Source organism: Glycine max, chromosome 16 (genome assembly GCF_000004515.6).
Source record: "Glycine max cultivar Williams 82 chromosome 16, Glycine_max_v4.0, whole genome shotgun sequence".
Classification (NCBI taxonomy): Eukaryota; Viridiplantae; Streptophyta; class Magnoliopsida; order Fabales; family Fabaceae; genus Glycine; species Glycine max.
Window position 1 is genome coordinate 8,195,786 of NC_038252.2, and position 72,089 is coordinate 8,267,874.

General features: G+C 32.8%; 2 protein-coding genes, 2 long non-coding RNA genes and 1 pseudogene across 4 annotated transcripts; 2 read left to right on the forward strand and 3 right to left on the reverse strand.

Annotated features, from left to right (window-relative positions):
- The first annotated feature begins 5,493 nt into the window (after positions 1–5,493).
- Positions 5,494–6,372, forward strand: LOC121173780 (uncharacterized mitochondrial protein AtMg00810-like). The gene has a single exon (XM_041010839.1). It carries the CDS (start codon positions 5,494–5,496, stop codon positions 6,370–6,372), a length of 879 nt encoding a protein of 292 aa, XP_040866773.1.
- Positions 6,373–23,949: 17,577 nt separating this feature from the next.
- Positions 23,950–24,653, forward strand: LOC121173662 (uncharacterized). The gene is made up of 2 exons (XR_005888953.1): positions 23,950–24,240; positions 24,436–24,653. It is a non-coding gene; the product is annotated as an uncharacterized lncRNA (long non-coding RNA).
- A 1,877-nt stretch (positions 24,654–26,530) lies between these two features.
- Positions 26,531–27,591, reverse strand: LOC100779645 (pathogenesis-related genes transcriptional activator PTI6). The gene has a single exon (XM_003548554.5). It carries the CDS (start codon positions 27,546–27,548, stop codon positions 26,724–26,726), a length of 825 nt encoding a protein of 274 aa, XP_003548602.1. The 5' UTR covers positions 27,549–27,591; the 3' UTR covers positions 26,531–26,723.
- A 7,691-nt stretch (positions 27,592–35,282) lies between these two features.
- Positions 35,283–36,974, reverse strand: LOC102668107 (1-acyl-sn-glycerol-3-phosphate acyltransferase-like; annotated as a pseudogene).
- Positions 36,975–62,057: 25,083 nt separating this feature from the next.
- Positions 62,058–64,746, reverse strand: LOC102662792 (uncharacterized). Its single transcript, XR_005888954.1, has 4 exons — positions 64,337–64,746; positions 63,976–64,211; positions 62,973–63,078; positions 62,058–62,320 (listed from the first exon to the last, which is right to left on the reverse strand). It is a non-coding gene; the product is annotated as an uncharacterized lncRNA (long non-coding RNA).
- Between the last annotated feature and the right edge of the window lie 7,343 nt (positions 64,747–72,089).

The following is a 72,089-nucleotide window of genomic DNA, read 5'->3' on the forward strand; positions in this document are numbered from 1 at the left end:
TTTTTATTGGTTAAAATATATTTTTTATTTCTAATAAATATCCAAATTTTGTGTTTGTTCCCTAATAATTTATTTTTTTTGCATTGGGTCCCTATTAAAACAACAAGTTTTTTTTTCTCATTGACACATTTTTTAGTTCTTGATAAATTAATGAATTTTGTTTTTGCTCCTTGATAATTTTTTTTTCATTTGTGAGTGGTCCTTTTCAAAGGGACAAATAACAAATGAAATTTTTTATTAGGGAGCAAATACAAAATTTTCTAATTTATCAGGGACTAAAAAAAGTGTCAAGGACAAAAAATAAAATTTTTGTTTTACCAGGGAGCAGAAAAATTATTAAGAAGTGATAGGATTTTATTTTACGTTAGATTCAACTTATAGGTCAAGTGTAACTCAATCATGATGTAATAATTAAACTATCATCCAGGTCATCTCCCAAAGGAATAATAGAGAAATTTCACATAATTATTTAACTAAGTTTTTTATTTTTTGTGATTGTCATGAAATAAATAACATAAAATAAATTGCAATAAAAATTAAATGATGATAAAATAATTAAGCAGAGATAAAAATATTAGACTTGGATGGTGACATCCATCTGGATGAATGAATGTCTAGGTTTGGAGTTTGGACTTAAAATTTTCTTGATCGACTATAACTTCACAATTCCCTACTCATCTCTCTTGCTCATCCTCAATTCATTAATGTATTCTATCCCAGTTCTTGTATGGTCATAGATTCTAAACTACTTGTCTGATACCCAATCCCTTGAACGTACCGATCAACATTAATAGTCGGGAATTAGAGAGGCTTAACCAAAATTATTTTATCCCTAGAGATAATGTCAATTAAGGCTCACTAAAGCGCAAATCAATTCTTAAATTCATTTATTAGATGGTCAATCAAATAAAAACATTAAGTATGGAAGCAAATAAAGAACTCAAGATGAAGTATTGAATTGATAGAATTAAAACAAAACAAGGTTCATCTTTTCCTCTCCTAGGTGGAAGGAATTGCACTAAAAAATAATACAATGAAACCTAGAGTGTTTAATGAAATAATGGAGACGTCTAGTAGGTGGAAGTCTAAAATATAATTCTAAGAACTGTTCGAGACTTCTACATCGTTACAATGAATACCTAGTCTCCTATTTATAGAATTGTAGCTAGATTTAATTAAGGAGATAATTACAAGAAATTACAAACAAATAATATCTCTAATTAATTCAATTATCTTCTTCGTCTAATTTATCCTTGAAAAAAATCTTACTCTTGATTTTCTTAACTTTTATCTTCAATTTTCGCAATTTCTTCTTCTAGAACTTTCTGTTAACTTTGGGTCTCTGGAGCTCTGACCAAAATGACCTATTTTTGCTGAAAAACTATAAAAAAAAAATCAATGAAAATAAATAAAACATAAAATTCTACCTAAGACAAAGTAAAAACTGAATTTAAAACTAACTTGATTCAAAATAATACTTAAAGTTAACTACAATGTCAAATAAACGTCACAAAATATATATAAAAATCCAATAAATTTAACATTTACCATGGAATAAATACAAAGTCAAGTATTTATTAGGTATCACAAACATATTTTGTAATTTGCGACTATTTTTAACCTCCAAAAATTCTCATGTTGGTTTAGATTTACCCGAACCTAGTTCTAGACCAAAATTTGACACAATTCAATTTTGTGAGAATGAAAAATGTACTAAAATTTTTGAAGGGAGGAAATTCGAACATTCCCAATTTCATATTGCTAATTCCTACCCAAAAAAGTCTTAACTAGCAGTTTTACATTTATAAAATTCAACACAATATTACATTGAAATTCTTTTTAAAAACTTATTACTTAACATATATAATAAATTTGTAAAATACATTCTGGTATAATCAAGAGATATTTAAATTTCTTATCATGTCGATTCATTTTAAAATAAAATGTTAACTTTATTTATGATTTTATGTCTAAAATGATCATCAATAAAAATATTGTTAAATACATTACAAATCTATATAAGTTTGAGTATAAGGGGTATTAGAGAAAGGGGTAATTCTGTCTTTTACTGATATAAGTAGGAGAATAAGTGTAATTTCACAATAAGGGGAAGCATTTTTGTTATGAGATAAATACTTTTCCGTTTCAGAAAATATACGTGTGTTCAATTCCGTTATTCTGTTTTTCCTCCATCTCTTTCTTGTTCATCTTCTCCATTCTTCTTGGTGGTGAGTTTGTGTGTGTGATTCAAGTTTCCATTGCTTGATGTGTGCTAGATTAATGTTCTAGATCCAACATTTTGGTATCCAGAGCCTAATCGAGCCTGGGATCGGGAAACACGAGTGAAATCAGTGAGGTTTCAATTTGCAATTTGGGAAACACGAGTGTGAGTGAGTGTTCTTCATCGATTCAGTGAATTGAACACAAATTGAGTGAAAATGAAGTTGAGCACAAATGGAGGAAACGTCCATGCGCAATTGCTGGTTCTTGACGGAAAAAATTGGGAGCGGTGGCATATTCAAATGAAGGCGTTGTTTGAATTTCAAGACGTGATGGAGGTAGTGAAGAATGGCGTAGCGGCGGAACCTTCAGAACCCGCTACTGAGGCAGTGAGGAATGCATACAAGGATAGCAAGAAGAAGGATGCGAAGGCAATATTCTTTCTGCATCATAGTGTAGATGATGCGAATTTCAATCTGATCTTGAAGGCGACCTCAGCGAAGCAGGCCTGGGATAAACTTGAGAAATGTTATGCTGGTGGAGATCGAATCAAGAAGGTGAAACTTCAAGTGTTGCAGCGACAGTTTGACTCAATGACGATGGAAGAGAATGAGAAGATCGCTGACTTCTTTGCACGAGTAAAGGTAGTCACCAATCAGATGGCCACACAAGGTGAGACTCTAACTGATGGAAAAATTTGTGAGAAAATTACTCGATCTCTGTTGGAAAAATATGATTATATAGTATGTGCAATTGAGGAATCCAAGGAAGTAAGTGAAATGAGTTTAGAAGAATTGCAAAGTTCACTAGAATCTAGAGAACTTAGATTGCTAGAGAGAAATAAGAAGAAAATTGTTGAACAAGCCTTATTGGCTCAATCTAGTAACAAGAATTCTGGCGACAGTAACAAAGGAAGAAGTGGTTTTAGAGGAAGAGGTCGTGGTAGGAACAATAAAGGAAGAAATGACTATGTTTCTAGTAGTGGAAGAGGCCATAATAATGTTGAAAATAAACCTGATCAGTCGCAGAGAGGCATGGGCAAAGGCTACTATCGAGGTGGTAGCAATGGTAGAGGAAGAGGTGGTAGGAAAAGGTTTGATAAACAGAACATCCAATGTTATAATTGTGATAGGTGGGGACACTTTGCAGATGAGTGTTATGCGAAGAAGGATTCCCAAGGTGATGAGGCAAATCTTGCCAAAGGTGATGATGAAGAAAATGAGCTAGTGATGCTCATGGTGACTACTGCAAATGAAATGTGCACCATTGATGAATGGTACCTTGACACAGGATGTTCTACACATATGACTGGTCATAAAGAATGGCTTGTCAACTTTGATGCAAGCAAGAAAAATAGAATCAAGTTTGCTGATGGTAGAGCTATGCTAGCAGAAGGAGTTGGAAATGTGATGATTAAGATGCCGAATGGTACACAGTACTGCATATCAGGTGTATTCTATGTACCTGGACTAGAGAGCAATTTGCTCAGTCTAGGACAATTAGTGGAGAAAGGCCATAAGGTGATTATGGAAGATAAAAAAACTTAAATTGTTTGATTCAGGTGGTAAAAACAGTTTGATATTTGATGTTTCTATGTCTAGAAACAGGACATTTAGAGCCAATCTGGAAGCACTTTGCCATAAATGCCTAGCTGCAGTAGTGAGTGAAGATGATTGGGTGTGGCATCACATATATGGTCACTTGAATTTTAGAGACTTGCATGACTTGAATACTCACAACATGGTTAGGGGGCTGCCATTGATAAATGTACCAAAAGAATTATGTAAAAATTGTGTTGAGTCTAAACAACACAGAGAGTCTTTTAAGAAATTTGTTGAAACTAAGGCAAGAGAAAAGCTTGAAGTGATATACTCTGATGTGTGTGGCCCAATGCAGTGTGAATCTCTTGGTGAGAGTAGATACTTTGTATCATTCCTAGATGATTTCACTAGGAAGATGTGGGTGTATATCTTGAAGAGAAAGAGTGAAGTGCTAGGAGTATTCAAGAAGTTCAAGAAAATGGTGGAGAGACAAACTGATTTCTTGATAAAAACTATAGTCACTGATGGAGGAGGAGAGTATACTAGCAATGAATTTGATGAATTCTGTGAACTGGAAGGTATTGTGCATGATGTGACACCTCCCTACACTCCCCAACATAACGGTGCAGCAGAAAGAAGAAATCGAACAGTGATGAATATGGTCAGATGCATGCTTAATGGAAAGAAGCTACCAAAATTTATTTGGGCAGAGGCTGTCTCCACTGCAGTGTATGTGCTAAATCGAAGCCCAACAAAAAGGCTCAATAAAATCACACCTGAAGAAACATGGTCTGGACACAAACCAGTGGTTAGTCATTTTAAAATTTTTGGCTCTATTTGTTATAAACATGTGCCTGATCAGTTGAGAAAGAAGTTAGATAGCAAAAGTGAGATAATGATACTGCTGGGTTATCATGCCACTGGTGGTTACAAATTGTTTAATCCAGTAACCAAAGAAGTGCTCGTGAGCAGAGATGTGGTAGTTGATGAATCCAAGGACTGGAATTGGGATAAAGAGATGGTAGAGGAGCCTACAAAAGTTGTGATTGAAGCTTCTATTGATGAGCCAAGTGATTCTTCTGCTGCAGTAATTGATGACAGTGACCAAGGAGGAGTAAGGAAATCACAGAGAGCTAGACAACCCTCTAGCAGGTTACAGGATTATGAATTGATACATGATTCAGCAATAGGGGAGGAAGGTGAGCTAGTACACTTAGCTCTATTTGCTGAATCTGAATCAGTGAGCTTGGAGGAAGCAATGAATGACACAAAGTGGACTGATGCTATGAAAGAAGAGCTGAAAGCTATTGAAAAGAATAATACATGGCAACTTGTGCCTCTGCCTGCTAAGAAAAAACCTATTGCAGTAAAATGGGTTTATAAGGTAAAAAAGAATCCGAAAGGAGAGATTTCCAAGTATAAGGCCAGGCTAGTGGCAAAGGGATTCTTGCAAAAGGCTGGCATTGATTTTAAGGAGGTGTTTGCACCTGTTGCAAGAATGGAGACAGTGAGAATTATTACTGCTATAGCAAGTCAAAAAGGGTGGCATATGCACCATATGGATGTGAAATCAGCCTTCTTGAATGGTCCTCTAGAGGAGGAGGTTTATGTGAGTCAACCACCTGGGTTTGAAATAAAAGGAAGTGAAGAGAAGGTGTACAGATTGAACAAGGCTTTGTATGGCTTAAAGTAGGCGCCTAGAGCCTGGAACAGGCGCATTGATGGCTTTCTAATGAAGCTTGGATTCCTCAAATGTACAACTGAGCATGGTGTTTATATAAAGGGCAGCAATACTACTAACTTGATTGTAGTGTGCCTGTATGTAGATGACTTGCTTGTGACAGGAAATAATGAGACTGAAATTGCCAACTTTAAAGGAGAGATGATGAGAGAATTCGAAATGACTGATTTGGACCTTATTTCTTATTTTCTTGGAATTGAATTCAAGAGAATTGATGAGGGAGTGATCATGCATCAAGGGAGGTATGCAAGAGATGTACTGAAGAAGTTCATAATGGTTGACTGCAATTCTGCAGACACACCCACTGCCACTGGTGTGAACTTGGTGAAAGATCCTAATAAAGAAGAAGTAGATGTAACTTTGTATAGACAAATGGTGGGCTCACTGAGGTATCTTTGTTGTACTAGACCTGACTTATTGTATGTTGTTGGCTTAATTAGTAGATATATGGAGAATCCTAAACTTTCTCACTTCCGTGCTGCCAAGAGAATAATGAGGTATGTGAAAGGTACTCTCGATTATGGTATTCTGTTTCCCAGTGCTGCCAAAAAATGTAATGTTCTGGGATATAGTGATTCTGATTTGTGTGGAGATAAGAGTGATAGGAAGAGCATAGTAGGTTATGTGTTCTTCTATGGTGATGCCCCAATCTCGTGGAGTTCAAAGAAGGAACAAGTGGTGGCTCTCTCCTCATGTGAGGCAGAATACATTGCAGCTGCTATGGCAGCATGTCAAGCTCAATGGCTTGATAATATTTTTGGTGAACTGAAGATGAAGGAAGAGGGTGCTATTACACTGATGGTGGACAACAAATCTGCCATCAATCTAGCTAAACACCCAGTTGCTCATGGGAGGAGCAAACCACATTGAAACACGATTTCATTTCCTTAGAGAGCAAGTGAAAAAAGGCAAGCTAAGTGTTAAGTATTGTCCAACTACTATGCAAGTAGCAGACATATTCACTAAACCATTGAAGATTGATCAGTTCAAAGAGTTAAGGAGCAGATTGGGAGTGATTGAAGTGCAGTGAAGATCTCTGTTAAGTGCTGTGAGGGTGTTGTATCTGTGATTTGTTGTTTTCTTCTACTGTTATTGTAATGTTGAGTTTAAAGGATAGATACAGAATTAAAGGAGAGTATTAGAGAAAGGGGTAATTCTGTCTTTTACTGATATAAGTAGGGGAATAAGTGTAATTTCACAATAAGGGGAAGCATTTTTGTTATGAGATAAATACTTTTCCGTTTCAGAAAATATACGTGTGTGCAATTCCGTTATTATGTTTTTCCTCCATCTCTTTCTTGTTCATCTTCTCCATTCTTCTTGGTGAGTTTGTGTGTGTGATTCAAGTTTTCATTGCTTGATGTGTGCTAGATTAATGTTCTAGATCCAACAAGGGGAATTTAAGTTTCTTAAGTACCTGGTTATAGTTTATATATATTATTACTGATTAAATTTGTTAAATACATTCTAAATTGCTGATTAAATTTTATTTGAAATTTCTAAATTATTTTATTAATGATTGTTCATCTATATCTATATACATCTAAAAGAATAGGCGGGTGAAAAGTTTAAAATGGGTATCCTATGACACATCACTTAAATAGGAGTAAAATGATTTTCTTTTTAAAATTACTATTAAATATAAACACTAAAAAGAGAAATAGAACAAGAGAAAATATATGGGATGGGTCGTACCATGTATATATGCGTAGCACAATTTTAGTACTAAAACAAAAAAAAAAAGGCAGAGTGGGTAAGGGTATGCACAGGTAATCTATATACATCTATTAAAAGGATAGGCGGGTGTAACACAATTTCAGTACTAAACCAAAAAAAAAATAGCCGATCAAAGCGGAGCGATCCGTACATATGTACGGGTAATCCATATATCTATATACATCTATTAAAAAAATAGGCAGGTGAAAAGTAAAAAATGAACATCCTATATTATTAACACGTCGCTCAAACAGGGACCATATGAGAATTTTAAAATAAAATTACTAGTGAATGTAAAAATTGAAAAGAGAAAGAGAACAACATGAAAAAATAAATGGGACGGGACATATTGCGTACGTGTAGTAGCGAGTAGGTGAGGGAAGAATCTTAGTCTTTAATTTGTAGTGTCTCATGTTATGTGAAGAAAAAGTTAATGAGCTTTCTCATATTCAGCAGCTTACTGGATTTAACTTGGGTGACTTTCCTTTCAGATACATAGGTGTTCCCCTTTTATCATCTAGATTAAATGTATGTCATTATGCTCCCTTGCTTTCCAAGATTACTGGCCTGATTCAGGGATGGAGCAAAAAGTCTTTATCTTATGCAGGTAAGTTAGAGTTGATCAAAGCAGTTATTCAAGGAATTGTGAATTTCTGGATGGAGATTTTTCCTTTGCCGCAATCTGTTCTAGACCGGATCAACAATTCGTGCCGTAATTTTCTGTGGGGCAAAGCGGATATTGGCAAACACAAGCCCTTGGTTGCTTGGTCAGTAGTTTGTTCTCCGAAAAAAGAAGGGGGTTTAGGCCTTTTTAATCTCAAGGACTGGAACCTTGCGCTTCTTTCCCGTATCCTGTGGGACTTTCATTGTAAGAAAGATTCTCTATGGGTTCGGTGGGTTCACCATTACTATTTCAGAGGGAGCGATGTGTGGAATTACAATTCTTCTTCATCAGATTCAGTTTTGATAAAGAAAATCATTCAAATAAGGGACTTTATTATCTCTAAAGAGCTAAGTACGGAAGAGGCCAAAAAGAGGATTCAATCTTGGAGCACCACCAATGAACAATTGCTTGTTGACAAAGTCTATGAATACATTAGAGGTGTCAAGCCTACTGTTAGTTGGTGTTCTGTTATATGGAACCAAACAATCCCCCCTAAGATGTCTTTCATTTTGTGGCTTGCTAAAAGGAATCGGCTGCTTACTCTTGACAAAGTTGCTTTTTTTGAACAAGGGTTCCCTCTGCCCTTTATGTTCAAATGAGCCTGCGTCAAATGCTCATTTGTTCTTTTCTTGCAAGAAATCTCTCCAAGTTTGGGTTCACATTCGTGATTTGGCTCCTTTCCGCAGGCGTTTCACTTCTTTACAGCGCATTACTGACTCTTTAATTAGGGGCAGATCCACATCAGGTGTTCAAGGAAAATTACGTTGTCTGGCTATAGCAATTACAATCTACTGCATTTGGCTGTCTAGGAACAAGCTGATTTTTGAAGATTATCAATTTTCTGTCATAGAGGTTATTAGCAAGATTAAGTTTCTTATGTATAGACAAGCGCACCTGTTGCATTTGTTTTAGCATCTTGATATATGTCTTCTTATATTAGGGAGACTTTTGATTTTCTTTAACTGCGGGGTATGCCCCGTTTATTATTGTATCATTTTGGGTTTAATATAATTTATATTTTTTTTCCAAAAAAAAAAAGTTAAAACGGAGATGTCCAGTTTTTAAAAAGTAATGGAAAAGATCCAATATTGGATCCTATATTGGATCCTATATTGTTGACACATTTCTTAAATAGGGATAAAATGGGAAATTTAAAATAAAATTACAATTACAATTGAATGTAAAATCTTGAAAGAGAAAGAGAAAGAGAACAAAAGGAGAAAATATATGAGAGGGGACATACCGCATAAGCTAGCAGCCACTAGGTGAGAGAAGGATCTTAGCCTCTGATTTATAGTGCCACAAGTTATGTGAAGGAAAGTTGAAATGGAGCTGTCCATTTTTTTAAAGCAATGAAGATGAACCAACTCTTTTTATTCACCAAAAGTAGTTTGGAAATAAAATACAAATAATTTTTTTATATTTTTTCTTAATAATTTTTATACTTTTTGAAATATTTTACTTTTTAATCTAAGCACAATTTAATGCTAAAAAAAAATAACATAACGAAACGAAACAACACTTGCGTATACACCATTAAGTGACTAGTTAATATAAAAGTTACCTAAAACATAACACATTTCACCAAAATGTGATTAAATCAAATGTGAAAATCTTTTGACAGTACATCTTACTTAAAATTAAAAAAGAAATCCAGTTGTCATTATAATAATGGGAGGACCTGAAAAAAGAAATGGGACCCACCACTTCTTCATACCAGCACCGTAATGAAAGGAAGATAACAATTTCAGAAGTAAAAATCAATAACACACATCACACCACCACACCTATAAATTATGCGCCCATTTGTCCAAGCAAATAAAGCAAGGCTAAAAGAGAATCAAATCGGAGTGGTGGAGGAATGGAATCAGTGACTACTCGGCCTTCCCCAAACGTAGTTGGAGTTGCAAATTCCAAACATGGCGTGGAGTGGTGTGGGCACTTTCAGATGCCACTGCACTATCCAAGGTACACCCAAGCTGACTATGAGGCAATGCCAGAGTGGAGGCTTGACTGCTTGCTCAAAGAGTATGGTTTACCAATCTTTGGGGATGTTGAGAGCAAGAGAAAGTTTGCCATGGGTGCCTTCCTATGGATCAAGTGAGCTTCCAATGTTCTTAGGCATGTTCTTGCCATGACCCTCTTGGAATTTTGCACTTGTTATATTTGATATAAGTGTGGGAGTTTTTAATAATGATTAGTATTAGTTAGTTAATACTAGTATGTTGTGGTATAATTAACACATAATTATATCCCTTAAACATATTATTATGGGTTTGCTTCTAAGTCTATATATATAAAATAATATTTGTTGAAAAATGTTAGTCCCTAAATAGATTTTAACATCTTAAGAAATTATAATATTTTACTCTTGGGGATATTTTGGGTGTGATATAATTAATAAATAACCATTTTCCTTCTCAGTCACGGACCTACTTAGGACTCAAGGGGTGCATATGCACCCCTAACTTTGTGAAAAATATGAAGATGTATTTAGTGTTATTGTTTTTAGTACCCCTAATTTCATAATTTAACTCAGTGTCTTTAACTTTTTTAGTTCTCATCAATTTTTATCTTTTATTGATTAGTTTTCCTTTTATATTGATTCGGTCGGGCATTTCACTCTCTTTTAGAAGGTAAAATAAGTTTTTGTTATTCTACAAATTTTGTAATTCAGTTTTAGTCATTTTCTTGATTCACTCTTCATCTCCTAATTTTGAAATGTCACTTTTGCCCCTCAAAATAATTAAAATAATGCTTTATAGAGGCATAAGAAAAGGTTTAAATAGTGCTTTGAGGATAAAAAATGATGCATTTCAAAATTAAGGGAAAAATAGACAATTTTATAGAAGAGACTAAAATCAAATTTCAAAAATTTTACAGGAATAAAACATATTTTTTTCATATGTATCTTAAAAAATATTATTTTTTAAAAATAAGATCCACCACTCTCCATGGTTAAGTTAAGCGTTTGATTCTTAAGTTTGTGTATATTGAATAATATTTGTTAGTGTTGTTAATCCTAAAATAGATATCTAACACATTAAGACTTTATTATATCATTCTCTCGCGGACAAGTATTAGTTAGTTAAATGCATTGTCCGTACAATCTCAAATATGAGATTTGGCTAAAGCTTTTTGTCACAGATTTAGGATTACTTCAAAGTTGGCCTTATTAATTTTATATTATTGGAAGCTATTTGCTTTGCTGTTTTATAGACTCGACATTTTTTCTTTTCTTTTTGTTGATATATATCAAATCGTACAAAACCTTTTTTTTTGCTTTTCGTGTACATGATGCAATAATGCATCCAAGGATCCAGAACATGATCTGACTTCTGGCTTAATTTGTTTTTTCTCTTCTTCAAATTAATCCTCACTGTTATTCCTTTTTATTATTTTAAGATGGTATAAACGAAATTATTCAAAACAGTACTTTTTATCATCTTCATCGTAATTTGGAAGTACTTCATAAGGACCATAACCCCTCTGTTTTTTCTAGGAATGGATACTGTCATGTGAGATTTTCACTTGAATTCTCTCATTGAAAATCTGTACCATGACTTCCTTTTTTATTATTTAAATTTTCTCTCTCTTACTTTTAATTAAAGGCTAAGATTTTCTGTGTTTGTGAAACGTTAGGAAGCTGTAAATAGGGATAATCTCAATATAGTTTTCAGCATGTGACACCATACAAAATAACGTTGTTATGCGATGGTCTTCAAGATTGATCTTGTCGAGACATATAATTTTCACTCTTTAAATTCCCATTTTAAGAACTAAAGTGACACTCTACTCTAGATGCTCAGTCAAGCTTGTTTGTTTAGGAAAAGAAACAAACTGAAGTTTCAAATTAGGTTTAATATTAGGCACTGCGAGAAGGGACCACGATTTTACTCATTGTAATTTTAAAGGTTTAGTAAAAAAACTCAATGCTGCTGTGCTTTTAAGATGATTTAATAAAGGCATCATATAGTACAGTCTTATTGAAACTGATTCCATAAAACAAATTCTTGATTGAAAGAGATTTTCATCACAAATATATAAGTTCCTTCAAAATAGCAATCACACATAAAATTTGTAATCGAAAAGTACCAACTATCAATTCAAACTGTTTGAGCAAAGAAAATAAATTGAGATGGAATTGTTCAAAGAAAAAAGAATTATAATAAGTGTTGGTAAAAAATGCAACAGTAAAAAGCGATCACTGCTTGAAAAAATCTCTTGGCCATCAGGCCGTGTATCTAAAAAGCATTACTTGAAAAATTCTCTTGGTCATAAACTTGTACATAACAAGTGAATTAGTTTTCACAAAAAAAAAGTGCATTAACATTTCTTTTAATCTTCCTATCAAAAAAGCTTGTTGATCTATAATAAGTGATGGATCTTCGTATAAGAACCCTTGGGATAAATAATTAATAGATAGAAAGCTTTAGATTCACCAAAGAATAAAAAAGATAGAAAGCTTTAGATGAAAATCTTGTGAGAGTGCATTAACATTTGTAGCAATTCCCTATTAATTTCTCTTTTTTAATTCTTTAACAAGTGCCTTTTGGAAACCGATGAATCTGACCTTTACATGAATTTGAAATATCAACATTCCTATTCTTCCATATCTTTGCATCACTTTCATGGAGACTTGCATTGGCAGCCATACCACTCTCAATCATGTTCATTGTTCCAGCACTATTTGGGAAGATTATGTTGGATCTTGCAAAGAAAATGATTGAGTCTTAAGGGGTTGTTGATTGAATAGCAGAAACAGAACATGCAATATCTTCAATAAGAACTGTTTATTCATATGTTGGGAGAATCAAACATTAAACAAATTTTGTAGTGCACTTCAAGAAAACTATGAAATTTGGAATAAAGCAAGGTTTTGCAAAGGGGTTGATGTTGGGAAGTATGGCAGTTTGGGGTTTCGATTTCATTGTCAAGTTGAAAAGTGGATATGAAACTCAAGTGAGTTGATCTAAACTTGTTTGCTCAAAGTATGAAAACAACTAAAACTTTATAGCACCTGATCATATCAAAACAGTTTGATCTTTAATATTGCATCAAAGGGACATAACTTAATACTCTTTCTCATTTTGGTCTCTACGTCAGAAAACCCCACAGTTTAATATTTATTTATGTAATGTAAAAAAGAGAAATTTCCTTCATTTGGAAAGAACTAAAAGCATCTCAATAGTTTCAAATGACTAACATCAAACATCCGATAGCAGAAATCATAGTTTACTATCAGTTCAGTGAAACAAACTACAACGATTCCGCAAACCACCAATTCAGTAACCAAAGATCAATTAAAAAATAAATAAAAAATCCAAGTACAGAAGATTATAGACTTGTTGCTTACTTCCACCCAACAAAGGCTGCAAAGAGTACAATTGAAAAGAAGACGACAACCTATGGAAAGAGTGAAAGACTAAGATCATCTTGAATAGAAGATCAAAATTTATGATCTTAATTAACTTTTTGGTTAATCCCGTATCATTCTAAAGATCTCTCTAATTTTTCGTTTCAATAGAAGATCAAATTTTTTTTTATCTTAAATCATTTTAGATCCTACAAGGAATTCTTTTTTTAATATTTATTTATAATTTATTTTAAAATAAATTTAAAACAATTAATTATATAATTTTTTATGATGAAAAAATTAATTCAAAAATAAAATTTTTTAATGATTAAAATATGACTAAAATATGTTTTCAGTTCCTATAAATATAGAAAAATTCAAAATTTGTCTTGTAAAATTTTTGGTACGTTTTTTCGTTCTTACAAACTTTAAATGTGTTATATTTTTGTCCAGAACTAAACTTGGATTATCCGAATCAAGGTAACAATTTTTTTTTTGTAAAAAAAAGGTGTTGTCTATCGTGTTCGATGCAATATAAAGAACAAAACAATTCTTTATTGTGCACTGTACAACTTTTTTTCAATTAGTGTGTTGATCTTAAAGTATTCTTCTAGAAGAGCAACCTTGTCATGCTGAAGATCAAATTCCTCCCTCCAAGAGGAGATCCTAACAAGATTCGTTTTTGCATGTAAGATCAATGTGTAAAAACACCTATTGAGGTGCTCTAACAGCAAGTGGCTAAAAATTTGTTCAAATTTGTACTTTTTTGTGTCTTAAGACTTAAAATACAGATTGTGACAGAGAAAAAGGTAGAGAAAAATTCAATGTGGTAGAAAGGAATTGGGGGCGGGGGGGGGGGGGGTGCCAAAAGAGCCTTTAAGCTGTAAGTTAATTGTGCCCTGCTACCTATTTTGTAGACAGTTGTTAAAATGTTAAACAGGAACAAAGGAGAGAGAGTTTTATCCTTTCAATAAGATTCACAAGATTACCTACATCTAATTATTTTTCACTTACAGGAAACCTTTTATTGCTTATTATTATCTGCATCTGATACTCAACAAGTTTTCCAAACAGTCCATGTTTTTAAAAAGGTTAGGTCAGTCCTTAAAACAAGCCCTGTATCATGTAAATGAGCCAGGTTTGGCTCTTTGACTTGGAAAGCAAGTTAGGATCAAGCCTTAAAAAGCCTAGTTCAACCTGGACCAACAACTACTAACATGTTTGAAAACCCGTTGAAAGTAAATAATTACTTTGAATGTGGAAATTATAGCTATTAGCTTCTTATTTTCATGTTAGGCTTTTCTACACATAAAACATTGTACTATTAAAACACCGACCGAGCCATCAAAAGTGGATTGCTAATAGCTTGGGAGAAAGGTTGAACAAGAAGTTCTTGTGAGACTATTAAGGATATTGCTTCACAATCTATTCTTATGGTAGTTTCGATTTTATTAATTAAGAAGAGTTTAAATCCTTCTAGAGCATTTATTACAGCATTTACTTCATAGTCTGTAGATGTTAAGTATACTTATGGTTTTGTATGGTATTTTCCTGAAGCATATCTACAAATTTCTTCATCATGAATTTTTTCATATTTATTTTTCTTTTTCTTTAGGATGACTCCCATCCTTGTTCACAACCATCACATTTTATAACTAGATAGTCAGAATCTAATGGTAAAGATAGATATGACAAATTATTAACCATTTCTTTAATCTTCTAAACTAATTTTATATCCTCCGTATTGAATTTTCTTTGTCCAGAGATGTTTTATTGTGAAGAGGAGTTGTATATTTTCCTAGGTCTTTAATAAAGTTTCTTGCATAAGTAAGCAGACCTAGAAAAACTCTCAAGGTTTTCATATCTTCCATTTTATCTAGAAAATCAAGAATTTTTTAGGAGATATAAGGCTGTAGCCTTATTTTTCCGTTGAAAGTAAATAATTACTTTGGAATGTGTAAACTATAACTATTAGCTTCTTATTTTTATGTTAGACTTTTCTACGCATAAAAGATTGTACTATTAAAACACCGACCAAACCATCAAAAATGGATTGCTAATAGCTTAAAGAAAGGTTGAACAAGAAGTTCTTGTGAGACTATTAAGGATATAGATTTAGATATTTATTTTGTAAAACAGATTATATAAACACTAAGGTATATAAAAATATAATTTAATTTATCATATACTCTCAATGTAAAGAATTTTACAGCAAATAGAAATCATGCTAATATGATTTTTAAAGTAAATATTCTAAAAGTCAAATATCTTATCAGACATGATAACCTTTGATTAAATAACAGTATGAAGATTTTCTACCCTATGATATAATTAAATTCACCAAAGTTAAATTAAATGAAAAGAAAATTGGTACCGACAAAACATAGGTTCCTGAACTAGTTGTTGATGATTCAGCTGTTTTCACGACAATGGTTGAATTTGACTATCTTTTTTATTTTAGCAACGGATCACTAAGGCACATACCCTTCTAACAACGAAGAAGAACAAGAAGAAGATCTCCTTTCAGCCCCTTGAAGAAAAGAAAGTGGTGAATGCGACAAGAACAGACAGACACGCAGTTCATGTTTCTTTAAGGAGCTGAAGAAGTGCGCCTTCTCCCTCTTGGTCGCTGGACGAGTGTGTGCCGTTGTGGTTGGTGCCTGAAATCAATCAACAACTTTACTACGAAACAACTCAGAATAATAATTCACGAGCTTGCTTTTCTTTTCCGGTGATGATTCTTCACTTTTGTTACATAGAGAATGCCAAAGAAAGAAGAGCAAGATCATGGTTCAAAGATCTCCATCTCCAATTAATGTGTAGAATCTAGCCAATGACTTAATGTGTAGCGGTAAATTTTAGTTTTGAATTTATCTATCTATCTACAAATAAGTTTGGATGTCATTTGATTCAGTTATAAATTAATTAAATTCAAATTCAAATTAGTATTAGTATTTAAGAATCATTAATATAAATGGAAAAAAATTAAATATATAATTAATTCATAAATAATATAAATTGATTGAGATTAAAATATTTTTTATCATTAAAAAATTATTTCATTGAACCTTATAATTCAAATTGTATTTAAAAATATATTTATCATTTAATTTTTTTTTTATAAAACATTTATTGGTCATTAAAAATATGTTTATAAATAAAAAAAAGATTTTAGTATATTTTTAAAGAATAATTTTGTTATAAATAAATTTAAAAACAGAAAAATTTTGATATATTTTTCATGTATAAATTAAAAATAATTACTTTTCTGATAAAAATGTTTCCGTTCTGTTAATATGAAATTTAATGTTAAAATCTTTATATTCAGCAAAAAAAAAATTATTTATTGACTTTTTTTTTTTCCAGTTATGAGTTGATTATCAGGAGTATGCAATTTGAGAAGAAAGAATGTCCAACATGTATGTATTCCCTATCAAGAGGAAATTATAACTTGAAGTATCTATAAGATGAAATTAAAGTTTGAACCAAGAGTTTCCTAAAATTATGCAAATATATTAGATGAAAAAACACAAGGGTCTGTAAATCCTTCAAACTATGTTAATATAAATTAAATTTTACTCATATTAATTTGTACAAAAAAATATCACTTGAATTATAAAATTTATATAAATAAATATATCACTTGAAAAAAAATATCACTTATAATCAAAATTACTATTATTATTATTATTATTATTATTATTATTATTATTATTATTATTATTATTTAGATAAATAAAAAGAAAAAAATTCAAATAGAAATATTTATTATATTAAAAAATAATTATTTTTTCAATAATTAAAATTGTTTAATATGGTATTAAAATATTTATTAATTAATTGATGTAGTTCTTACTTATAATTTTCTATAAAAAAATTGCAAGCTTAGTGCTCACTATAATATTTAAGTGAATATTTTTTCTTAATATCACTGCAACATAAAAATTCTTAATTTAATTTTGTTTTAAAGTTTTATTTGAAGAAATATTCTCCAATATCATTCATATACTTACAAATATTTATGAAATACATGCATTGATACTCATCAAATAAAATATTGGTAAAACATTAGACACACAAGGAATGTATTTTCATCTACCATGATAATAATGATTATGTTGATGAAAACTACTATAGAAGACCTCCTCATGTTACTAGTATCCCTAATCATAGAGAGTATTAAATCATATTTGTAAAAATCATTAATATTTTTATAAACATTTATATTTAAGAATTATTATGTGTGCTATCAATTTATATATACATATATACTAAAAATATAAATATTACTCCAATATTAACGTGAAACTAAACAACATCTTGTTTAATCTTACTAATGTTATTAAAATTTAGTCTTTTTTTATAATAATAAATATTAAAACAAATAATTCATAAGTTCAAATACTAATAATTGATGATAATCCATATTTATAACTCTCTACCCAAAGTATCACTCTCGCACCCCCTCGTTTTACCGCTCCCACGTTTTACCTCCATTTCTTTCTTTTTCTTTCCTCCTCCCTGTCTCTTCTATTCTCATTCCTTTCTTTGTTTTATATATATATATATATATATATTTTTTTTTTACTATTGAGACCACAAATATCATTCACGGGATATAATCCTACTCAAGATAATTATAGACTACAAAACTCTCAAAGTTTCAACAATATTTTTTTATGAACTTTAAAATCTAATAAAATTATTTTTACTTATAAATTGTATAAAATAATTTCAATAATTAATATTTTTCTTGAATACTATTCATATTACGAGACTCAAATTTTTATACTAAAAAATTATTTAAATCTAATTTGTTAATATAATTATTACAAAATAATATTTAACTCTAAATTTAATAACTTTATTTAAAAAAAATGCTTAAATACATTTTCTATTTCTACAGTTTAAGGCTTTTTTATTTCTGTTCCTGCATAAAAAAAAAAAAGCATTCATTTTAGTCATGGCATGTCTGTTTTATTTTTCATCTTCAAAATACTTTATATAACATTTTGAAGGGTAAAAAAGTGTTTTGAAAAGTAAAAAAAAAAAAAAAAGTGCTAACTAAAGTCCTTTAAGAACAAAAACAAAACGCACATTTAGTAAAGACTAAAATAAAAATAAATTTGCAAGGGAGAAAATGAAAAAAATACTAAATTATAAGAAAAAATATATATTTAAACCTAACAAAATATCGATTAATATTTATATAATAATGTTAATTATTTTTCATAAATATATTAAATATATTAAAATAATTTATCAAATATATTTTTGATAAAAAAATAGTTTTCAATTATTTTCTGAATAATATCAGCAATTAAATTAAATTAATTTTAATTATAGTTTATAAACTATAAATATTATAAAATTTATATCTTTTTTTAAGGTACAATTACAAAAAAAACATACGTTCAATCCTTTTTAAATTTTTAAATATCAATTTTCAATACCATTTTATAAATTTTAAAATGAAATAACAAAACATATTGGTGCAACCATAATCAAATATATTTTCTCTGTTTGGGTACTCTACCTTTATTGCATTTTTTGAAAAGTTTAAACAATTAATTATGTTTTCTCAAAAATATATTTAATCTTTTTAAGACTTGACATTTTTTTAGTATAATTGGTTGAGTTTATTTTATGCATCATTGCATTTTTATGAACTTTTCAATTAAATCAGATCTAAAATTAGTTTTAAATTTAAAATTAGGTAAAATATATCTACAAATATATTATTTTAAATTAGTAGTAGAGATAACCAAACCCCAATGGGAAAGAGGGTGGAAACAAAATTTTATTCCCAACAAAGATCAAGAACAAGGATGAGGGTGAGGATGGGCAATGACATGTTCATCCCTACCATGTCTTGTTGTCATGCCTATTCATAATAATTATTTAAACATTTTTTATTAAATAACTAAAGACTTGGATAAGATTAAAATATCTTGTAGTATTTTAATTATTTTATTTTTTTACTTTTAACTTTATTGACCGTGGATGGAAATGGAAAATGATATACATGTTCCTTTCTTGGCTGATTGTCATGCTTATTCACAATCATTATTTATATATTTTTTAGTTTAAAATAATTACAAATTTGGATAAGATTAAAATATCTTTAGTCTTTTAATTATTTTATTTTTTGGTTTTAATTTTATTTTCTAAATTAAAAAATACTTTCATCAATTAACTTGTCTTTATTAGATCAATGTTATTTTCTAAATATGAACTCCATCTATACTTTATTAGACCAATACTCAAGTTTTTTTTACCAAGGTATTGGTACAAAGTATTCAGCATCGAAAGTCGCGAGTAATCTCCATTAGTAACCATAAGCATACACGAGCTACGTGTTCTCCTTCCAACATAGTTTATTTCATACCCAAGGTCAACATTCAACCCTAAACCACTTGATTAAGAAACACAAGTCATTAACAATGTATAAGTTGATAATGATTTAGTCTTTGAAAGAATAAAAATTTTGATTTAGCTTCTGAATGTGTAAAGGTGTGACAATTATGTCTTGTGTACAACTTTATAACAAGTTGGTTGTTGAACTTTACAATTTGATGTCAAATTGGTCCTAAAAATACAACTTATTGTCATATTGGTTTTTGAATATTAAGATACAATAGTCCCACAAAATTAATAGCAAGATGTTGTTGTTACACTTTTTACATATTTATAGACTAAATCAATTTTTTTTTTCTTTTAGAGACTAAATTATCATCAGTTTATATATTCAGGGACCAAAATAGTCATTTATCCAATAATTTATTTTTTCTTAATTTACCCTGATTTAAGTTATTATTGATCAATATATTATTGATATGTTGGTTGAGGTATATGAGTGAATTGCTAATAAGACCATGCTCAACAAAATTAGTTGATAGTCGGAAGGTGAAAACTATCAAATTAACTTATTAAATGATCAGTGTTTGGTAAATCTACTTGTTAAAATAGCTAAAATTTTTAAAATGACAAAAATGGACATTTTTATATGATAATTTTATACAAATTTCAATTTTTTATGAATAAAAATATATTTTAAGGAGTTATAAGTTTAATTTTTTTATTTAATTTTAAATTCTTATAATTTTTTTATTTATAGATAAATTATTTTGATTGCATATTTTAATTTCAATTATTATATTTTTTTTATATTAAGTATTCTACTATTAATCTTATACTAGTTTTTTAAAAATATTTTTAATCAAATTTAAAATAAAGTAAAAAGACCTACACACAAATAAACATTATACTTTTATTATGTTAATTAACATAATAGCTAAAATAAATCTTCTAATATAAAATTATTCAAAAAATAATAGAATAAGGTAGTTTCATTACCAATTACGAAAAATAATACAATAAAGAATAAAAAATTAATTGGTTAAAAATTAAAAATAACATTACTTGGAAAAAAAATAAGGAGAGTGAGCAAGTTGGAGAAAAAAGAAAAAGAGTGATGAGCAAGGTGATACATCGAATGTACGAATAACAAAAAAAAACAAATAAATAATACAACCTTGTTTTATTTAAAAAAAAGTAATAAAAAAATTTTATTTAAAAAATATTCTAAGGATATAAATGAAATAAAATATAAAAAATTAAAAGTTAAAAGTTAACATTTTAAAAAATGCTGCTTAGTGTAACATTTTTAAAAATATTTAAAAATACTAAAAAAATTTATTTAACAAACTTTCATTATACGGTTACAATAAATACTCTCTGAGAGGACTTTATCGCCCACAATTATCATGTCCATAAAACAAAATTGCTTCCTATAAAGAATATTAGTGTTTTATATATAAATAAGTTAAATGAGTTAAATTCAAATTTTACATTTAAAGAAAGGTCAAATTGAAACTTTAAACTTAATTCATGTAAATAAATAAAGCCATGATTTTAAATACTTATTTTGATCAACTTTAACTCATTTACATTATATATTTTTATTTTTCTATCCTTTTAGGATTTAATAAGAAGATTAGCAAATAAAAACACTAATACTAGAACTAGTTCATAAATTATTAAAGCTTACATAAAAATCAGATTAGGCAATAAAGTATCCACATTTTCTCCTGTGTCTTTTGTTGTACAATTCCTTTTGCAAGCTTTGCCTGTAGCAGTTCCTTGATCAACTCCAAGTTGCTTAAAGACAAAAGAATTATAGTAAGTTTTGGTAGAAATGCAGTAGTGACATAATAAGTGCATTAGTGACACACTTCTTTTAATCTTGGCCATGTATCTCCAAAAGTAGATATGGGTATTCTGGTCATCAACTAGTACATAATAAGGGCATTAGTGACACTTCTTTTAATCTTCCTATCAAAAACGCTTTTTGAGCTATAATAAGTCATGGATCCTGCTGAGAAAATGATTGAGTCTTATGGGGTTGTTGGTTGGATAGCAGAAACAGAACATGCAATCTCTTCAATAAGAACTGTTTATTCATATGTTTATGGGCTTTGCAAAGGGGTTGGTGTTGGGATGTACGGGAGTTTGAGGTTTTGATATTCTCTTTGCCACTTCTATAAAAGGGATATCTTGTTTTGAAAAGAAGGGGGTTCAAAGGATGGTGTGACAACTATGCACATGATTTCATTGCCAAGTTGCCAAGTGGATATGAAACTCAAGTAAGTTGATCTCAACTTGTTTGCTTAGACAAAGTACGAAAACAAACTAAAACTTTATAGCACCGGATCATATCAAAATAGTTTGATCTTTAATATTGCATCAAAGGAACTAGACTCTATACCCTTTTTCATTTTGATCTCTAGATCACAAAACTCTACAGTTTAATATTTATTTATGCAATGTAAGTTAAAGGGGCGCAAAAAGCAATTTGCTTTATTTGGAAAGCACTAAAAACCATCTTATCAGTTCCAACTTCCAAATGACCAACATCAAGCATCAGATAGAAGAGAACATAGTGTACTATCAGTTCAGAGAAAGAAATAACAATGATTCAGCTAACCACGAATTCAATAACCAAGATCAATATAAGAAATAAAAATCTAAGTAAACAAGATTACAGACTTGTTGCTTACTTTTACTAAAGAGTATACTTGTGTCAAAGCCAAACCAAATGCAACGACCTAAGTCACCAATCAAAGGTTGCAAAAGTACAATTAAAAAGAAGACAGATTGTGACAGACGGCAAGCAAGTGACTAAAAATTTGTTCATTTTTTACTTTTTAAAGGAGTGAATAGGCAATTTAGTCCTTGAGATTGTATCCATTTTGCATATTAGTCTCTAACTTAATGTTAAATTCAAAATAATCTCTATTTTTGCATAAGTTTTACAAAATAGTCTTTCCGTTAAATTTTAAAGTAACGTCGTTAGTGAAATCAATTTTAGTGTCACGTGGATTATCCAACGTGGCACTAAAAGATGACGTGGCATGACACGTGGACGTGCATCTTATTTATTCGTTTTGTTATCATCAAATGACGTCATCCTTTATTTACTCGTTTTGTTATCATCGTAGCATCTTTTAGGAGACACGTCCACGTGTCATGCCACGTTTGGATAGTTCACGTGGTACTAAAATTGACCTCACTAACGATGTTACTTTAAAATTTAACGGAACAACTATTTTGTAAAACTTATGCAAAGATAAAAACTATTTTGAATTTAACATCAAGTTAGAGACTAATATGCAAAATAGAGATTAATATGCAAAATAGGTACAAAGACTAAATTGCCTATTCACTCTGAAATGTAATTTAAAATTTCGTGACTTATTTTTTGTATATAATTATCATAAATATACATTTAATTTTTATTTCCATTTTTAGTTATATAAATGATATATCAATATAATAGGCAAGAGACACCTAGTTAACCGGAAACATCTCAGTAGCTAGAGAAAGGGAAAGGAGAAGCGATTCTGGCATGGTAATAGCGACAAGCAAAATAGAAGACAAATAAAAAAATTATGCTTCCTTTTTAAAACTCTTGAGGAAAAAACGGGACATCCTTTTATTAGATCTTGACACGTATGCTTTAGACACAACAACTGTATTTTGTATAATTTATTGATTGATTGATAAAATCTATAATCTTTATCACTTTAGGTAAATAGTTTAAATTTATTTGAACATTAGAAAATTTAATTTTAATTTTTTTCAATTGATTAAAATATTTAAAAACTAACCTGTGGTAAATAGCTCTCATTTTACATATAGACAATAACAACAATCGGATTGTAAAGTCAAATGTTAAATAATAACTATATACCTAAAGTTATGTTTTATATATTTCAATAAATTCAAAAAATTAAAATTCATTTTTCTAAAATTAAAATAAATGAAAACTATTTTCCTAATTTTTTTATGATAACTATTTAGTAAAGTGAATAAAGAATATACATTTTCATAATTAATTAAAAAAATACTATTTATTATGATTTTATAATTTTATTACATATATTTAGATATTTTAGTATAATTTTAATTATTAACTTGTAATTAAAAATTATAAAATTCTAATCTTATACATATAAAATAAATAAATAATATGAAAAAGAAATTAAAAACCAGCCCCAAACAACGTCTTAGCTTCATTTGGGGTGATTGTTAGTTACTATTTTTTCTGTTTTAAAATACAATTTCAAAATGGCAAAAATGAGTTTGAGTTGGTTTTTTACATCTTTTCAAAACTGATTTTACCCCATTTGAGAAGCAATAAAAAATGGTTTATTAATTGTCGTTTTTGTTTTTACACTCTCACATTTCTCCTTTCACGTCCCTTCACCTCCACCGCCCTCTGTTGCCTCGACGTCGATTCCCGACGCTGGTCATCCACTAGCGACCGCGACATCAGACCTTAGGCCGCCACCAATGGTGGCGTCGATGGGCCTTGCAACTTCGCTTGCGTCGATGGGCTTTTGACAGGGGACGTGGAATTGGAGCTCGCTGGACTGTTGAGTTCTAACTAGGGTGAAATTCTTTTGCCTAGTTTATCAAATGATTCATATTATGTTTCTGAGTGAGTATTTCAGTCTCCTTTAGAGGACTGTGGGTTAATTTATGGCTTTATATATATGGAAAAAACAAAAATTGTATTTATAGTTTATTCAAAAAATTGCTTCTATATCCTTCTTCACAATGTATTTGTAACTAAGCAAATTATGGTGTTTTTAACTCCCATGTTTTGATATTTTTGTGGGATATTTTTCACCAGGCATTGACATACGTTGTGCAATTTTGGACCAACCAAGTACTAAGCTTAAAGTTGAGTCCACGTTTCAAGTTCAAAGGTTGGCCACTTTAGGCACTTCACAGCCACACATATACACTGCATGTTGGACTTTTAGCTTTTTCGGGTACAATGTTTGTAGTGTGCAATGGTACAAATAGCATTTTCATTGGCAATTAAATAAGTAAAATGTTTTGCTGTTACTGTTAGCTTAAGTATGTTAAAATGCAGTAGAATTTAAAATGTAACTAAATCTCAAATCAAAAGTTAAGCTCGTAAACTGTCCAAAACATCAAAACTTCTTGAGATACTTTAGAATTCCACAGATAGTCAAATTTTCTAATTATGGGTTATTATTGAAGAGGATATGTTAAAGTCACTTTTCTCAAGGTTCTTAACGTATTTGAGTGGCTTGTGTGCATTAGCAATTCTTTTGGAGCTAAGCCCTCTACGCATGGTAGAATGTACGTATTTCGAGTGATCTTCAAAAAGATAAAGGTATCAGCTTTGCTATTATGCGTGTTATCTTTTGAAGAATTCCATGTGCATGTACGTCTTTACAAAAGACAAAGTATGGAATGTAGTCACTGAAGATACAAAAGGTGTATTATGTGAATGAAAACCATACCAGCCAGGAAAAAGGAATTGGGTCTTGTTAACTAGTGTTAAGAAACTAAAAAAATATATTTATTATAAAAATTACAGGAGAATGTAAAAAAATATGGATGATATAATTTTTTTTAATAAAAAATTTTGTTTTAAGTTTTTTAACCAATATTCTCAAGATACTGATTAACATTTGTCAAAACAATTTTGTGAAATATTAATGAATCATTTGTATCAACACACTATGATTCTCTATATATCACCTTTGGCAAAAGTCCTTCATTTGAAAAACATTAGAGAGAGAATTATACTAATTGTGCCTTGACCCTTAAATAGTTACTGCACCTGCTTTAATATACATATCCGTGCGTTCTGTCCAAGACTCTAGAAACCACAAAATCTTAATTTCTTCAGATAAAAACACATTGGAGAGGGTGAGCTAAGAGTCTAGAGGTAGCTATTGTCTTTATTTGTTTTTAAATTGAAAGATTGTGCAATGTTGCTTTCTTCATGAAATTGCAACAACTTGCTTGTTATGGACAAAGGGAGAGTGGTGTTTCAAAGCTTGGTCAACGTTCTGCAAAAAAAAGGGATTGGTGTGCAAGAATTGCAGAGAGGGAACTTTTTCTTTGTCAGATGCATGTATATATATGACTGTCATATATGTGAACTGAATGATATCCAAATCAGACCAATTTGCATGCCTGGGTATGTGTTCTAAAACAAATAAAAAATATCAAAACCAAATTAATGATAGAAGCATGTAATTGGCCTTTTTTGTAAACACCTTTTCAGTATAGCCACAGAATTAGAACGTTTATCAGTAATGTCTATTGGGTGAAACCCCAAATACTTTGTTCATGTGAGGAAATTTCAAGAGCTTGAATACAAACTTCAGTTAAAGAAAATCAAAATTTTCGTCAATTAAAACCAGTTAAGCTTCTAAATGTTTACTACAAAGATTAAACTACTCCACAAGTTTTATAATTTTATGAAGCTTTTAACTAAGTTGGTCATTACACTTTTAAGGATTTCGACCCATTTGAATCAAACCTACTTACTAGCATGCCTCTGTTTGAAGATGCGATGTTCGAAAGTACCAAAATCAAAGTGACAATGCATGCCTCTAATTGAGGCTTCTGTGCGGTCCTTCAAATATGGCAAGGTACTTTAGAAAGTGATATTAGCATAACTTGGCTAACAATAATAACACCACAACATTGGACTTTTTTAATTGCCAAAGAAAATGCTATTTGTTGACCATCATCCAATCCAATCCAACACACAAAAAAGCCAAGAGTCCAAGATGCAGTATGTGTGGTCATGAAGTGCCTAAGGGGGCCAACCATTGAAGTTGACACGGGGATTCAGTTTAAAAGTTTAGTGCAATATGGTTGGTGCAAAACCTTGCAAAATGTATCACCATGCCTCAAGAAAAATATCTCACAACAAAAATAAAAATCAAAACTTGGGAGATGACAGTTAAGAACACTGTTGTCTGCTTATTTACAAATTTCTTCATAAAACAAAGATAAAGAGATCTTTTTTCATAGACTAAATACAAAGATTTTTCCACAGAAACTAAAGTCATCATAATAATTATCACTTACTCAGACACCAAAATTCTCACTCTCTTCCAACCCAGTTTGTTAGAAATTCACTTCTCATCATTGCAATGAAGTATCATCACTGAAATAATTATCCACAACCCATTTACATGACTCAAAATCTTCATCCAATGGAATAATGCAATCAGCGTTAGAAAACGTCGTAGGAAGAGGTTGATCACAAAGTGAATCATTGGAAAACAAGAAACCATCATCATAACCATCAGTTAACCCACTAAAAACTTCTTTGAAGGTTTCTTCCAACAATGGTGGTTCCATCCAAGGCTGAAACACGAGAACTGAAGTGGGTGAATCACATGCACAACTCGTTCCGCTAACAACACTCTCACATATTTCAAGAGACACGGCATCATCTTTCAGTGGCGGTTTGATGAAATTGGTGACAGCTTCAGCGCCTCTGAATTTAATAGCGGCTTTGTCGTAAACCATAGCAGCCTCCTCAGCAGTGTCGAAGGTGCCAAGCCAAACCCGCGTTCGCCTCAAAGGGTCTCTTATCTCGGCGGCCCACCGGCCCCAAGGCCGCTGCCGCACACCGCGAAACTTGTGTTGTTTGAGACTTTGTTTGCTGTCCATGTAGCCCTCCTCACCTAATGAAACAAGGCTTTGCTGTCGTTGTTGTTTGAGACTTTCATTATCTTTGGTTGAATAGCAACAACCACTGTTGTCATTGTTGTGTCTTTTTTTGTTGTTGTTGACACAAACAATTTCATTAACCACTATCTTCTTCACTTTGACACGTTCTGCCTCTTCATCACTGGAGGAGTCTGTGGCATCTTGATCCGTCACCGAAATGCGAACCACTTTGGGGAAGAATTTGGATGATTTCATAAATTTGGTGGTGATGGTTTTTCTCGCACACTCCATGGCAGCAAAAAAAAAAACCAAGGCCAAGAAATACAGAACATGAGATGATGAGAAATTTTGAAAGAACAGAATCTCTGTTTTATAGCATGTTCTGTTTTTAGGTCCAGTTTTGTCTCTGATTTTGTTTTTTTTTATTTAAAAAAATCAGTGAATTAAATATTCATAAATATCATTACCTTAATTTCCTAAAAAATTGGAGGAAACTTTTGGCCAAATTTGTTAATGACTTAAAAAAAAAAAAAACTTGAATCCGTTATTTAGTAAGCTGTTAAGACTACCCCAACAATTTTTGTGTTGTTCTTTTTGTGTGTACTAAATTAAAACGCCAAACTTGATTTATTAGAGATACCATTTAATATTGAAAGTTGTCGATTTAATTGATTCTATGATTTTTAATTTTAAGCTTGGCCACCAAGGAAATCTCGGTTTTTCGTATCATCATTAATTATTTTTATTTGCTTTTAAGCCTAATGATTTTTTACCAAAAAAAAACTAATGGTTTTGAAGTCAATACTCATTTAGTCCTAATCCTCACTGCTAGCTGTTGTCATGAAATAAACAATACAAAATAAATTTTTATGTATAGTCAATATGGATAAAGATACGTAAGAAAAATGTTAGGAGTTTATAATCTAATTTTGGCTTATTTGTTTAACGAAAAATTTAAATTCGGATTTTAAAATAATTGAATTAAATAGGCTAAGATTTAAGTTTTTAAAAGGTATTTAGCCGTTTATCAGGCTAATTAACTTTCAATTTACTGTTTAAATATATAATAACTAAGATTTTATAATACATATTCAATCTGATAATTAAATATTAATATAACATATTTATACTTATTATATACAAAACATAACGCGTTTCATTAAATATTACATTTAGTTTAATAGTAAAAATATTTTAAAATTGAATTACCCCAACTACGTAAAAAAAGCCTAATTATTTAAAATTCCTTTATACAATTATTATGAATTAATGTTTCATGTTTTGATCTATCGAATGTGTTTTGTTTTCGAATAAACACGTTGCCCTTAAATAACGTAAAGCGGTGAAGACTGAACAGGTCAACGTCGTAATAAATAAATACTATCTGAAAAAGTTATTTTGGCTTTATAATTTGGGGACCAGAACAAAGATGAGCACACTATTCTGCACACTTGATCGCTTGGCTTGGGGATCAAGCAAGACATAAAACCTTCCATTACTTTATAAAAAAAATGCTTAATTATATAACCGATGTCTTAATTATAATTCAAAAATGAGTTAGATTTTTTAATTATTAAAAAAATTAACAAGTCCTTCAATTATTTAAAAATATTTCAATTGAGTCTGTGACTTATTAAAAATTTTAATTAACTTCTTTAACAGTTTAAAAACACTACAATTAAATCTTTCAATTATTAAAAAATTTAATCAAATCCTCCAAATCATTTAAAAAATAGGTTAAATTATAATTATATTCCTCCTATTTTTAAATCAAGACATGTTTCTTTATTTTTTTAAATAAGTAATTTTGATACGTTGATGATCCAAAATCAAACGTTGACTTTGATGTGTCTTAGGATTGACGTGACACATATGTGGACAGTTAACTTAATATTTAAGTGATAAAGGAGTTAAAAAATGAAAAATAAAAATAATCTTAATGAAAGTTAAACTCATCATATTTTATTTAAAGACATCACTAAAATAATTGTTTTGTTAAATTAGTTTCACAAACACTATTTTACATGTACCAATAAGCAAGAGTTATTAATTTTTTCCAAATTATAAAAATTTATAAATTAAAATAAATTAATTAAAATTTAATATTAAATGCATTCATTTTTATTATAAAATTTAATTTTATATAAATTAGTAAATTATTATATTAAAAAATTGCTCTTATTTAATTATATTTTAAAACAATTACATAAACTAATATATAGATTATTTAAAAAATTATCTTTTGTAATTTAACCAAATTAAGTAAATTTAAAATCATATTCAAATAATTAAAAAAATTTAACTTTTAAAAACTAAAATAAAAATTTGTATTATTTATATATAAAAATAACTTTACATAATATTTATAAACTAATATATGAATAATTTACATATTAATTTATGCAGTTTTTGTGATCTATATAGCTTTTTTAAAAAAAATTATTTAATAAATAATTTTTTATAGTTAAAATGAAATTATTAAAATATACGCTTTCTAAAATATTAAATATTAAAATTCATGAATTTACATAATTAGAATAAAAATAAATTTAAGTAATTTATATATTTTACATATTAATTGGTGTAATTATATTGATTTAAATAATTGGAGTAAAAATAATATGTACATTAAAATCAATTTATGAAATAATTTCTGGAAATAATTTGTATATTAATTTATGAAATTTAATTATAAATTATTAAAATAAAAATATTTAAACTATTCAAAATAAATACTATAAAATAAAATTAAAAATATTTTTTAATTTATAAAATTTTATAATTCAAAAAAATAATAACTCTTGATTAATAATATGTATAAAATCGTGTTTATAAAGTTAACAAAATAAAATAAGTATCTTTGTAGTTTATTACGTTATCTTTAAATAAAATGTCATGAGTTTAACTTTTATCAATATTTTTTTATTTTCATTTTATTTAAGTTCTTGTGACATAAGCATTATGTCAAAATCTTACATAATCGTCATCACATCAAAGTCAACATTTGATTTTAAATGGTTAATTAATGAAATGATCAAAGTTATTTACTCTTGAAAATGAAAAAAGACTAAATGTCTTAATTTAAAAATAGTGAGACCAAAATCATATATTTGAGATTATAAGGGATCAAAATTATAATTTTGCCTAAAAAATGTTATAATCATTTAAACTATCAAAGTTGATAGAAAGGATACGACTTTAGTAGTTTTAAATGATTGGAGGATTTCATTAAACTTTTTATTATTAAGAGATCAAATTAAATATTTAATTATAATTAAGAGACTAGTTGTATAACTAAGTCAAAATAATAATAATAATAATAATAATAATAATAATAATAATAATAATAATAATAATAATAATAATAATTTAATAGTTATATTATGATTGTTGTTGTTGTTATTGCAAAAGATTCAAGGAATGTTTCGACATTTATCAACATTATGAGAAGAAAAAATATATAAAATAGTTTTCTAACAATTAATGTCAAATAAGTATTTTTTAAGAGGAGGGATTAATTTATAGTGGTGTAATTTTGAGTACTATTACATTATTTTATAACTTGATATAAAAAGTGGTTTTTATTGATCCAACAGATGAATTATAGTTACATATTACCTAGATTGTATGTGTCAAATTTTGTTAAAATTAAACAAGAATAAGAAGGTAATCAAATGATCCATTAGTATATTTTGAAATATTTATATTACATTTATTTTAATTTATAAGAACGAGGTATAAAATAATTTTGGATTAATATCAAATTTTAGATGTATGATCTATGCGAAAAGAACTTTCAATCCAATGATGAATTTTAAGAAAACACTATCCAATTGAAAGTTATAGAATGATATAATAGTTATTAAATTCAAGATATAGACTATGTTAGACAAAACTAACTGAAAAACTAGTTGAAAGTCGAAAAGCTAATTCAAAGCTGAAAGCTGGAAGCCGAAAAACTAATTAGTAGCTAAAAAGTTAGTTGGAAGCCAAAAAACTACTTGATACCTTAAAGCTGAAAGCCAGAAAAACTAACTGGTGGTTGAAAGCTCGAAGCTGAAAAGCTAGCTTATTAAATTATAATATTTGATAAAACTAAATGTTGAAGTAGCTAAAAAATGTAAAATGATAGAAAAATAATACAATCGTGATTTATTTAAAAAAGAAAACTAGGAAATTGGATAAATAAATTAAGGATAAAAATGGAAGAAAATATAAAAAGCTAAAAGCTAGCATTTTAAAAAACTCTACTTCGGCTATGTAGAGAAGTCATTTAAGCTAACTTCTAACTTTTTTACTAGCTAAAACTTATTTAACTATTTAGTAAACAAGCTTTTTTTAGTAGTCTTTAGCGTTTTTTGAAACACTACTTGAAGTAGGGCTTTTGAAAATCCTAATTTCTAGCTTATAGCTTTTTACATTTTCTTTCATTTTTATCCTCAATATATTTATCTAATTTAAATAAATCATGATTTTATTAGCTACTTCGATAGTTAGTTTTACTAAACGCTAATAATATAATAAGTTAGTTTTTCAACTTCCAACTATCAACTAACTTTTTAGCTTCCAGATAGTTTTTCAGCTAGTTTTGTCAAACATAGTATTCAAGTAATGTTTCAAATAATTATTCAGCTAGTTTCATTGGTTGATTTTCATTTGTTTAGTAACAATCCTTTTCTCCTTTTTGGTTTCCTTGAGCTCAATTTCTCCCTTTGCATGAGGTCTCAAATTGGTCTTTTGTTAGAATCTAGCTTGAAACTATTTTGATGTTGATCTAGGTTTTATTAGCTAATCTTGAATCACAAGCTGAGAAAGACCCCAGAGATTCTCCAAGGTTCATTCTTGCATTTTCCCTCTACAAGAAGCTTGGAACCCTAGGGATTGTTTTCAGTAAGGGAAGCTTTATTTTGTTTTGAATGCTTTGATTGTATGTATTATGTTTGAAATGAGGATGTTTCGGTGTTTGTGAATTTTATGAACATGGGAAGCTCTTCACATGTGATTGGGATAAGTGAGTATGCTTTTTAGAGCCTTAAACTCATTTTTTGCAACCCGAATGTTTGCTCCACTACTACAAATAAGGTCTTCGATGATGACTCTTTAAGGCCTTCCATGATAGTTAAAAATCGTCATGAAATTTACCGTTGTAGAATATGGACTACTTTCCAAGACAATTTTAAAATCGTCATAGAATATGTTGCATTCTTACAATAAAATCCTTTTTACATGTAGCTTTGTGACGAGTTTTTTAGAAAATCGATTTCTATGATAGTTCCCAGCAAATCTTCATATGTTACATTTTGTCCCTAGATGATAAATTGATCCATAATTGCAATCCCTTGTTCTTTGCTTCTCATTACTAGAAAATATGCTTTTAAATCCGCCCATTTAACATTAAGGAAACCGACTTTAAAAAAATGTGCGATGACATTTTTGTAAATGAAATGTTGTCCTCAACATTGGTTATGTAAACATAACCGATGTTGTTAGCACTAGTTTAACATTGGTTATCATAAAACTGATGTTATTAGTGCTCGGTTAACATCGGTTTTATAAAAAACTGATGTTGTGATTGATTCTTTAACATTGGTTTTCAATCTTATATTTCTAATAACCAGTTCTAACTCTTTTGAGACATCCATTAGTTCCCTTCTCTTATCTCAAAAGCTTTCCTTCACCCAAACCCCTCGAAGTTATCATGTTAATCTATACATGGAAAACTAGTTTTTGGCATGAATGGTTCCCTAGCCTTCTCTGATGTTGTTGTAGTGTATGATCATTTGATAATAGAAATTGCTCTACATTGCTACTATCTACTAGTGAAATATATGAATAAGGCTAGGTATTAAAAACCAAAATTCTAATATTTAATAGTTGAAGTGTTGATATAAAATTCGCTATCTAGCATGCCAAATGAGATGGTTTATCCTGATAGTAATTTCTTTTCGTAGATAATTAATAATTTTAAATAGATGAAATAGAATAGGATGAAATGGAATGGAACTTGATGGAATGCATTCCATTCCATTTCATCTGATACTCTCTTTCTCTTCCTCTTCATCGTTGAAAGATATGGTAAGGAACCAACTATTTTCTTCTTTTTAATATCAACCATATGAAATGGTAACTTCATTCAATTCCTTTTCATTTTGTTCCACTCACTATTTGATTAAAAAAATTAAAAAAATGCACTTGATTTCTACATCGGTTATGGCTGCAATCGATGTAAAAAGTATATTTACAACATCGGTAAAGACACTTTCTACATCGGTTGTATCTACAATCGATGTAAAAAGATATTTTCAATATCGATTTTTAAACCGTCATCGAAAGTTGTTGTCGACCTTTAATGATGGTCGATTCAATATCAATTCTAAAGTGATGTTAAAAGTCTTCTTGAATCAATGTTGAAGGGTTTTTTTTTGTAGTAGTGTCTACGAGCATTTCAAAGTAAGCTATTTCCCTACCTGTAATCATCCATTGCACAAACAAATTGAAATTTTATAATATATATTATAATAGTAGTATTATTGATACCTGGACATTTATCTAATATTTGTGCATATTTATCTCATATTTTAACATTTAATTACAGAAAAAAGAGAGAAAAAAAGAAGCAAAACTAGCAAAGACCATCTTAACATACTAGTAATTAAATGATTAATTATATTCATCCATTAAGTAAGGACTTTTGTCTTTAGCACACAGGACAGTAGCCAAATTAGAATTTAAAACCTGTATTTGTTAGATAATATCATCCCTAATAGATATCATATCAACAAGATTCTGGATTTTTTAAGAAGGTATCAAGTCTGAACAAGTCTTAGTGTCACATTAGCTTGATAGAATGATTTCAAAAACAACAAATGTGCTATTATGACAATGGAGTGCTTACCTGTTCATCTGGTTGCTTCTCAGAATGAGACAATGCAGACCCTAACCTTTCAGTTTCACCAGGGTTGTTCTTAGAGGATTTACATATCTTTTTCTTCATCATCCCCTCTAATAACTCGATATTAACTTGAAAAGTGCGAGGAATTCATCTGCAAACATTAAAAAAATGTTCAAAAGCTCACTCAAACGCACCATAAAATCCTGCTCAAGAGACTATAATAAAGTTAATATGTAAACAGACTTGGCTATGATGTTTTAGCTTGTTAGAGAACTGACACATCTAATCTACATGCTTTACCCTTGAGAAATTGGAAAGTCAAACTCAAAAAGGAATTTCTTCTTCAACAATCCGAAAATTGTTTATATAGAAAAAATGGCATAAATATGACCCTTTGAGGGATTCTATTCCTGCCCACAATCATTATTCTATTCTTCTTTTTAGCATCAAATTCTTCGTTCTTCAGGCATTTTGAAAGAAACACTAATGATGTATCAGTCTTGTTATTATAAGCAATATTAACACCAGATTTTCAATCTCCTCTTCAATTGATAGATAAATTGAGAATGGTAAGAAAATTAGTATAAATTACTAACTAAACCATGCAATGAATACTGATTTATATCTATCAATGCAAAATAGAACTATAAAGCTGTAAAGCTAGGTTACTCACTGAGTTTCAAGTTGTCTTGCTACTGCTATCAAAGTTCGAAAGCTAAAATGTACAGAGCACGTGAAAAAGTAGGTTTAACTCACTAAAGAGTTTCAAATGAAATTTTTTCCCCTCTCCACCACCCCCAACACAAGAAAGGGAGATATCTAGAAACTCAAAAAGTATGTCATTAAAAGTATTCATTAAAAAACATAACAGATCAACAAACCTCTATGAGAGCCTGTTTTCACCTCCACGCTCTGCACTTTCAGCATGGTCATTGCCTATTGACATTGCAAGTCCATCAAACTCTTTCAATTTCTTCATTAAATCCTGATTAGTATTTCTAGATGATTTGGGTGGTGTCTCTATGCTTAAAGGAGTCCCACCCTACATTGTTAAACCAATTCAAAACCAATCATATACAAAATTGAGGTAGCAGATAATGCAGGGAAAAAGGTTATATACCTCTTTGGCTCTTTCATGAACTCGATAGCTGCAGTTGGGTTGGGTTGGATTGGTCTATATGAAGGTGGTTGGCCAAAACATAAAGTTTCCAAAACAAAGGATACCATATTATTGCATAGTTTCTGAAGCTTTGAATGCACTTTTTTCCAAGAAAATTTAATGTAAATAATTATGGTTTTTCAATGTTGCGTAGTGTATTAATTACATCAATTCATATAATAATAATGAGTTAATGACACATTAAATATTTCAAGCATGCAAATACAATATTCATGGATATTAGATGCACATAAATATCTATTTCCAAAGCTTTGTCAAGAACAAATACAATCCCAATTGAACACGGCCACATTACAATTATTCTATAGAGACAAGAAGAGTCCCAATAAGGTAACAAAATTTCCAAAATACAATGTAAGATTTATATTAGTTATCTTGACCATTTTTTATAATGATGCACTCAAGTTAAGAAGAAAATAATTTTTAATATTAGAGCATTAGAACACACCTCCTCCTTAGCAATGCCAATAGTGTCTATAGGAGTCAACCACATTATAAGAAATATATCTATTGGAGATGCATGATTACTAATGTAAATGGCCCTCTCATTAGAGTACTCAGCACCTTCAATCTTTTTAGGATTACCAAGAATCCACATCTACATCCAATGTTTGAGATATCAGTCATCACCACTTGTAAAGCTGCCCCAAAAGTTTCAACTTTCAACACATGTAATTAGGCTACTAAAAAAAAATAAAAAAATACTGAGCATAATCATCCTTTTCATCTCATCATCCCAAATACAATCAGTCTTAAAAGAAAAAAAGTTCTAACAACTACTCACTCCAAAAGTGTTGAACTATATACTAAAGGTAGCTTACCAGTGTTCTACCTGTCACATGCCCATAAATTGTTTCCTTGTTTAATCCTCTCGTAGGGCCATGGTATGAGTACAACCATGATCAATGCCCATATGAATGTTGTGACCATCATAGACACAAAACATGTAACAATTCTAATCCAAAGTATGATTATTGAAACCCACCCATCATCTTTTGTATAGACATCATTCCTTAGCCTTTCTCCCTATTCATCTTTGACTAAATTTTGGCGTTTCTTCCATACTTAGGCCAGAGCTTGTATTCAAGAAGCTCTCAAACCTTCTATTCCTCAAAAGGGCACCACCTCCACTATTCTCCATGACAAAATCTGTGAACACTTCAACACTAATAGAAGTCACGTGAACAAGGCAAAAGCAGAACAAATCACTTAAAAATACAAACTAATGACTTTCTAAGAAAACCTTCGTCTAATAAAACTAAAGATGAATCACAAGAGTCGGTGAACAACCAGAGCCAATTAAAAGGAGAGTTAAATTTAGTACAAAAAAATAAAAAAAATAACAAAACTGTTAAAAATAACCCCACAAATCGAAAAGTAACAAAATTCAGAGCTAATTAAAAAGTTTGTGTTGTTAATGCAAGCTTCAACCATCACCAATAATGGAGAGTAATGATAGACCGTATATCTTTACAAGTTAGTTACTATATAACAAATTTCTGATAGTTAATACTTATACTAAGCTGAATGTATGATAAAATCGTTGATCTGTCATGTACCTTGGTTTAAATATACAATTAGATAATTTAAAGTTGTTATTATCATCTAGGCACTACTATAGTGAGATACCAAGAAGGTTCAACATTCAGAGTGCTGGCTGCTAATACCGATGACCTATCAGGAAGAGCATAGTTCAAATATAGTATTATTATAGATGCATGAGTACTATAAACTTGTAACAAAGGTGTTTCGTTACAAAGAAACTACTTATGGTTGTGCTAACAAAAATTTATCTATTCAAATATATGTTTCTTGAAGACATTTTTTGTCTTTTTATTTAGAGTTTCTTAAGTATATGTTGACACCAATCATTGGAGAAAACTGAAACTAAAGAAATGGGAGACAAAACCATTGTTTACCAATGCAAGTTTGTATGTTGCTCCTCTAACATATTAACCAAAAAAAGAATACAAATATCCTTATAATTCACACCTCACATCTGCAAGCTCCATCTCAAATGTTGAAGGCTTAAAGCAGAAAGAAAAAATAAAACACACATACACACACACACACACACACAATTAAAGGAACAATAAGGAATAGCAGGAGTAGAAGAATCATAGATAGAGCTAGATATGAGAATGTTAGAACAAAACTATCTCATTAGATGGCATGGCAAATGTAAACCATGAGATCTAACGAATTTTGATATAAAAAAATATAGCATTTACATTTAGAACATGAAATAAAAAAAGCACCTGGTTGTACCCTTTTGTGAATATAGGAACAAAATTAATATAAATTTCTATTCATACGAGTCCAAAGAAAGCTACAATCAGTAAATGAAAATGGTTTCAATTTTCAGAGTAAATATAGATTATAAAATATCAGAACAAAGATTACACATACCAGGTATAATATAAAAATGGTTAAATTATTGATTTTCTTCCTATAGTTTCACGATTCTTACCTTTTGGTCCCTATAGTTTAAAAGTGATTTTTTAGTTCCCATAGTTTATATTTTAATTCTCTTTTAGTCCCTATAGTTTTGAAAGTGTTTTTTTGTCCATATAATTTGTATTTTAATTCTCTTTTAGTTCCTATAGTTTGAAAGTAGTCTTTTTAGTTCATATACTTTATATTTTAATTTCATTTTATTCCTTATCATCAAAATATGAGTAATATTATTAATTACAATTAACTACAAAAATATTAGTAAGTAATTTGTAACTAATTTATCGTAAGATAATTTATAATAAAAAAATAATTGATAAATTATAACTAATTTGTAGCTAATTTTTTTATATTTTTTTAGGGACTAAAAATATCACTTCCAAACTATAGGGACTAAAAAGAATTAAAATACAAACTATAAGGACTAAAAAGAACACTTTTAACTTAGAGGGACTAAAAGAGAATTAAAATGTAAACTATATGACTAAAAATACCACTTTCAAACTATAGAGACTAAAAAGGTAAGAATCATAAAACAATAGAGATTAAATGAGTAATTTAACCTATAAAAAACAGTTCAATATTTCTACACCAAAAGCTACGAACATACTTTGTAAAGAATCAACCTACAAAGTGATCAGAATATCATTTTTTCAAAATGCAACATCAACATGGTTTCAATTTTCAGAGTAAATATAGATTATAAAATATCAGAACAAAGATTACACAAAGCAAGTATAAAAAGAAAGGGAAGATACAAGAGACTTGATACAATGAATTATATATAAAAAAGGGAAGAGAAGAAACATGAGTCTCAAGGAATGTTGAGAGTGTTATGTGATGTGATAAACACTAACGAATATAACAATAAAGTTTAATTTTTCTTATACTCTGTAAATATTTTTACAGCAACTAGATATCATAATAATATGATTCCAAAAGTCAAATATCTAAAAAATGGTATACCTGCAAAAATATAGGCTGTGGAACTAGTTGACGACTCTCTTTTCACAATTTGACTAGCTTTTATCATATCTTTTTATTTCAGTAACCAATCACAAAGCCACATATCCTTCTAACTACCAAGAAAATGAAGAAAAGGAGTTACTTTCAGCTAGTGAACAAAGTGATGAATTCGATAAAGAATTACGTGCATCAAGAACAAGAACGTAACAGAAACACAATTCTTATATTTCAATCTTTAACCATTTTCTTGACTAAGTAGCGGAAAAAGTGCATCTTCTCCCTCTTGGTTGTTGGACGAGTGTGTGGCGTTGTGGTTGGTGCCTGGAATGAACATCTTTACAAAAGAACTCAAAATTCACGAGCTCGCCGGTGATGGTTTCAAACGAGAAGGCCAAGAAAATCGGTACCGGAAAAACGTAGGCTCCCAAACTCGTACGAAACATTTCTATGCTATAATATAATTACATTCATAAGATTAAATGGAAAAAAAAAAGAAATTGGTGCCTGCAAAACATAGGCTCCTGAACTTGTTGATGACTCTGTTTTTACAAAAATGGTTGACTAGCTTTTTCCAAATATATCTTTTTTATTTCAGTAACCGATCACAAAGTCACATACCCTTCATACAAAAAAGAAGAACAAGAAGAGGATCTCCTTTCAGCCCCTTAAAGAAAAGAAAGTGGTGAAAGTGACAAGAACTATGTGCTTCAAGATCAAGAGCAAGAACATACACAGACACAGACATAGACACACAATTCTTATTTCTTTAAGGAGCTGAAGAAGTGTGCCTTCTCTCTCTTGGTCGCTGGACAAGTCTGTGGCGCTGTGGTTGGTGCCTGAAATCAATCAGAGCAACTTTACAATGAAACATAATTCACCAGCTTGCATCGATTGTGATGATTCTTCTTAATGCATGGCTTGGAAGTTTCAAGGCCAAAGAAAGAAGATCAATATTTGATCACGTTTCAAAGATCTCCAATTAATATGGAGAATCCAACCAATGACTTGAAATTTAAGTCATAAGACAAAAAAGGTTGTTTAAATTTGACTTACTTTTTCAGATGACTCAAATTTAAAATTTGAATTTGAATTAATTAGATAAAATTTCAAAGTTAGGATTTTTTTTTTACCTCAATAACCTTTTTTTATATATAAATAAATTATTTATGACCTGATTTTTTTATATTGAATTTCAACTTCAACAATTTTTTTATTAATTTTTTATTTAACAAGTATTTTCATGCAAAAAAGTAAAGCAAAATCACAATAAAATAAATGAGTTTATTATAAAAATGAATTATTAGTTAGGAGGTAAAATCTTTGAAAATGGTGAATTTATTTTTAAGATAATACATAGTCATTCACTTATTAGCTCCTGAAAAAATAGAATTGGCAATTCGGATTTGACTATTACATGACTACATGACAGGTCATCATATTTTCAGTTCTAGTCAACCAGGATGATTTCCAAACCTAACCTAGTCCTCTATGAATGGAACTATTTTATTTTTTCTTAAATATATTTTAGGCTCATCATAAATGATTAATTTTTATTTTAAGTCTCTCATAAATGTTTTGTTACATTGGATTTTTGATATATCGAAATTTTTGTTTTAAGTTCCTATCATTAATTAAGTAATATTTTACATCATATGACCTGGTGATTATATTAGAAAGATTTATTCATAAACCATAGATTAACATGCTAGTGATGGGACTTTAATATGTTTGTGTAGTACATTTTTTATTCATTGAAAGACACACTTTTATGAAATGTGGTCACTCAATGCACAATGAATGTTACTTAGAGATGATAGAAAATGGCAGGTGAGTATCTTAAATCTTTGAGAATTCTTTGATCTCAAAACATGACATATGCTTAACAAGTAATCTCATTGGCTCAATTATCGTTGTCCCATATGCTTGATTGATGTTAGAAAGTTCTACATGGTCGGTCTTAATTCTCAGGATACAACTTATATATTTGTTGGTCAACTTCACTTAATGTCAATTGATTTTAAGTTGAAATCTTTCATGGTATCAAAGCTTATAGGACATCTTGATTTTCGCCTATTCTAGTAAGCTCACCTGTTCTAAGAGGAATCTGTGGAGGGGTGTTAGGAAGTTCCACATTGCTTGTCTCAATTTTTAGGGTGCAACTTATATATCTATTTGACAACTTCACTACTAATGTCAATTGGTTTTAAGCTAAAATCTAGTAGCTTTGTTTGTTTTCAGACATCTGTAGAGGGGAGTGTTCGGAAGTCTCAGATCACTTGCCTTAGTTCCCCAGATACAACTTATATATATGTTGGACAATTTCAATTAGTGTTATTGGTTTTAAGCTAAAATCTAGCAATTGACATGTATGAGACACATGGAAGAGAATTGATGAAGAGGTAGCCTGCTTAAATTAAAGCACATAAATGCTTTCCTTCAATTGATTTATAGATTTTGTATCATGCAATTAGCTAGTGAAGAATATTGCTTACATAAATATTATGCTTTAATTGAGTTAGGATTTCTTTCTGATCTTTTTGTTTTCATTCAATGAAAAGCTTCAAATTACATATCAATATAATTAAGCATCCTCCTACCAAAAGATTAATTAAGAAGCCTCCACTGCAGGTTTGGATAGTATGTAATGACTAATTAAGAGGCCTAAAATGCGGTCACTACAAATCATATAATACTCGCACACGAGAAAAATGTTAGTTAGTGGTTGGAAATTACACTGTTAAGTTTGTAATAGAGGGAAAACATTTTCCCCATCATGAGTTGCAGGTAATAGTGATGTATTGATACTGGATGATTGATTGCATTGCCAACCATTGTTGTTCTCTATAATCACTACTACAAATTACGCATTCTACATCGGTTAAAATCACCTTTCTACATCGGTTGCCACGCGTCATTGTAGTCAGCGATGTTGAAATTTCGTTGTCTTTTTACATCGGTTGATGAACCGCCTTAGAATGGCTTGGGTTCGAAGACGGGTCTCGAAGCACAACCGTCTTAGAATCCTGACCATTCTACATCGGTTGTGCCCTCAAACCGATGTAGAATTAGGCTCATTCAACATCGGTTGTGTCTCTAACCCGTCTTAGAATGCGATATTTCTACAAGCATTCTACATCGGTTTTACGTATAACAGACGTTGAATGTAAAGTAATTCTACATCGGTTGTTCTAATAACCGATGTAGAATCAATAACTTTTTTTAAATATTTTTTTTTTGTTCATGAATGACAATAACAATATGCATATTATAATTTGAATATACATATTTAATGACTTAAAAGTAACACCAGATACTCTAAAACAAATACATTTGTGTATAATTGCTGTAAATTATACTATTCCAAATCATTAAGAATCAAGCCTTGCTTGCATATTTGAAAAGCATAAGAACTAGGGCACGTACAACAACACACACACACAATTGGTTGGTAAAATAATGTCATGCCTGTATAATTGAAGTTCCATTGAGTGATGGAGGAGTTGTCACTTTAGATTTTGGGTTAGCAAAAAAGGTTGTAGGAGATGCAGAGAGAACTTTCAACACCTGAAATGAAACACACAAAAGAAAAAGTGAAACCAAGCTAACGATAACTTATAAATGCAATAAGCCTAATGACAACATGTGAAATACAATGAAGAAAATATTACCAGGCTATTGGTAGGATTTAGTGAATGCCCACTCCCCTGGAAAAGTACTGGAGCCTGTTGCATGTAAGCCAAGTGAGCTAGCCTCATGAGAAAACTAATATGGATATTTTTCATAGCCAAGTGAGCATAATACATATGCTGACATTGAAGTTGTATATAAGTATATGGAAGAGAACTATGGTGCTAAGCAGGAAGACATCATCCTTTATGGTCAATCTGTTGGAAGTAGTCGTACTTTGGATCTTGCCCCTCGTTTACCCCGTCTAAGGGATGTTGTTCTCCACAGTCCTATACTATCAGGGCTGAGAGTCATGTACCCTGTGAAACGGACATACTGGTTTGACATTTATAAGGTTAATTTTTTTATTTCCTGTTTGCTTGATGTCATTTGATTTGAAAATTATAGTCAGTGACCTTGTTATAGTCAGTCCCGCTATGCTGGGCCAGAGAAAGTTGAACCCCTTCGACCTTCTCTACTTTGATAAGCTAAACCCCTTGGCATTCCCCCCTTCTTTCTCTAGCACTAGTATCTGGTATTGTTTGTTCGTATCACATCATTAGGTCCATACATTTCCTTTTTCTAATGTTTTCCTGCATTTCTTTCTCTAAAACTCTCAAATCTTCGCAATATCCCTTTAAGTTATCCTTCATTCCTAGAAGGTCTATTATAGTACCTTTGTACCTGTTCTCATATTTACACCCGCTTTAGTCTCCATTCGTTCACCTTTTGTTTTAGCCTCAATGAAGACTGTTCTTGGGCCAATGTAACTTCTATAACAATTTTCATAATGGCCCTACCAGAAACCCAGTTTATGCCACCACTGATGAATTCTCAACTTTTGATCAAAGCCTTGCCAATATTCAAAGTAAGTTTAAGTTCCTTCTTTCACTTCAGTTGTCTCTTCTAAGTCCTGTCGCAACATGCCCTTTTGCGGGCGAGCGAAGGCGAGGCTCACGGGTGCGCTTTCCAAAGGCGGAAAGATGCGCGGAGTCACCACCAACGTTTATTTGTGGAAAACGTCGGAAAAACCGAAGGAAACCGGTCAAAATGAAAATTCTAAGTTCGGGAGTTGTATTTACGTTTGAGGAAGGTATTAGCACCTCTTACGTTTGTCTCGAAGGACAACAACCTATTTTTTAGAATTGTGGAAATTGTATTACCTTAACTTTTATTTCTTTTTATTTTTTGAGGTCGACAAAAGCGGGGCTTTTGCTCCTACGTACCCTCCATCGAAGAGGAAATCAGACCTACGTAGTTCTTTCTTAAGAGTGAATCAAGCGATTCTTTTGACTTGAAAGGTAATCATTTTAAGGCGTTGGACCTTAAAAACGATCCATTTACTTGGTAAGGAAAAACTGAAATGATAAACTTTCAAACTCTTTTTTAGTGACCTTTTTGTGGACGAGCTTGACTAGGCGAGTTGGTTTTAGCCTTAGTTTCACTTTAGTTATTAGTCAATTCAATTAAGAATGAGAAATCCCAAAGAGAAAACATCCGATTGATTTTTTCGCTTCATTTTACTAAAGGGTATTTTTGATTATTATATTATTATTTTACCTGTTTTTTGATTTCCAACGTGGTTACGGTACGACCGAACGGTCAGAATTCATTTTAATAGAAATTAACGGATATCACAAATCAAATGATCGGTGGAAATTTATTTTATTTTTTGATTAGGCGATAAATGACTTAAATAAATGACTGAAGCACGTCAAAAGGGGGTACGAAAAGTAAATGAAAACGAGAATAAAAATACATGAAACAAAATGTGGACCACCACGGGTACATAGAATGAATTGAAAAGCTCGGTTTGAGGTACTTACCAGTTGAGGACTGAAGAAAACGAACAACGAACGATGAATGTCGAAGAACGGTTGAAAATCTTCGCGTAATTACTCACGGAAACGTTATGGAATCGCCTCGGCTTGGATTTTCTTCACGGAAATAATTTTCCTCAGCAATTTCGAGAGAATAAGAAGTGCCAAGAAGGCTGAACCCTTTCCCCCTTCATTCCTCCCCCTATTTATAGCAAAATAGGGGAGGAGCTTGCCACCCAGCTCGCCCAGGCGAGCAAGGTTGCTTCCTCCAGAAGCAACCGCCTTCTGGAGGAAGAAACTGGAAGGCCCAAGTGGGCCTGATTACTATTTGTACCCCCCCTTTTTACTAAATGCACCCCCTTTACTTTTTTTGGTAATTCTTTTTCCGTAACGTTACGAAACTTTACGAATTTCGTAACGATACTTATTTTCCTTCCGCAAGGTTACGAATCCTTACGGATTATGTATTTACTCTTTTTTAGCTTTCGAAGAAGTTACGGAAACTCACGGATTGCGCAAAAACACCTCCTTACGATTTCCGTCATATTACAAAATTTCACGGATCGCGTAAGCCTGCTTCCTTTTGATTTCCAGCACGTCTCGGGACTTCACAGATTGTGCAACAAAGGGTGCCAAGTATTTCGAAGCGGCCAATCAAAGGTTGCATATCATCAAGTAATAATCCCCGGACGAAATTAGGGTATGACAAGTCCTAATTCTGTAATTCATTTAACCAACACATTCTATATGTGCATGTTTGGGTACTACTGGTTTTAGGAAAATAATCATTTAAAAGAAGAAGAAAAAGATTATCTTAATAATTGCAAAAAAAATGATTATTTCTTTGAAATAAGATGAACCAAACATGCAATCAACTAACTTATTTTCCATGGATATTCATCAATTGTGTTGTCCTAATTGTATAGATTTCATAGAAAATGGTGCTAATAATCTTTTCACTTTTGAGCAGGGAGACACTACTAGAAAAAGCTGATTTAACATCGGCGGATGACAAAACCGATGTTAACGTAAACACGGTGGCATAATTGTAAATAATGTGTATTTCTTAACATCGGTTTTATGAAAACCGATGTTAATGAAGTAACTCTAACATCAGTTTTCAAGAAAACCGATGTTAACGAAGCGACGTTAACATCGGTTTTCATAAAATCAATGTTAGAGTCAATTTGTTAACATCGGTTTTGAAAAAAACCGATGTTATAGGCGATTCGTTAACATCAGTTTTCAGAAAACCGATGTTAACATATAATCAGTTAACATCGGTTTTTTGAAGAAAACCGATGTTAACATTGACATCAATTTGTTAACATCGGTGTTTTATTGAAAACCGATGTTAAACTTACATTTTAAATTGTATTTGAAACGACCTATTTCCCTGGCGCTCCTTTCTTCTCCGTTTACCCTAGCCTCTCTCTCTTTCTTCTTTTCTGTGAACCCTTTCGCGCTCTCTTCTCCATTGCAATGTAAACATCGAAGGCTGTTGTTCTCCATTACACTGAAGACCGTGACAGGTACGCTTCATCTACCTGTGTTGTTCTATCGAAGGCTGTTGTTCTCCCTTTCGTGCTAGGTCTGTTTCATGAACCCTTGGTTAAGCTAAGGAGCTTTTTTGGTTTCTGGTGCAAGGATTGGCGAATTGGTGGTCACCTGAGGTACTTTTGACTGGTAGTACGTGGTGTTTGTGGTCTGCTGAGGTACATTTCACCTGAGGTACAATCTCGCCGGCATTGTCGCTGTTGTGTTCGAGGTAAGCTTCTTGTCTTCATTGTAAGTTTGTGCTTTCGCGTACGTGGTGTTTGTGGTCTTTCTTCTTATAGATTGTTAGTTAGTTTCTTAAATAGTTACTACTACTAGCTAGGGTTTCAAATGCAGGTAGTGTTGCTTGGAAAGCTGTGTATCCATTAGGTTCTGGTCACTATTTTCCTCAGTTGCTTCTCCTTGCATCAAAAGGTTTGCACTCCTTGTTGTGTATCTATTAGGTTTTGCTCTCCGTTTCCAGCAATGTACTGAATGTGGATGAATATGAATCTTTGTTGTATGTTCTAAAAATCTGGTAGCTGCCTCAATTTCTTGAATAGCATTTTTTGTTCTTGTATGGTTTTTTTTTTTTTGCACAGCAGAAATCAGTAGTAATATATATGATGTGCTCAGATGACTTTTCCCTTTCTCCTATTAGGTATTTCCTTTTTTTCTTGGAAGGCATAAAATATATTATATTATTAAGATAATCAAAGCAGTACAAGTGGTACTGAATTAAAAGAAATACAAGCACCTCTGGTGTTGCCCTCCAAAAGAAATCCCAAGCTAACCCAGTAGAAAAGGCAATCCATTCGTTGAAATCATTGATAATACTAGCTTCTGCTCCCCTAGGTGATATACCCTCTCTTTCAGAATGATGCCTTATATTGTTGAAGTCACCCATAAAGCACCATATACAGTCTGGGTCTTGTTGTTTTATATGCTTAAGTGCATCCCATAGAATCAATATATTTTTTCCACTTTGTCTATTTCCCATCTCTGCAACCTCCTGCTTATCTCTGATTTCCATCTCCGTTATCTTGCTGATGACTGCTGGCTGTTGTAACTCACTATGAACTCTTATGCTTTTTGCTAATTCCCATTGAGACTCTGCCTCTTGGATGTCTATTTCATCTGGTTTCTTCGAATTTCCATTAGCTTCTGGACTTTCATTAGCTGCAGGAGGTACGGTGTCACCCGATAAAGCAATTGATTACTTAAACCACCCGTATATAGCTTCTGGACTTTCCTCTACAACCTCATTTGCAATCAAAACCCCATGAAGCAATTGTCTGCCCTTAACAAAGGCTAGTTGCCTTTCATCTATTAAGTGATTCATGACCTTGCTTAGCCTATTTGATAAGACTTTCGCAATAATTTTGTAAACACAGCCAATAAGGGATATTGGTCTGAAATCACTAATAAGTTGGGGATCCTTAATCTTAGGGATAAGGGCAATGAATGATGAGTTGAGACCCTTAGGGAAAACTGCATTCACATAAAATTCCGAGAAAAACCTTAGGAATTCAGGCTTCAATTCATTCCAGAAATGCTTTAAGAACCTGAAATTGAAGCCATCGGGCCCTGGGCTTTTGTCACTCCCACAAGCCCACACAGCACTAGAAATCTCCTCCTCTTTAAAAGGTTCCACCATCATTTCTCTCTGATTATTGGACAGAACATTAAAGGAAACCCCATCTAGGTTGGGTCTGTTCAAGGAAGGTTTAGTAAATCTGGCTTGGAAGTGCTGGAGAATTGCAGCCTTGACCACAACAGGTTTATCTACCCAATTGCCATCAATATGCAGCCCCCTAAAGGCATTCCTTCTTCTGCTAAAGTTAATAATTCTGTGGAAGTAAGAGGTGTTGCCATCACCCTGTTTGATCCACTTACTTCTAGATTTCTGTCTCACTATTGATTCATGAAGAAAAGATTGCTCCCAAAGGTCAGACTGTGTTTTTTTAAGTTGTTGAATTTGCTGTTCAGAGGGGTGAGATGTGAGAGAATCCTCCAGATCATTCAGCTTTTTCTGAGTTTGCTTCACCTTGTTGCCTAGGTCTCCACAATTATCTCTGCTCCAGGTTTTTAGCCTATGTTTGAGGTTCTGAAGTTTGCATTTTTAGCCTATGATTTGCAGACCAGCAATCCCTAACCACCTTAGTGTAGTCCTTGTTAGACAGCCAAGCATCAAAGACCCTAAAAGGCTTAGGGCCCCAATCAATGCATTTAAATTCATTAGGATGGGGCAGTGATCTGAATAGTTCCTTTCATGATTGAATTGGGAGCTATCAGGCCACTTAGATAGCCAGTCATCAGAAACTAACACTCTATCTAGCTTACTCTTGCAAGAGCCATTAGGCCTAACCCAAGTGAAAGGCTTCCCCACACAGGGGATATCATCTATCTCCATTTCATCCAACCAATCATTAAATTTAGCTATAAGGTTAGCTTCTGAATTGGAGTGTCTACTTCCCAATCTTTCTACTGGGTGTCTAATGCAATTAAAGTCTCCCACCAGGCACCAAGACTGAATCTGGGACTGGCTCTTCCTTGAGTACAGCTTTTCCCACAATTGTCTTTTGCTTTCTATCTCATAAGGAGCATAAATGTTGGCCACCACGACTCTCTGCATTTCTGCCATCCAAACCCCTCCAACATAATGAATCCCCTTTCAGCAGTTTTGACCTCAACCTGGAAATTATTATTGTTCCAGATACATAATAAACCCCCAACAGTATTCACAGCAGGGACCCATTCTCATTCAAAGTTTGATTGACCCCACAAAGTCTGGCACAGTGCCTTATCCAAAGAGTCCCTCTTTGTTTCTTGCAAACAGAGGAGGTCTATCTTGTGTTTCCCAACCAATCTCCTAATAGAGGCCCACTTTATACCTCTACCAAGCCCTCTAATGTTATAAGACAGAATATTCATTTTAAAAATTTCCTGCTACCCAGCTCCATAGTTTTCTTTCAGCTTGTATAATATCAAGGCTTGTTAGAGAATCAGCTATGATTCGTACTTATACAAATATGTATCAATTTAGTACCTCTGGTACTTATTAATGAATATATTATATTTTTGGCTGATAAAAAAAACACACACAACAATCTTATGCTTGTGTTGATAATGATGCAGGTATATTTACAACGACAGGACCCCCTTTGAGAAATTGGCTGATAAATTCTTCTGTCCTGGTAATTGATTACTTTTTTTTACTTCACCTCCAGTGTTACTAATATAGAAATTAAAGGAAATTCAATCCAAAAGAAAACTTGTTGTCATGCTTTGCAAGTGATATAAATTATCAAAATCTAATGACAATGAGTGCACAGAGCTGCAACTTGGCAGTAGTTTCTGACTAATACATCAGCATTAGGATTCCCAAGCATACAATGAGCTAATCAAGATTTTCACGTATCATTTTTGCTGTTTCTGCTGCTATATGGAGAACAATGTTATCATCATCATCCTGAGACAAAATAAACAGCTTAGAACTTTAAATTAGAAACATAACACACAGAGACACACACACTCATGACACACACACACACACACACTCATCATACAAACACACACACACACACACACACACACACACAGAAGTTTGATAACAAATTTGTTCAATTATACATGCAGAAATTTCTTCAATTGTAACTTATTAGGTGTGACAAGGTAGCTGGCCTCTTCATAAGGTACTTATCTAAATTTAACTTAAATTCTACTGCAGTGGTGATGACCTACTAATATTAGTGAAAACAAATTTGCCAAGTCTACATAAGTTAATTTGTTCAGAGTTGTTTATTCCTATTTTAAGTTTTGAAATATGCTTGCATGATTGTATTTGTATGAGGATTATATTGTTTTTTTTATATAAATTATGGCAAGCTGAACAGTAGTGAGTATAATGTTGGTATTTTAGGGGCAGTGTACTTATTTTTGTTTTTTTTTATCAGCAAAGATAATTTTTTTTTTGCTCAGCAAAAATAGATATGTATTAGATAGATGAAAGAGTACCAAAGGTACTGTGAGTACAAATATATTTTGAACATAGCTGGTACACAAGATGAATTAAGTACCAGCTACAACCCCTGACTTAAGTACATGTGAGTTGCACCTCTTGGAAGAGGTCTCAGCCACTACATTCCCTTTCTAATTACATAAAGGCATCTGCCAGATTAGAGGACCACTCTATAGAAACCTAAGAAAAGTACAAAACTAGTAGCCAAAATTGTATCCTCTACTAGTACAGAAAAGCTTGTCTAATACTACTGCACCAGTGATTAAAATGTTCTGTGAAGCCTTTCTCAAAGTTCCTAAGCCAGGTCCAAAGAATGAAAATTGCATCATCCTCACTGTCCCTGCAAAATTGGCATGACGTGTCAGCAACCTGCACTTGCCTCCGCTGCAAACTCTGTCTTGTCGGAAGTCTATTTCTAATTAGTCTTCGTGCAAAGATTGCTATTTTTCTTGGAACCTTTATGCTCCATAATTTGACAAAACATTCCTCCTGGGTTATTGCTATTGCTCCTCCCATTATTACCTTATATGCATTGTTTGCTGTATACTGACCTGTAGGGTCAGCAGTCCATTCCCACACATCAGGTCCATGTTGTTGAATGGCCATATCCTGAACCTCATTGAGAAAAACACCAGCCGTATCAATTTCATTGTCAAAACAATGGCCTTCTCCAAATAAAGCTCCACTCCCACCCATTGTCTTTGTGACTTCCCATCTGTTGGATGTAGTGATGCTCCTGTAATGAGATTTAATGCAGCCTAGGGATGCTGCATTAAACTTAGACAGATTCTTGATTCAAGCTTCCGCACACACACACACACACAGAAACTGGCTTCTCCATTCAAAAAGGTGTCTTCTCCATTCAAGCTTCCATTCCCAAACATTTGCAGACTGACATCCCATATCCTGAATAAGCTTCTGCTGTTGACAGGATATGTTATACAATCTGGGATATTTCTCCCTTAAAGGTTCCTGTTCCATGAGCCAGTAGTCCCATTTAACCCATGCAATTTTCTTCTGATCAAGGCCACCACCCCATAGGAACCTCCTCTGGATTAGCCCCGATTGGTATTCCCAAATAAGAGAAAGGCAGAGGCATGATTCTGCAATTCAGATAACTGGCAGCCTGCAATTTCCATTGTTCAGATTGGCCCAACACCCCAAAGCTGCTCTTCCCATAATTTATTTTAAGTCCTTGCTGCAGCTGAGATCTTGCTGCATCTTCAACACACACAGCCACACACACACACAAACACACACACACACACACACACACACACACACACACACACACACACACACACACACACACATACACAGCCACACACCCACACAGCCACACACACACACACACACACACACACACACACACACACACACATACACAACCACACACCTACACACACACACAGCCACACACACACACACATACACAGCCACACACACACATAACCACACACACACACACAGAGAAACACACACACACACACACACAGAAACACACACACACACACACACACATACACAGCCACACACCCACACACACACACACACACACACTGAAACACACCCACATACTGCATATGCTGCAGAATTTGTGCCTTAAATAAGCTGCAATGCTTATTTTTGTAAAAGCTACAGTGCTCGTACATAACTTCAATTAATTTGAATCTGCTTTGCAAATGCTGCAGAATTTCAGGCTTAACCAAATTAGGATTTTCCACTCAGAAACCATCAATTTGCAGCATGAAGACACCACTCCTTAGATTGACCAAAAGCTTGTAAAGCATTAATTTGATACTGCTTCCCTCATCATGTGGCTCATGATGTTTACAATTTAATGATCCTTTGCTACCCTGCAATGAGACACACACAGATACACAAACACACACACATAGAGACAAACACACGCAGACACAAACACAAACACACACACACACACACATAAAGATACACACACACACACACACACACACACACACAGAGTCACGCACACATAAAGACACAGACAAAGACACAAACACACTGAGCCACAGACACACACAGAGACCCACACACAAAGACACACACACTGAGTCATAAACACACACATACACAAACACACTCACACACATGGACAGACACACACACACATAAAGAGACAAACAAACACACACACACACACACACAGATAAAGAGACAACCACAAACACACACACCCACACACACACAGATAAAGAGACAAACACACACACACACACAGTCACACACACATAAAGAGACAGACAAACACACAAACACACTGAGCCACAGACACACACACTGAGTCACAGACACACACATACACAAACACACTCACACACATAGATAGACACACACACACACACACACACATAAAGAGACAAACACAAAACACACACACACACACACAGAACTGTTGATGTCCTTGTATGTTCTTGTACGTCATGAATGTTCTTGTATGTCATGAATGTTGTTATACGTGCTGAATGTAATTTGCTATATAAATAACTGTTGTTCATGCTGAGTGAACCGTAGATTCCCGTTTGAGACTGAATGCAATGATTCTTGCGGATAGTTTGCATTAGTCATTGTATTTAGTCTTGAATTGTCCGTTTGGACAGTTTGGGGAGACTTGTATTTTTATGTTAGACTCATTCGGTCAGGTTATTATTATTTTGATTAATTTGATGAAATTTTGGTTGAATGCATTTCAAGTTGTTCTCTGAGTGCATACTTGATTATCGTGAAATTCGTTTCACCGATGTCATGTCGTGTACTTGGAGACCAATGCAAAATGCTGCCAAAATTTACTCAAATTGTTCAAAATAATGCTAACCATGACGTTTGAGGCTAACATAAAAGACAGTCTTCCTAAATGGGATAGGGCCACACCTATAAATAAAAAAGTGAGATTTGCATGCATGGATTTGCTTAGATGGATCGAAGTTGGATCAATCAAAGTCGCATGAGCCCAGAATATGAGGATGGCGTCGAGCAGTTTTTGCAATTTGCTTTAGAAAGAGGTCGACCGAATGAAGAAGGAAAATATTATTGTCCTTGCATCAACTGTTTGAATGGAAGACGACAACTACTTGACGACATACGGGACCATTTATTGTGTGATGGGATGAAGAAGAATTACACGACGTGGATATGGCATGGTGAAGTGACTGACATGCATACTGGGTCCCAATCTGAACCGTTTGATGTAGAAATGGGAGATCGCTTGGAAGACATGATTCGTGACCTTGGACAAGAGTGTTTTCAACAAGCACACGCTCCTGTGTATGAAGGATTGCAGAGTGATTCAAAGAAGCCTTTGTATACAGGGTGCAAGAATTCCTTAACCCTGTTGTCTGCGGTGTTAAGTCTGGTTAATGTGAAGGCCAAGTATGGGTGGAGTGACAAAAGTTTCACCTCACTGCTTGAGGTAGTGCACAATCTGCTTCCAGAGGACAACACGCTGCCTAAAAGTTACTATAAGGCGAAGAAGATATTGTGTCCCATGGGTATGGAGTATCAGAAGATTCATGCTTGCCCCAATGATTGCATACTCTACAGGCATGAATTCCAAGAAATGTCCAAATGCCCTATCTGTGGGACTTCACGGTACAAAGTGAAGGATGAAGAGGAAAGCAATTCTGATGAAAACTCCAACAAGGGCCCCCAGCGAAGGTTTTGTGGTATCTTCCAATCATTCCAAGGTTTAAGCGTCTGTTTGCTAACGAGGACGACGCAAAAGACCTTACATGGCATGCAAATGGAAGGATTTCTGATGGAATGGTCCGTCATCCGGCTGATTGCTCCCAGTGGAAGAAGATTGATGGTTTGTATCCGGATTTCGGGAAGGAGCCAAGAAATCTTAGACTTTGACTAGCCAGTGATGGAATGAATCCATATGGCACCTTAAGCACTCAACACAGTTCATGGCCCAGTTTTGCTAGTAATTTACAATTTGCCTCCTTGGTTGTGCATGAAGCGAAAATACATGATGTTGTCTATGATGATATCGGGCCCAAGACAGCCAGCAAATGACATTGATGTTTATCTAAGTCCGTTGGTTGAAGATCCGAGAAAGTTGTGGGACGAGGGGGTTGTAGTGTTTGATGCGTTTCGCAAGGAGACGTTTGAAATGTGTGCAATGCTTTTTTGTACCATTAATGACTTCCCAGCATATGGGAATCTCAGCGGTTACAGTGTTAAGGGTCATCATGCATGCCCCATCTGTGAAGAAAATACAAGTTACACACAACTGAAACATGGGAGAAAAACAGTCTACAGTAGGCATCGCCGCTTTCTAACACCCAATCATCCTTATAGACGACTGAGAAAAGCTTTTAATGGAAGTCAAGAGCATGATATTGCGCCGATACCGTTCACTGGTGAGCAGGTATATCAGCGGGTTCAACACCTGAACACTGTATTTGGGAAGACCCAAAAGAAGGATAAAAGTCAGAGTTGCATATGGAAGAAGAGGTCCATTTTCTTTGATCTTCCGTACTGGTGTGATCTTGACGTTAGACATTGTACTGATGTTATGCATGTGGAGAAAATGTTTGTGACAGTGTGATTGGGACGCTCCTTAACATTCAAGGCAAGACGAAGGATGGCTTGAATACCCGTCAAGATCTAGCTGATATGGGTATAAGAGCACAGTTGCATCCAAGGTCTGATGGGAAGAAAATTTACTTGCCCCCAGCCTGCCATACTTTGTCCAAGAAGGAGAAGATAAGTTTTTGTCAGTGTCTTCGTCGGGTGAAGGTTCCACAAGGATACTCTTCAAATATTAAGAGCCTTGTGCAGTTGAAGGAGCTTAAGCTTGTAGGGTTAAAGTCTCACGATTGTCACGTGCTCATGCAACAATTGTTAGCCGTGGCTATACGAGACATCTTGCCAAACAAAGTCAGGTTCACGATAACTCGCCTGTGCTTTTTCTTCCATGCTATATGTAGCAAAGTGATTGATCCAGTAATGTTTGATGAGTTGGAAAATGAGGCCGCAATTATACTCTGCCAGTTGGAGATGTATTTTCCCCCTGATTTCTTTGACATCATGATTCACTTGATTGTGCATCTGGTCAGAGAAATCAAATGCTGTGGTCCTGTTTATCTACGGTGGATGTACCCGGTTGAGCGATACATGAAGATCTTAAAAGGGTATACAAAGAATCTATATCGTCCGGAAGCATCTATTGTTGAGAGGTACATTGCAGAAGAAGCCATTGAATTTTGTTCAGAATACTTAGAGAAGGCTAAAGTTGTTGGGCTTCCTGAGTGTCGGCATGATGACAGAGTAGGTGGTAAGGGTTCAAGAGGACTGCAGGTGATTACTCCAAGTGTAGAAGATTTGTTACAACTCACTTGTATGTCTTGAACAACAGTAATGAAGTTTTGCCATACATAGTTAAGCATGAAGCTTTAGTCAAACAGAATAATACGAAAATGTCAAAGAATTGGGCGTTGAAAAAGCATAACAAAACTTTCTGTGATTGGTTTAAAGATACAATCTTTGCAGATGAGAATGCTTCAGAAACATTAAGAAAACTAGCAGATGGGCCTAAAAGAAATGTTATAACCTGGCAAGGATATGACATAAACAGGTATTCATTTTACACAAAAGCACAAGATGACAAAAGTACAATGCAAAACAGCGGGGTCACCCTAAGGGCTGAATCTCAACACTTGGCAAGTGTCAATGACGCCAATCCCTGTGTAGCTTCCATCCCTTAATTTGGGTTCATTGATGAAATTTGGGAGCTTAATTACGTGAAATTTACAGTATGTGTTTTCAAATGTAAATGGGTTGACAGCAACACCGGTGTGCGCACCGATGATATAGGATTTACCCTGGTAGATCTAAAGAAACTTGGTTACCACAATGACCCTTTCATCATGGCAGAACAAGCTAGACAAGTATTTTACGTCAAGACCCTTGTGATGAAAGGTGGTGCGTGGTTCTGTAGGGCAAAACAGTTGGTGTTAATGTAGAAGATGATGATTCATACATGGACACCTATGTTAGTCCTTTGACCGCTCAAATCACTGGTAACATTGTCGGAGAAGAAGAAGCTGACGACGTTCATGCAAATCGAAATGATCATGATGAAGGAGAATTGATTAACATCGGCTAATGTAATTTTCTGCAGAGACAGAGGTCACCAAACCTAGTAAGTGACAACTACATTTTTCTCTTATTGAGGCATCGGTTTTTTGTTTCAATTTGCCTCCTTAGGACTTCATCCAACTCATGTTTGTCGCCAGTTTCATCATCCACCACCCTTTTCTTCTCTGGCTTCTCACGTTCATTGTTGTTAAACCCATATTTATGCTCTCTTCCCTTCATGTCTTGTTTTATCACAACTTTAGTTGAATCTCCCATCTTCAGCATAGTTGAAACTCCTATCTCATTGTCCAATGCCACACTTTGATGGCCTGTATCTCTTTTCTTCGTATGTTCTAGTGCTTCAGCTTCAGAATGCATAAAACAATCAGAATTTTCGAGTGATCACCAAAGGCTTATGCATTAGCATTGACACTCTCCACCCTCTTTGGTTTATGCTTCTGTGTTTTCTTCCGTGCCTCCTCGTTATAAATCTCAGCTTTATTCGAGGTTGCACTAGAACGATCACCACCAATCTGTGCTTCTTCCTCGTCTATCAGGTCAATATCTTTCCTTTCAACTTTTGTTTTGTAAATTACAGTGTAGTTTTCAAAAGCAAAAGTGAAAGGAAAGATATTGAGCTGGTAGAGGAGGAACAGGCACGGATTGGTGCTGATCCTTCTAGTGGGACCTCCAATAAATCTGAGAATTATAAGGAGGAAGCATGGAAGAAAACACAGAAGCATAAACCAAAGAGGGTGGAGAGTGTCAACGCTGATGCAGAAGCCTTTGGTGATGACTCGAAAATTCTGATTGCTCTATGCATTGTGAAGCTGAAGCAGTAGAACATACGAACAAAAGAGATACAGGCCATCAAAATGTGGCATTGGACAATAAGACATGAGATTCAACTATGCTGAAGATGGGAGATTCAGCTAAAGTTGTGATCAAACAAGACATGAAGGGAAGAAGGCATAAATATGGGTTTAACAACAATGAACATGAGAAGGCACAGAAGAAAAGGGTGGTGGATGATGAAACTGCCGATAAACATCAGCTGGATGAAGTCCTATGAAGATCCTCCTCATTCTCAAAGAGGGGAACGAGCAACAATTTGAAGGTTGTTCATTCAGGAACTAAAGAATTCAAAATAGCTAGTAATAAGAGGGATTTGTTTTTGGAATTTTCTGAGCACCAAGAGCGGCTACGCAAGAAGTTTGCACTTGAGGAGGGAAGGATATTTGCAGCTAATGAACAAGTTTCTTAACTATTTGTCCTTAAGATTTTACTGTTTCTTTTTGCTAATATGCAAATATAAATGGTATAAGGGTATGGCGTAAAAAACATGGGTCTATATTACTTCTAAGATGTTAGGGGTAAAAATGACCATGTCCCTATGGCATAACCTTATATTATTTATATTTACATATAAGAAAAAAAAACAGTAAAATCTGAAGGACAAATAGTTAAGAAAGTTGTTCATTAGTTGCAAATATCCTTCCCTCCTCAAGTGCAAGCTTCTTGCGTAGCCGCTCTTGGTGCTCAGAAAATCCCAAAAACAAATCCCTCTTATTACTAGCTATTTTGAATTCTTTAGTTCCTGAATGTACAACCTTCAAATTGTTGCTCGTTCCCCTCTTTCTTTTCTGCAAAAAAGAAAATCAAATGTTGTCAAAACATGGATGAAGTCCTAAGAAAATCAATATCAAAGAAAACATGGATGAAATCACAATTAAAAAGCACAACTACCTATCTTTCAGAGTCCTTTGGTTAATTTGTCTTGTCTCCTTATGTGGTGGGGTTTTGTTTAATAATCTTATACTTTTGCCTTCCAAAAAAAACTTATCACTAATCCTCTTTTCATTAATCCAATTTTGTATGTTATTGTATAAAAGATCATGGGTTCTCCACCTGCCTCCACTACTCCTCCTCCTCCTCCTCCTCCTCCTTCTCCTCCTCCTACTTCGGACGCATCGGCTTCGACGTCTGCCGTGAAGCGGACACGCAAAGCCTCACGCCTACGATCGTTGTCCACTAGACCACCTAGTGTTGAGAGACCAGTGGTGCATGTTGATCCTGCTACAGGGAAGGCCGACGGTCCCCACAATAAGAAATTAAGAACATATTTGGGGATTGTGGCACGTGATAAGGTGGACATCACCTACGAGAACTGGAAGGAGGTCCCTATTGCTCAGAAGGACCTGATTTGGGAGGATATTCAGGTATTTCTCTTTTCTTATTTGATTGTGTGTAATTAATAGCCAAAAAATTTCATTATTGTAACAAATAAACTTTGTTTCATGTTGTCAGGCGGAATTTGATATCCCAGAGGCTTCTGACAGTAGGACGAAAAGGAAGTTACTACAGACCGTGGGGGAGAGATGGAGGCAGTTTAAATCAGACCTCACGAGGAAATGGGCCCTTGCAGCCGATCAGGACGGTGTCGAGGACACTGTCTGTGACAAATACGACATCAGCAAGGAAATGTGGGCCCAGTTTTGCCAGACTTGCAGAGACCCTTCTTGGGAGGTATGTTCCTTTGCCATTTAAGTTGTTTTTCATATTAAACATGATGTTGTTATACTTCATTCTACCCATTTCAAACATTATTGTTTAATTTTTTCAGGATGTGCGCATGAAGGCACAGGCCATCCAGAAGCAGAATACTGCCCCCCACGTTTTGTCTCGTGGGGGTTATGATTATTTGGAGCTGAGAAGACCAAGAAGAAGCTGCAGGAAGCTGCACAGTCAGGAAGCGTTGATGGCGTCATCGACCCTCCATCCTCGGTCAGACACCACGTGAAGTGGAAGATGGCCCGCACGAAGAAGACAAGGGAGATGACGACTGAGGCCGCAAAGGAAATCGCTGAGAAGAATGTAAGTCATGTTCAACTAACCATTACAATTATGTTTAAATATTTTGAGAATGCCATGTACCACTGTGTGTTTTTTGTGCAGGATTCGTTTGAGGAGCAGGCCACACAGGGATCGTTCGTCCCCCATGGACGTCAGGATGTTCTGGCCGCTGCTATTGGACGTCCAGAGCACCCTAGACGTGTCCGTGGTATTGGAGCCGGTGTCACCATCAAGCAATACTTTGGATCGGCTCCACGGACGTCCCACAGCGCTTCCTCCCTACCTCCTAACGAATTACACCAGCTGACTCAACAGATCAGGGACCAGCTAGAGGAGTCCATCACAGAGAAAGTGACGAGGCAGGTCATGGCATCCTTCAGCCACCTTCAGTCGCAGATGCAATCTCAGGGACTTGCAGTGCCTCCTGAGCCTCTGGTTGGTCCTGGTCCCTTCGGTCCTCGAGTGAGCACAAAGGGGAGTTGTGTTGATCCCTCGGGAAACGATCCTGAGACCGGTGACTCTGACAGGGTACGTCTTGTACATAGAAATAGATCTTGCCCGCCTGGTTGCCATCAGGAGAGTTTATGAGGGATCCACTGTTGTTCATAACACTCCTTTGTTGCTTGGCCAAGTAAAGGTGAGTGTGGAGGAGGTTAGAGATGCAGATGCTCCAGTTCCTGTACCCACTGATGAGGTTTCCTTAGTGGGGCAGGCACTTCACACCTTCCTTGCTTGGCCGACACATCTGGTCAAGTCTTTATCACAACAGGTACTTATTGTCCTTACTATATGTTTCTTCTTTTCAAATTAGGCTATTTAACTTTGTTTCATGAATAGGTAGCTGTGTCTCCGCCAAAACCACCTCCGAAGCCCGATCCGGAGGTCGATGATCCGCTTTATCTGATGACATTGACCATCCCAGAGATTTTCTTGAGGCCTTATCAGGTTAGATGGGATGCCACCGTGTTCGGGGTCGTTAATCCAGATTTCCCCCTGTACATAAAGCACGAAGACCTCTCCGAAATCGCACACGGTGGTCAATGTCTCAGCATATCAGTGTTACAGTTGTGGATTCTGTAAATCTTTATATAAAAGGCTTTTATTTACCTAAGTTATGGCTTTCAATTCATAAATATTTAACTTTGACTTAACATAAACAGGCATCTCACTGAAACATGTATGCGAGCGGGGAATTCTGATATCTATGGATTCCTCGAGCCTCAGTCCATTCAGAGGTCTGGGCAATCGCAGTTTGAATCTAAAAGTTACATAAAGAGTTGGATGCAGAGTTCACAACGCGATATGTATCTTGGAGCCTACCTAAATGGGTAAGTCACAAAATAACAAAATTTAATTAATGTTTACTAATGTACTAACCCATTTTAGGTTCCACTGCAGCGGACATTGGCAGATGGTGGTCATCCTGCCCAAGGAACACTTAGTTGTCTAGTTTTGTTCATTGCATAACAGGGCAGACAACTACCTTAAGGGGATTATTAATAGGTTAGTGTTCTTTTCAATACATTTGCATTGTAATACCTCAACGTACAACACCAGTTTTTAATTGTTACTCATATGGAACAGTGCTATCAAGGGTCTTGATGATGCTCCACAGCCTAAATCAAAGGCTCCTGCTAGGTGGATTGTCGTCAAGGTACGTCATTTACATAAAACTTCCACTTATATATATTTCTTTATGTGTCTGTACACTAGTTGTTTAATTAATATCCAGATTTCATTATGTATTTAGTGTAATAGACAAAAAGGAACTACTGAGTGCGGCTACTATGTCATGCACTGGATGTCCACCATCATTTTAGGAAGTTTTAGAAATAATTGGGAAGCGGTAAGTTTATTTCAAAGAAAATCGATTTATTTATAATTTGTATTACATTATTAACTTAATATGATTTATTTAATCATGCAGTATTTTAACGACCGTAGACCATTGGAGCCCGAGAGATTAAAAGCATTGCGGATTCAGTGGGCACAGTTTTATCTCCGAGTTAGAGATCAGGCCTAGGATTTAGGGACATTTTTTAACATTTTTGACATTTTTTACATTTTCTATGTAACACGAACATTGAATTCATTTGTTGATTGTTCTTTATAATATATAAATCAATTATTTGATGTTTATTATCATTAAAACTGCTTGAAAGCAGAATAAAATGTTTATTTGCTGTGAATTGGGCCTCCTGAAATTGCATTTGACAGGTACAATTTTGGGTTTACTGTAAAAACAGAAAGTATATATAAAAAAAAATATTTGAAAACAACATCGGTTATTAATAAAAACCGATGTTAATATCATAACCAACATCGGTTATAATAGAAAACCGATGTTAACGTTTGTATATTAACATCGGTTTTTTGTGTATAACTGATGTCAGCGTTTGTATTTTAACATCGGTTATCTGTGGATAACCGATGTCAACTATTGTACATTAACATCGGTTAATTATAAATAACCGATGTGAATATTTGAATAGTAACATCGGTTATTTATAATTAACCGATGTTATACACAAAGAACTACACCAAATAAGTGTAAGCATCATCAACGTTGACATCGGTTTTCTAGAAAAACGGATGTTAAGGGCATACATTAACATCGGTTATTCTAGAAAACCGATGTTAAACTAACATATTAACATCGGTTTTACTGGAAAACCGATGTCAACGTTCATCATGCCTACACTTTTTTTGTTGTTGTTCATTGTGTTTAACATCGGGTATTTGGAGAACCGATGTTGTCATATGTATGTTAACATCGATTCTCCAAAACCGATGTTAACATTCATACATTCAACATCGTCACTTTCAACATCGGTTTTAGAATCGATGTAGAATGTTCTAAATAACCGATGTTGAAAGTGTATTTTCTAGTAGTGAGAAAACAGAAGTTCATACAAACAGTTCAGAAATTGGAGAGTCTTGCAAAATTTGACCTTGCAAAGTTAGACTAGTGTCTCTCATTGGATGACAACTCTGGCTATGATGAAGAATATGAAAAAGATGATGCTGATATTGAAGTTGACATTAAAGAACAAGATTGGATTGAGGAAAAGGCAAAGTAGTTGCTACATTGTGTTAAAGCAAGAGGTTCAGCAGATGGATGTAGAGACTACTTGTTTAACTATGTTTTGTTGGATTTTTTTAGGGAAGAACTAAGTGGAAGTAGAAAACAATACAAGAATGAAGACGAGTTTGAGTTTGAGACATTGAGAATAATTAGGAAACCATAACATTTTTTTTCCATATTACTTAATTTATCAAATAATACATGCTCTTTATAACTACTCATGCTTTAACAACATATTTGTAACAAGAAAAGCTACCAAGATGTGTTATGACCTTATATAATCGTAGTATTAAAAAGTAATACTACACAATGTCACCATATTAAACAATTGCAATAACATTTATGACCGTATATAATATAAGTATTGTGAAACTAATGGGGAACATGGACGTGATTTCAGCTACTCACCGTTTGTATGCCGTAAGTTTGAGGATTGACCATTTGACCCACCAATTATGCATGAGCCACCATCGTCTTAGACAGTTGGACTAATAAAAAAAAAACTCAATAATAATTGACTCTTAAAAAATGACTCTTTAAAAAATATATATCATAATTTATGAAAATTTCAACTTTTATTTATTTTTAACTTCATTTAATTCATTTTTTATATTTTTTATGAGAAAAAGGTGCAGAAATTCACAGATATTTATCTTTTTATGTCAATTTGACGTCCATAAGTGGCAACTATAAGTCTATAACTACTCCATATGTTCAAAAAATTTGACAAATTGATTAATAGTTAATTTTTAAACATACGGGTTAAGTTTTTTTAGAATTCTAAGTTTGAATATGAAAAAAAAATTACAAATAGTAATTTTTTTTAAAAAATGCTTTTAAAAGAATTAATAATAGAATCTATGTTAGGAATATATTTCTAACATTTCTCTTTAATTATATTTCATAAATTTACTCTTCTTCCTTCTCATTTCTATTTACCTCATTTTATATCCATTTCTTTCTTCTTTTTTTAGTACACCAGGCATCTATCACTTTCTTTTTCTTACTATCTCTCTTCCCTAATCCAATTCATTATAAAATAAGGCTTACATTCATATTTTATTTCTGAATATTGTGAGTCTACAATTATGATAACATTATATTATATACTAAACAAAAATAAAAGTGTTTTGGGTATACCTCAAACCATTTTATATCCCACATCATTTGCAATGCAGAACCAGCTATTTGCCAAGGTTTATCCCCGCCTGGAGCACATCGTTTGTGTGGCAGTTTGGATCTAAACCTAATTTTTTTGAACAAACAAAACATGCAGGATAAAAACACTCAATGCCAAGCATACAAATACATAAAAAACACAAACAAAAATTAAGCCCAAGATTATGCATTAACAGTTCAAAAAAATAACCTGTTTATAATCATTTACAAAGTAGCACAAATTCAACAAAATCCAACAAAACTAATAAAAGGAAAAGATAATTTTTTAAATATTTGCACCCAAGTGCATTAGGGACATCCATGGTACAAGCAAATAATGAGGTGAGATAAGTAATATCCAACGGAAAATTATATCAGAATGTTAAAAGAATATGTAGAAAAAACAGAGAATGATTGTAATAAGTAGCACTTGCAACAAAACTGATGAAATTTGTTTGTTGACAGTGATTATAATTTGATTGTAATAAGTAGCACTTGCAAAAGAAAGCTATAATCTCATACTACAAGTTATAATTATAATTAACGTGTCTAATGTCATTGTGTATTAATTGTGCAATGCTAACAGTGATGAGATAAAAACATTGAATCCGTGACATAGTTATGTTTATATCCCTAGCCGTTCTTAGATGGTCCCTTCAACGTCTTCTCATCTTGTCATGACTAATAAGACATTTTTTTACTGCACTAATAAAACATTTTTAATAGGCTATAACTAATAATACAAACCTATAAGATTCTCAATAAATTCATGTTTGCTAATTAAGATCGTCAAAATGGCCAGCTTTCTTGAATAGATAGCATGTTGGACAGTAGTGAGAAAATTTCAGAAAGAAAATATTCATGTGCAAAAAACTAAGTTTGAACAGTGCACCCTTCCCTTCAGTGAAACCATCGAAAGGTTCAAATATCTGATTCAGACACACTAAAAAAAACAAAACAAAAATGTAAATTTCAGGAAGTATACCAGTGCGTGTGCGCTTGAGAAGTTCACATCCTCTGGCTAGCAATTCTCTGCTACAAATCCCCAAGAAATTTTCTTCTAGTACAATTTCACCACTGAAGCTACTATTAGAGCTACCATTGCTACCATTATCATTGCCGCCGCCGCCACCGGCCAAATTCTTCTCCACAGGAAACACAGCTGCTATGTTCCAAACCTCCTTAAGGACCCTTGCCTTCAATGTGGCAGCCCACGTAAAGCTGCAAATTCAAGCCACAAGCAACATACTCAACAAAAGCATTGAAAACCCACAAAAAGAATCCCATGTAGAGACAAACAGATGCATATCATATTTGTACAAAAGAATCCAAAGGCATATCCATACCTTCGACTCAAAGTCCTCAGTAAGCAAGATATTTGCCGCTGTTATATCTCTATGGATAATTCTTCTCTGACAACCTTCATGAAGATACTGTTGTAACAATAGTTTATGGCAAACCATTTTTTTTCTTTCTTTTTTTTCAAACTTTCATTCACATTCTACTTTGTTCTAACAGATACATTATACCCTTAGCTGTTCCTAATGCTATTTTCTGCCTAATAGACCATGGTAGTTTGTCCTTGGAACCTAACATCAGGGAAGAAATTAAGAACAATATAATTAACTGCAATGAAGAACAATATAATTAACTGCAATGGTAAAAATATTGGCTCAATAGAAATGAAAAATGGACCCTACCATTAAGCATTGAAGCTAAGCACCCTTTTTCAGACAACTCAAGCACTAGATACATTACTCCCTCCACCCCATAGCCAACTAACTTGGCAGTGTTGGAGTGGTTTACATGAGCCATTATACCAAGTTCTGATAAGAAGTCACCTATAGTTTCGTTTTTTGTACCACGTGTCAGCGTTTTAATCGCTACCAGCTGACCATTTGGCAAACACCCTTTGTAAACCTCAGCATAACCACCCTTTCCAATACAATTTTCTGCACCAGCCAATGTAAAATGAATTTAATTTCTATATTATCCCACTATTAAAAAAATTATACTTCAATGAATATGGATATGACTTTTTACAATAGTTTTTATAAAAGTCCATAAATTTGTAATCCTCTTAGTTTGTGATTGAATAATATGAAAAAAAAACAGCCTCAAAAGTCCCCAACAACAGCCTCAAACTCTTCATCCAGCAATATGTTTGCAGCGTTCACATCACGATGAATAATCTTTGGGTCACAATGATGATGCAAATATGAAAGACCCCTTGCAGATCCCAAAGCTACTCTTTTCCTCAACTTAATCTCAATTGGAGTAGTGCTCTTTTTCAAGGGCCTTGTGCTTATTAAAATTATTTTTATTTTTTTTAATCAGCCAAATAATATATTAAAAATAATGGTGAATGCAAATATATATAATTCAGAAGCACACGAGAGTACAAAATCCGTTTAAAAAAATCCTAAAGAATGCTATTAATAAATTAGAAAATACATTTTAATATCTTAAAAGATTTCATTAAAAATATTATCAAATACCTAAAATCATGTAAAGGAAATAATATTATAAAAATATTATATTTATATATTATAATCTTAATTACTCTGGTCCCTGCAATTTTTCTTTTTCAAGCTCCACCACTGTTTGTAAGCATATCACCAAAACTAGTCCTCAATAAAGCACATTTTTTATTTCTCATGTGAAACAAATAATAGAATAACAATACCTTCTTCTGTAATGCTTCTGCTACTGCCTCTTGAGCTTTAAACTACGGCAAGTCCATCCTACCAATTAATGCTGAATAGTATGATGAAATGGTACCACATTTCCTGTAACAGCTGTTAAGAGTATCCTTGATACTATGTGTGCCACGAATGAATAACAAAAGGCATTTCATCTCCTGATCAGTTATTATTGTAAAACCTGGTTTCAAAATTTGTACAACAAGTTAATTACAAGAGTTTTTAAATGAGAAGGTCCTTCAATATATAAATTCATTAAAATGAAGATAAGAAAACTACTAGGGAATATGAGGGCAAGAGTTCCTTAATAATGAAAAAACAAAAATGGGGACTAACATTTAACTTAATAATTCTAAAACTTAATAAACGTAAAAAGGGGCTATGCACTAAGAGGTAATCCACAAGTACCAAGTAACTTAATAATTTAGTAACTTAATAAATTCTAGTACTTTCTTCTGCTGTACTTTTTTTGTGTGGTTGAGACTTTTCAAGTTACTAAACTGTTGATTTCTACAAAAGAAATGACTGCAGCTGTGACACACCAAACAAAATTAAGCTACGCCAATATCATAAAAATAATAAACACTTGTGACATCAAAGTACCAACATACCATTTTATGTATGATGCACAATGAAAGTAAAAATAACAAAACTATATGAAATTTTAGAACACTGGTCTCCCTACAAAGAATTAGCCCAAGGAATTCTCAAATAATTCATAGAACAAGCTCCAAAATTTTCCATAATAATTTCCTATAAATAGCAACATGAAATCCTTGCAGCAAATTAACTTTGGATATACAGGTCACAAAAGGACTTGTTACAAAATCACACACAGCTGCAGTAGAAAAAAAAATTAACTTAGATCAATAGTCTTTCAATTTCCTTGATGATAAACTCCTTTTCCTCCTCAAATTGTTCATCTTCTGAACCTGAAAAAAAGGTGAAAGAGCTCATACCCGTGACTTATAGGAGAACACTTTTATTTAAGGGTTCGGAAACTAAATGGAAATTCAGAACAACATTATGTAATCGTAGATTTCAAATTAAGTAATTACTAAACGTGTTATAACCTTTTCTTGGGGACAGATTATGAAGCAAATCTAGTAGCTTCTCCTGGTTCTTCGACAAAATAATTTTTACTTCTCGAGGCTTATTAGGATTAGCAACGAAAACCTAAATAAACACGTGAGAAAAGATCAAAACAAATATATGATCATCTCCACAACAAAATGCTATGTTGTAGGGTATATTTCTTCAGAAAATAAAAACCTTTGTCAATTAGATTAAATGCATTAAAACAATTTGTATATGTAATCTGCCATTAACCAAATTCCCAAGTCATTGCTACTAACATGGTAAATACAAGACTTCTCCAGTTCTCAACGGATGCCAACCTTTACAAAGAGGATTGGATACCCCCATTTACAAAATATTAGCACGCACGATCTGGTTCGAATCTTACATCCACAAAAGGATAAGCTCATTGTATAACTTAAAAGCATGAAGAGGGAAAATTCACCTTGAAATGTGGAAAGCTGATAACTGAATATTTTTACTTGAATCCTGCTCAACCCCAAATATTACAAATAAACACAGTTAGCAGAAGATAAGGTAAAAATAAAAAACAAAAGCAATGATTTTTATGGAAACTTGAAAAAAAAGCATAACATAGCGACCCAGATAGGGTTCATGAGGCTAATTTCGCGTACGGAGAAGGCCTTTTCGAGGAGTAAAGCGCTGCAGTGAGTGAAGAGGGCTCGGACATCGGTGCCGAGAGCGAAGGCGACGTCGTTCTTGTCATCGAGCGAAGGGACGGACTGCAGAGTAATGTCGAGCATGTCGTGGGCGTTGTCAGAGTAATCGAGGATGCATGAGGAGGGCTCGTTGATGGCGATCATGGAGCCAAAGGGCTGGATGAAGCCGCCGCGCTGGATTTTGACAAGGTAAGCCATTATCTGCTGCTCGGGGATGGATTCCGATGTGATGCAGATTGATTCGGAGTAGTTGAAGGACCTCCCAGACTCACCGAACTGCTCGAAGACGGCGTGGAGCCGCGGGTCCTCCGTGTACTGCACGATGGGCTTGCTCCTGAACTCTTTGTCCTCTGTTTCTCTGGCATAAACCCTAAATATTGCAACTTCTCTCTACTCTCTAACCAGAAACGAGAATGCAGAAGGTCGAGGCTTATTTGGTTTTGATTTTTTTTTATTGTTTACAATTACGACGGTTTTTAATAAAAACCGGCATAAATGTTATAGCACATAACATTTTAAGGTGGTTATTAGTAATCGTCTTAGATTGCGCGTCGTAAAATGCGATTTATCTTACAATAATTACAAAAATGCCACCGTTCTACTTTCAAAAGCGGTCCCTGTACAACCGTCGTAGATTCAGTGTCGTAAAAAACCTTTTTTTTGGTAGTGAATTTTGGTTAATGTTACTTGATCCTTGTAGTTTGTCTCGCACATTGGGATGAACTCTGATTGTTAGTTTTAATCATTCTATTTCCAGCCATGATTTTACGAAAGTAGAAATATTCATCTTTTGAGGTTAAATTGACATTCCCTACACAGTCAAATGAATTGATAACAAAGACTGCAACAAGTATTATTGAAAAGGTGAAAACAACCTATGGAAAGAACGAAAGTCTGCAGGCAAGTGACAAAATTTTGTTCAATGTGTATTTTGGTCTTAAAATACAGATAATGCTACAAAGGAGGATGCCAAAAGAGCCTTTAAGCTAGAAGTTAATAGCTTTTAGCTCCTGAACTGCCACCTTTTTTCTAAATAAAAAGCAAAGGAAGAAAAGTTTTATTGTCTTTTCAATAAGGTTCAAAGATGATTTACTGCTAGTTCAACCTACCACGTGGAAACACTCTTTAGTGGAACTTCAACTCTGGTCATCGCAAACTACTGGTTTTGACTTGATGGGCTGAGAATGCTCGACTTATCAATTTATCCAGGCTTTTGTTTTGTGCACCCATCATTTTTCTTGTGCATTCAACAATTTTTTTATATTTCCTAATTATCCCTGTTACTTCTTCTTCTTCCTTTTACCTTCACTCATTCATTCTATTTTTTTTTTCTGTGTTTTCATTCATTCTCGTGAGAGGAGAGCTCCTTTGTGTCCGCTTTGGTTGAACTACACGGTGGTACATCGGCAAGTGGTGATTATGGTGGTGGTTCTAGATTTTTTTTTATTTATTTTTTGGGTATAAAACTTACGGGTTGATAATCCGTAAGTGTTTTTTTTTATGTATAAAACTTATGAATTGATAATCCGTAAGTTATATAAAATTTATGGATTGGTCATCCGTAAGTGATTTTTTTTAGTTTTTTTAAAATTTCTTTTATTGTTTACTTAAATATAATTAGTATTATCATTTAAAATATTTTTAAATAGGTATAATTTCATAATTCATTCGTAAGTTTTTGTTTTTATAGTTTGGAAGTGATATTTATTTTAAAATAATTTAGACTCATAATTTCTTTGAGTCATTTTTATTTTTAAACTTGGTTTTTTTAGTGCTTATAATTTTAGGAATTACAATTAAGTACAAAAATATTAGTATTTTTAATATATATGGTTATCAATTTTAATGTATTACATGGTTATCAATTTTCTTGGTTTTTTAATATATATGGTTATCAATTTTAATGCATTATATTATCAAATGCTGTAAAAAAAATTAAAAAATTGTGTGATAATATATGTATGGTGTGGTTATGGGTTGTTTGTTTGTCAATGAAATTTTTTAATGTTTTGTTAAGATGAATGAAGATCAGTGAGTGCATGACGATATAATGTCTAAAGAAGTTTATATGAATGAACAAAATGAAGACGAAACTGTTGTGAATGAAAAACATGTTGATTGTTCTGATGCCTTCAATATTTCTTAGGTATTAATATGATTTTTTTGTTGTTAAAGTAAGTATATGAATGTCGTCCCTTGAAGACTAAAGATGTATGGATTGCATTGTAGGTGTTTGCTAGCAATGATGATATTTTGCATTGGACTCAATCTGTTGCTTATGAAATTGGTTTTGTGGCGGTAATTATGAGGTCAGACACAAATACTGGTATTAGAAGAAGGATCTCATTTGTTTTAATTGGTTGTGAAAGGAGTGGTTAGTATAAGGCTAGGAAGAAAGATTTACTAAGAACAGTTATTGGGAGTAGAAAATGTGGTTGTCCCTTTAAGTTGCATGTGAAACCAGTGTTTAGAGGTGAATGATGGATAGTGAAACTAATGTGTGGGAGTCATAATCATGAATTGGCCAAGTCATTAGTTGGACATGCATATGCTGGTTGATCACTAAGGATAAGAAAATTATTATTGTTGATATGACAAAGTCAATGGTGAAACTAAGAAATATTCTTCTCACGTTGAAAGAGCATAATGCCAATAATTATACAACAATCAAACAAGTATACAATGCAAGGAATTCATACCATTCTTCCATAAGAGGTAGTAATACTGAAATGCAACAACTAATGAAGATTCTTGAACGGGATCAGTATATTCATTGGCGTAGATTGAATGATGAAGATGTTGTATGCGATACTTTTTGGAGTCATCCTGATGCAATGAAATTATCCAATGCCTGTAATTTGATATTTTTGATAGATAGTACATACAAAACAAACAGGTACAGACTGTCATTACTTGACATTGTTGGTGTGACACTAACAAGGATGACATTCTCTATTGCTTTTTTCTATTTGGAGGAAGAACGCTTAAATAATGTTTTTTGGGCTCAAGAATGGTTTCGAGATATTTTTCTCAGATGTGATGCACTCGTTGGAGTTATTATTACTGACAAAGATCTAACATTGATGAATGCAGTGAAAACTGTATTCCTTGAGTCTACCAATTTGTTGTGTCGGTTTCACATTGATAAAAACATGAAGGCAAAGTGTAAAATCCTGGTTGATAAAAAAAATGCATTAGATTATGGCATCGAAGCCTGGGAAGTTTGGTAGATTGTCCTTCTGAGCAAAACTTCGATGAATGTTTTATGAAGTTTGAAATTGCTTGCTCACCATGGCTACATGATTTATTTAAAAATATAACAAATACTTACGACAATATTATTTATTTAAAAATATAAATACCTCTCCATTCCAAATAGTCACTGCCACATGATGAACATAGTCCATCAAAATTGATGTGTCGTGGGGCCCGCCTGAAAACCCCTAGACATCAGTAACTACATCATCAACAACTGCTTCTTTAGGTTGTTCATGGACCTCGTCAGCTACATGATCCACATGCTGAACATCCTCAACAACAGGTGTAGCTTTCCGTTGCCTACGTGCAGAAGCTGTGGGCCTTCGCCTCTGGGGTTTCATCCGCAACATGACTCACTTCTCTCCCTAAGACTCTTCCTATAATCCTACCTAAAGCCCGATCCAAACTTCTGGTTCTAACCATAATCTACATATTAAAACAGTCATACCAAATTATGTAAGCATTCAAACAATACTTCAATCAATTACTATTTAATAATTGATAAATAAAAAAAATATTATTTTTTAAATAACTTTTATTATTACTTTTATATATATTCATAAATGCATATAGAAATTCTTTTTTCAAATATATATATTTGACATCACTAATTCTAGTAAACTTAAATTAATGACCAAAATGTAATTACAATTTTGGTTTTTATTTCTAACAAATCACTATTTCATTTTTCAACAAATTACTATTATAGTAGCTTTAATTTTTTTAAACTAATGAAAAAAAATTTAATTTTATACTTCCAAATACTATTTATATAAATATTTAATACTATGATGGCAATAATATACATACGACTATATCAATAAAAAAATTTGTAATTTATAAATTTACATGTTCTTGCTAAACTAAATTGTGAAATATATACTAATAAAAATTTGAAATTTATGATATCTAACAAATTTATAAAAAAATTAAAATACCAAATATAATTAAATTACTTATATTTTTTTAAAAAATGAAATCACAATAATATATATAGATTATTTTTTAAATAAACAAAATACTTAACTTCTTTATTAAATATCAACTTCAAAAAACAAATATAATTAATTAAATAAAAAATATACAAAAATATTTATTTATTATAAATAATTTTGTTAAAAAATATATTAATTTATTTATAATTTTAAAAGAATTGAAAAAATTATTATTTCTTTAAATTTTAAATTAAAAAATTTAAATAAATTTATGGATTGGATAATCTATAAGTTATATGGATTAACAATCCTTATGAATTATACGTATTAGCAATCCATATAACTCATACAGATTGGTAATTCGTATGACTTATATGGATTGTTAATCCATAATCCGTATAAGTCACAATCCGTATGCGTTATACGAATTTTCTAATCCACACAACC

Excerpts from the sequence above, each read along its gene's own strand:
- LOC121173780 (XM_041010839.1), top strand. The coding sequence starts at position 5,494 with ATGAAGCTTGGATTCCTCAAATGTACAACTGAGCATGGTGTTTATATA.
- LOC100779645 (XM_003548554.5), bottom strand. The coding sequence starts at position 27,548 with ATGGAGTGTGCGAGAAAAACCATCACCACCAAATTTATGAAATCATCC.